At 56.5% G+C, this 68,895-nt stretch overlaps 2 protein-coding genes across 15 annotated transcripts in view; one reads left to right on the top strand and one right to left on the bottom strand.

The window, feature by feature from the left end:
- Positions 1-9,605: 9,605 nt before the first annotated feature.
- IQCE (IQ motif containing E) lies at positions 9,606-53,661 on the bottom strand. Of its 7 annotated transcripts, none has more exons than XM_045875908.3 (23): positions 53,483-53,658; positions 47,549-47,596; positions 46,098-46,143; positions 42,659-42,787; positions 41,959-42,093; positions 40,982-41,052; positions 36,459-36,572; positions 36,283-36,333; positions 33,414-33,484; positions 32,322-32,394; positions 32,077-32,126; positions 30,478-30,641; positions 29,015-29,070; positions 27,659-27,858; positions 25,783-25,887; positions 24,459-24,549; positions 21,656-21,823; positions 17,608-17,631; positions 15,373-15,492; positions 14,743-14,864; positions 13,935-14,035; positions 12,911-13,024; positions 9,606-11,585 (listed from the first exon to the last, which is right to left on the bottom strand). In XM_045875908.3, the coding sequence occupies exons 1-23, from the start codon at positions 53,648-53,650 to the stop codon at positions 11,446-11,448; spliced, it is 2,361 nt and encodes a 786-aa protein (XP_045731864.2). In that variant the 5' UTR covers positions 53,651-53,658; the 3' UTR covers positions 9,606-11,445. The 7 variants fall into 7 exon arrangements, with proteins under 7 accessions (XP_045731864.2, XP_064449461.1, XP_054363700.1 ...); XM_064593391.1 differs by lacking the exon at positions 53,483-53,658 and adding an exon at positions 53,147-53,210; XM_054507725.2 differs by lacking the exon at positions 53,483-53,658 and adding an exon at positions 50,971-51,305.
- Positions 53,662-56,455: 2,794 nt separating this feature from the next.
- BRAT1 (BRCA1 associated ATM activator 1) overlaps positions 56,456-68,895 on the top strand; it is a 13,983-nt gene continuing 1,543 nt past the window's right edge. For 2 of the 8 annotated variants that reach the window (XM_064593384.1, XM_064593383.1), the window contains exons 1-13: positions 56,457-56,667; positions 56,888-57,024; positions 57,462-57,605; positions 61,370-61,524; positions 63,848-63,995; positions 64,454-64,826; positions 65,108-65,227; positions 66,280-66,371; positions 67,044-67,162; positions 67,238-67,424; positions 67,620-67,693; positions 68,559-68,661; positions 68,767-68,865. In XM_064593384.1, the coding sequence (XP_064449454.1) occupies positions 56,462-56,667; positions 56,888-57,024; positions 57,462-57,605; positions 61,370-61,524; positions 63,848-63,995; positions 64,454-64,826; positions 65,108-65,227; positions 66,280-66,371; positions 67,044-67,162; positions 67,238-67,424; positions 67,620-67,693; positions 68,559-68,661; positions 68,767-68,865 (1,957 nt within the window). In that variant the 5' untranslated portion in view covers positions 56,457-56,461. Of the gene's footprint in view, positions 57,215-57,461; positions 57,606-61,369; positions 61,525-63,847; positions 63,996-64,453; positions 64,827-65,107; positions 65,228-66,279; positions 66,372-67,043; positions 67,163-67,237; positions 67,694-68,558; positions 68,662-68,766; positions 68,866-68,895 lie in introns of those variants that run through there. The other 6 variants (XM_064593381.1, XM_064593380.1, XM_064593379.1 and 3 more) reach the window with 6 other exon arrangements.

Genomic DNA, 68,895 nt, shown 5'->3' with positions numbered 1-68,895 from the left:
CCGGGTCCCGGCCAGGGTGGTCTGGCTGTAACTCTTGGCCTGGATTCTTGCCGCAGGCCCAGGACCCCTTTCCTCCCCAGATACCCCAGCTGGCTCTACAGCATGGGGTGGGGGGGACGTGGGCAAGCAGGGGGCCCCACTGGGCTCACCTCCCTGCCGGCCCCCACTTTCTACTCTATCAGGGCCCTGGGAACACACCCAAGATCACTGAGGAGGGGATGTGCTGGAAACGAGCTCCCTGCCTGCCGCCCCTGTCCCCAGGGATGCCCCCGCTCTTCTCTCTCCCGCGGGGGTGGCTGGCAGGGGCTGGCTTCATGGGGCTCCGGTGGGCACTGGGTGGGCGGGTGGAGGACAGTATTCACAGGGCTGCTCACCAGCCCCTGAGCCATGTGCGCCCTCCCAGCTGCCGGCAGGTCCTTCACCCTCTGAATTGCAAATCGGAGCCTGCTCCCACGCTTCCCAGGGTGAGGGCCGAACCCCTCAGCAGCACGGGAAATGCCCCCCTGCAGCCTCTACTTCTGCCACCCTGGAGCCCCTCCCATCCCCGGGGTGAGGACTGAAGGCTCCGGAGGTGGGAAGACCCCCACCCACCTGGCCTCGCCCCTCGCTCCCTCCCCTGGACCCCCCCCTGGCTACTGCCCACTTTGCACTCTGTTCACCCCGGGCCTCTCGCGCCTAGACCCTCGACACCCTCGTGGGGAGGACTCAGCCAGAGTTCTGCCCACGCAGGGCCTGGCACCTGGGCAGGTGGATATTTGCTGGGCGCAGGAACTGAGCTCCGCCCAGTTGACAGACGTGCAAACAGATGAACTCTGGTCCTTGAAGGTACACTGTGCCTTCCTCCCTCAGTGCTCGGCGAACCGCAGACTCTGTGAGAACATAGACAAAGGAGGGTCTGAGCCCAGAGAGTTTCCCGGCAGGGCCGTGTGGGCTGGCCCAGGGGACAGGACACTGCTTGTGCAAGGGGGGGTCAGCTGGAGGGGGGAGGGGAGGGCAGGGGTCAGGGCCAGACGAGGGGAGGCGTGCCAAGCGGGGCATGGAGGGAATCCAAGCTGCCACGTGGAACCTCTGTGAGTCTGCTGGGGAGAGAAGGTGTGTGTTTACACTGGTTTTGAACCAAGGACCGCAGGGCAGTGTGGGGAGGACAGACCCAAGGGCCTGACTCTAGAATCATGGCGCCAGGAGGGAGATGAGGAACAGGGAGGAGAGTGCCGGCCATTTTGCTGGATCTATCCTTCCCTTCTTCCTTAGTAACAGAACATCCCATTTTTATTGCATCTATGGCCACCTAGGATAAAGACAACATTTTCCAAGCTCCTCGGCAGCTGAATATGCAAGTAGCTACCGTCTGACGAATGGGATACCAGTGGAAGTGTCCTCAAGTGAGGGGACACCCCCTTTCTCCTTCCTTCCTGCTGGCTGGAGTGTGAGTTATGGCCGGAGCCCAAGCATCCATTTTGGGCCATGAAGCCCTGTGTTTGGGAGTGTGAAGCAACAAGTGTGTGGGTCTTTGAAACTCATGAAGCCACCATATCTTACCTGTACTCTTTCCCTGGCGCCTTTGGAAACTTCTAATGTGTTTGGGTTACTGTTGCTTTGGGTGTTCTCATTCTCCAGCCAGATCTAAACCTAATGAATGTAAGGTTGGGGGACGGGGGAGTGAGAAGAAAGAGCTAAGTCTGCCTTTGAGGTCCTGTTGGGAGGTGATAGAATGCTTCGCTCAGCATGCATTAGGCACCTTCTGTGTTTGCTGAGGGAGTATACAGGTGAATGGTATGCCTGCTATCTTCAGGGAGCTCGTGGGTCAGATAGACCCTGTCTGGGGGGATAGACAGACACTGGAAGAGCTCTGCTGGAGGAAGGAGCTGCTAAGCCCTTTGGGTGTTCACTCTGCACATTTATTGAACACCTGCTGTGTACCAGGTGCTATGTTAGACCTTGGGACCAGCAATGAGCATCACAAACTCAGTGTGGAACTTAGGGAGTCTGATGGGGAATTCAGACAACAATCCAATGATCTCATCACTAAATGACAGAGTAGAACTTGCCAAGTGCTACGACGGGGGAATCCTGTGCCCTGAGTGTGAGTGGTCATGCTGGGGGCCATGGGAGTCCCCGATGGGCTTTGTGACACTCCGCCCCATGGGGAGGGCATCTCCGGGGCTCTCAGAGAGCAAAGCCACTTCCCCAGCAAATCTCCCGCTTGTTCCTGGCTGCCCCGAACCTTGGCTGTGGCTGACGGCAGATGGGGCCTGGCCAAAGCGAGTCTGGGCCCACAGGACAAGGGGGCACGGCCGCGCAGGCGAGGCCAATGTGGTGGTTTGGGCTGTTGTGCACAGGGATGGACACGGAGAGAAGTGGACAGACGTGGGCCATCTTTAGGAGTTTAAGGCGATAGGAGATTTTGTTGACACACTGGGGATGGTGATGGAGAGAGGGAGCGCCATGGATGGGGAGGAGGAGGGGGTCCCTCGGGGTGTGTCTGCACGGGAGGAGAGACTAATGTCATTTACAAGAATTTTTAAATTGGGGTAAAAAATATAACATAGAATTTACCATCTTCACCGTTTTTCGGTGTCGGGGGCATTGGGCACATTCACACTTGGTGCAGCCACGGCCCCGTCCGGCTCCAGGACTTCTGTCCCCACACACTGAGACCCTGTCCCTGCGACACACTGACCCCCCATGCCCGCCCCAGCCTGGGCACCACCGTCTGCTCTGTGTCTGTGGTTTTGAGGACTCCGGGGACCTCGTGTGAGTGGGATTAAGCAACGTTTGTCCTTCTGCGACTGCCTTGTTCCAGCGAGCATCATGTCCGCCGCGTTCACCCCTGGGTAGCGTGCGCCCGCGCTTCCTTCCTTTTCAGGCTGAAGAATAACCCATTGTGTGTGTAGACCGCACCTTGCTGATTCGTCTGACGGTGGACACGCGGGCTGCTCCTACCTCCCGACTGGTGAGCTCTGCTGCAGTGGACGCAGGGGTGCGAGTGCCTCTTCGAGGCCCCAGTTTGAGTTCTTTGGGGTGTGTTCTTTGCTGGATCCCATGGTGATACTTTTCCGAGGAGCTGCCAGCCTGTTTTCCAGAGCAGCTAACCCATCCTTCATTCCCACCGACAGAGCGCGAGGTTATGTTATGTGAGTCTACGTTACGACTTTGGATGTGATTTACTACTACAACCATCCCAGTGGGCATGAAGTCAGCAGGTGTAATTGTGGACGAGTTGAGGTGGAGGCCTTGGGACATCCCCAAGGCGATGAGGAGTGGGAGGCTGGGCGACCAGGGCTGGGGAGTGGAGGGCCGTCGGCCGGGGAGGTATGGGTGCCATCATCCATGCGGCAGTTGAGACGGAGGCTGTGGCACATGTGAGTCTGTGGGAGCGGAGGAGAGGGCTTCCACCACCACAGTGGCTGGTGGATGGCAGTGGTCTGGGGCGCAGAGTTGTGGGGTCTGGTGGCAGCAGAGGGAAGGGGGGGTGGTCAGCAGCGTCATCTGTCACTAGGAGGTCTAAATATCCGTGGGCTTCAGGGTGAAGACGGGCATCGAGGCTGGAGCAGAGAGCCTCCTCTCTGTCCCCAACAGGAGGAGGAAAGATTAGATGCAGGAGAGAGAAGTCAAAAGTCCATCAGCAGTAACCACATAAGGACAGGGATGCAATCGGGTCACAAATGGAAATGTAGAAGATTCTGGAAGCATACGCACAGATGGTACCCCTACCCCAGGCCTCCAGAAGCAAAGAAGGAAGGAAGCACAAGCCACAGAATTCTGAGAGACTTTGTCAGGACCTCTCCCAATTTCCAAAGAACTCACTGCAGGGGTGAAGGAGTGGGTGAGAGACATGTCCCCAGAATGTTCCAGAATGCCCTGAGAACCCACACAGCTGCAGGATGCACTTTTTCGGAGCTCCGTGTGCTCTGCTGGGGGACAGTCGGAAGCCTTCCAAGTGGCTCTGGGCAGAGCAACTGCTTTGGATGCAGGGCGAGCCTGAGGGCAGCCTTGGCCCCGCACTGCAGCTCGGAGGAACTGCACAGAGAAGGTGTGGCTGGACCACGCTCTTTGTCGGAGCAAGTAGGACAAGGAGTGTCCTAGGAAGCAAAAGACACACTGAACCACGGCAGAAGGGAGGGAGGACACAACCCACGCAGCCCATGGAGGACGGGCGACCCACGTTGTCAGCAAGCGTTAGGAAAGACCAGGAAATCCCAGCTTGGGTGTCTGGTGTGCAGAACCCGACAGGAGTGTGGACCCCATCACACACAACCAGCATGAGTGTGGTGACCAGACAGTCCCTCAGGTTCCCTCTCCTCTGGTGGAATTCAAGTAAAATTAAAGGTGGTATTTAAAAACCAAAATAGCACGCATTGGTCTCTTTCTAGACTATTGTAAACTTATGTCTGCGTGGCATTTACCCACCTGCCCTTCCTTCCTTCCATCCATCCATCTACACTTCCCTCTGTATACAAATGCAGAGAGGCACTGACTCAATGATATTTACTGAATACCAACAGCGGTTATCCCTCCGCAGAAGGACCGTGGACCCTTTGTGGCTGCTCTATGCTTTTCTTTTACAATAACGTGTTGATGGTGGAGGGGAGAGGTCAGGGCATGGGCGCAATGGGTGGGTTCATTCCTGGATGGTCCAAATGTAAGAGGAGGAGCTCCCTCTGAAACCCGTCCTTGGAGCAAGAGGACTCCCCCTTCAGCTTAAGGGCTTACCAAGTATCTCATCCCATGGGGCTCTCAGTGATGGCAGCTCGGCACCATTTGGGAAAGCAGCCCGAGAGCCAGAAGTCAGGGCCCCCTGACAGAGCCGGCTAAAAATAGTTAAGATATGGAACTTTAACTCAGTCGCTGTCACAGGAGGAGAGCCTCACATCTCAAATGCTGGGTGTCCCTGTGAACCAGCCTTCGGAAAAATCACTTCATGCACATAGCCGTGGCTACACTGTGCAGAGAGGAACACCTGCGGCCAGGCAGAAGCCAGCACCCCTGGACACAGATGTCCTCATGTTCTCACACCCATCCTTGATGCTTGGGTAGAAGTGTTTCTGGAGGCTGCATATCCCATATGGATCTTTATGTGGCCGATGACCGACAGCTTGGACAGAAGACAGGATGGGGTGTGTTGGAAAAAAGTGTGTCAGGTGACTCACATGGGGTTGTGTAGATGCTGGTGCAAGCACGCCAAACCCATGAGTGGCTTATTTTATATGTGATTGTGAACATGTATGTAGGACCCAAGAATGCACTACTTACTAATGAGCTGGCATTGGACAGTTTCATCCACACTTATCAAAAGTGCCTATTTTCAAATTGGTCACACAATCCCCTTTTTTGTGGTCTTCTCTTTGGAAAAAATGGAGGCGCCCTGTATAGTTCAGTATGGCTTGAGTTTAGAGCATGTGTGAATGTGTTTTTGTATTTTATGTGTTCATGAGTTTTTGTATATTCATGTATTTGTGCATTTGTGTTTGCCTGTGTGTTTGTATGAGAGTGTTTGTGGTGTGTCTTTGTGCATTTATGTGTTTGCCTGTGTGTTTGTATGAGAGTATGTGTTTGTGGTGCATCTTTGTGCATTTATGTGTTTGCCTGTGTGTTTGTATGAGAGTGTTTGTGGTGTGTCTTTGTGCATTTATGTGTTTGCCTGTGTGTTTGTATGAGAGTATGTGTTTGTGGTGCGTCCTTGTGCATTTATGTGTTTGCCTGTGTGTTTGTATGAGAGTATGTGTTTGTGGTGCGTCCTTGTGCATTTGTGTATTTGCCTGTGTGTTTGTATGAGAGTATGTGTTTGTGGTGCGTCTTTGTGCATTTATGTGTTTGCCTGTGTGTTTGGATGAGAGTATGTGTTTGTGGTGTGTCTTTGTATGTGTGTTTGTGTGTGCATGTGTGTGTCTGCCCATGGGTGTTCGTTGAGTGTGGGGTGGCGTGGCACATTCAGTGGGGTTGGCTGGTGGGCTTGCCCAGCCTCCCTGCAGATGTGGCAGCAGAGCAGGGGGCTGTGGGCAGTAGCCGGGGGCCTGGCGACCAACTGTGGGTGAGGAGCATGGAGGGAGGTGCGGACTACGGCCAGGCTTCTGGCCCAGAAAACAAAGTGGCTTTTGATGTCACAGAGACAGCATCACTGGGCAGGGGGCCGGTTAGGGAGCGAAGGTCAACCAAAGCTGGGCCAAGCTGAGTTTGAGGCATCTGAGGCACATCCGTGCAGATGTCTATCTCAATATTTGGGGAGTCTGGGCATTGGGGATGGAGCCCTGGGGATGCCTGCATCTAACAGGCAGGGGATGGGGCTGGCCCGGGCCGGAGTGGGGGGCAGGGGAGAAAGTGAGTAAGCAGGGAGAGGAGACACAGGGTAGGGGCCACTGCATCAGTGCTGCCCAGAGGGACAGCCCTGGCCCCGAGCTGGGGAGAAGGCAGTCTAGGCGGGTGGTGGGGGATGAGGCGGCCGGCCATCGGCAGGGACAGCCGCTGTGGGGCCCTGACCCCAGCCACCCCCGCCATCCCTGGCTTTCATTCCTTTCCTGCCATCCAGGAAGGGGAGGGCTGAGGAAGCAAGCGGCCAGGCTGGGCCGCCTGAATGAAAGCCCCAGGGGCCTTGGCACACATTGGACCCTCTCCTTTGAATCCCAGGCTGTTCTGGGGCTTAATTAACGAAGAGCTCAGGGGCACCCCTCTCCCTATTCAGAAAGGACTCCATGGAAACTTCTCACAGGTTCCTTCAGCAGGCTCTGGCTAACGGGGTCGCCCCTCCGGGCTGTACCGGGCCGACTGGGTTCCCAGCATGTTAATGGACAGCACTGGCCCAAGGCCAGCAGCCGGCACCCCAACCAGCAACATGGACCTGTTCCTCCTCCTCATTCAATGTCTTCAGCTCAGCAGCAGTGCTGAAAGGAACCAGGGATCGGATTCTGACATTTTCCCCCATATTCCCTGGTGACTTTTAAAGAACCTAATATTTAAATTCATCTTGGCAAGGGCCTGGGGGTGACTTGCAGTAAGAGTCTGTAAGGACTCCTTGTGGGCCAGGCTGGGCGCTGCTTTCAGACTGACAACTCCCGAGAGCCGAAAGCCAGTGGCAGGAACGGGGAGGGGGGCGTGCGTGCATGTGTGTGCATAGGTGTATCTGTGTGCGGACCCACATATCCATGTGTTTGTCTACACCTGCTGGCCGGGGCCTGAGGCTGGACCTCACTCCACTCTCTTGCCAGCTCCAGCTGAGACCCCCACCCCTGGAGGCAGCCTCTGTGCGGGTGGACCCCAGGCTCCGGGGAGAATGCGCAGGGGAGGGCCCGTGACTGGGGAAGGGGTCTGCCATGCCCTGCTCCCTGCTATAGACTCCTTGAGGCCCAGGCCGCTCCTCGACTAAGCGTGAAGCCTTCCAAAAGAGCCATTTGCCCATGAGACCCACGGTGATGGGGAGTGGGGTTGGCTCGGGCAAATGCCAGAGGCAGCCAACAAGTCCCTGGAGGGGCTTCCAGCAGATTCCAGGGGGCCCTAAGGGCCCGGCAAGCAGCCGCGTGCAAGCAGAGCGGGGCGCAGCAAAATCCTGAGAAGCGGACTCCCCAGAGATCAGCTCTCTTCTGTCACTGTCGATGATGATTCCTTCCTGCTCCTCAAGCAAAAGTTGAGTGGAATTCGGGGAGATGCAGTGGGCCGGCAGGGAAGAAGGACGTGAGAGGGAGCAGCGGCGGGCTGGAGGCAGAACCCCTTTCTTCCAGCGGGCCCTCGGTGCCTGAGCTGGAGCTGCCACTCAAGCAAAGGGCCAGGGGCCCAGGAAAGGCACATCTCTAAACCACACTGGCCGACGGGTTTGCGCGGCGTGGGCGACAGCATCACTCCCCTGGGGGCCATTAGAAGTGGTAGGATTTATGGGGCGAACCAGACAAGTACCCGTAAAACCACCATGACTGACAAAGGCCAGTCATGAGTAGCACAGTCTGAAACTGTATCCCGTCCCAAGACTCACGTACACATGATGCATAAGCTTGGAATAATTCTAAATAAAAATGCGGAAGACCGGGGATCCAGCCCTTCCTCTCCTGAGCCACCCGATGGTGCCTGGCTCCCACCTGGTTTTTAAGGACACTGACCCGGCCGGGATCCCTGCTAGTGAGCTGCTGGGAGCTCGGTGAGGTGGGGGCCTGGAGGGGCAGCCCGCTGGACCCCCAGTCCTGAGAGGCATCCCTGAGCCCTGTGACAGCAAACCCTGCTCCAAAACCACAGCAGGAGCTTGGAATGAGCTCAGGCGGCTTCTACGGAATTTAAATTGTGTTCAGATCCTGAAGGGTGGTGGGCCTTCTGCAGAGGGCATTTATTTCTTGGAGTCACAGCAAAGCCCCGCTGTGTTCACCCTGGTAGACGAGCTAGGCTGGCTTCATGCAGCCGGTCTTCTTGCCGGGACGGAGGTTTCTGGTTGGAAGGGCCGAGAGCGTTCGTGAGGAAGACAAAACGGACGCTCTGGGACAGCATGGCCAGCACACGCAGTCACCGGGCGTCCATTTCACAGAGTCCCTCCTTCGCTCACAGAGGACGAGCAAACAAAACCCCAGAAGCCCTACGGAGCTGCCCCGTAAGGATCTGCCCAGCCCTGGAGGCCTGCGGGGCCCTGCCCCTCCTTCCTGGGCGGGGTGCCTCCCAGCCCGCATCCCTCTCCGGGGTCGCTCTCTGCAGAGAGAGCCGCGGCAGCTCGCCCTGAGAACCTCCTGCCACCTGGCTCGCCCCACGGCACGCGCCTCACGTCTGCCCATGGTTTGGCTAGCTGGTCCTGCCCCGCGGTCTTCCCACCGGCACCTCCCCCGCCTGCCCTTTCTCCTCAGCCCACGCCTGCCGGGTGGGTATGAACCGAGGGCACGGCCTGGACTCCCGTCATCGCCTGGCACCTTCAGAACGGTCCGTCCCTGGCTCCTGGGCCAGGGTCTCCCCCATGACCTGGGCGACAGGAACAGCATCTCGATGGCCAGGCCAGGTCAGTGCACGCAACCCGGGGAGTGCCTCCGGGGCCCCTGGACAGCCCTGCTTCGGGAGGGTGGGTGGCCGCGGCCTGGAGCCACCCCTCCCCGCGGCCAGGGTGCTGGCATGCGCTCTGCCCCACAGAGACCGGCCGTGGCCACGCCAGGTCAGCTGGGTCAGGGCACTCGGAGGGTACTTGGGACGGAGAGGCGGCAGCTTCTCAGAGCCCAGCTACCTACGCAGCCCGGTCGCAATCGGTTCTGCACCATGGGTCCCAGCAGGTGCCGTGACAGTCCGGGCAGAGTGAGCCACGCGGGCCCCTGGACCTCCCCCCAGAAGGGCAGTGACCTGTGTCTCTGGGGTGCTCAGTGCCTTCCTGCTGGATCCCCTTGCCCTCCGTCTTCCCGGGCCTCTGCGGGGACTGGCCCCGGGGTGAGCAGGCACAGCAGGCAGGGGTCCTCGGGGCCGCACTCCGGCCCTGGCCTGTTCTGCCGCCGTGGAGCCCCAGCCCCACGCCCGGGCCCCGCCAGCATGCCGGTGCCGGGGGTTCTCCACGGGAACTGCAGGGTCACAGAGCCGCAGGGCAGGCCGTCCCTCAGAGGGTGTGCACGATGGACGTCGGCTCGGGTCACGGCCTGGAGGTGCATCGGTGACCAAGCAGCTTTGAGACTGTTTGCTTTTAATAGATCAACAACGCTGTACCAAAGGTGCACAGACAAGTGTAGATATTTACAATTCTCGGGGAGTTTCCTTGGAAAAACCCAAGTGCACGGACTGACCTTGCCTTCTCAGCCCTTCCCGATGCCAGGCCACTCTGGTCACGGTGCTCAGCCCCCCCTGCCCTTCCCCCGAGCGGGCCTTGTTCTCCAGGCCTGAGGCAGGGATGTCCCTACGACCTGAGCCCCCGAGGCCACCTGCTCCTCAGAGCGAAGAGTGGGCAGGAATGCCCATAGTTTGCGTGAGGGGCAGAGGAGATGTGTCCCGGGAGCACGCAGGCTGCGGACCCCGCCTTCATCACCCCCTGGCGCTCGCCCGCCCCTACAGACCCTGAGCTCCGAGCCCGGCACACAGCGAAGGGTGGTCCGGTCCCTGGGGAGCAGACCCCACAGACGACACAAGCCAGGGCCAGCAACGATTTCAGGCAAGTTACCAATCAGTCCAACGGGAGAAAAAGAAAAGAGAATTGATGGGGCAGCCCACAGACCAAACGAAGAAGAAAAGCTAAACAAGCAAGCGTCCCAGCTGAGTTTTTCTTGACCCGCTGTGTGAACAGAACCTAGTTGGGGGGGGGGGGGGTCCCGGTGACTCCAGGGGGCCAGGCCGGGCTGCAGAGACCATCACCCACCCGGGCTGTGGGGGGAGTGGCGATGCAGAGTGCCCCCTGCCACACGCCTAGCTGGTGCTGGAACCAGAAGCTTCCTGACCACCGAGAGGACAGCCTGAGTTTCCCCAAGGAGGATGTCATGCTCCCCAAGGTGCGACCTCAGAAGGGCTCCAGTGGGCACAGCAAGAGCGAGCTAATGTCAGACACGCGGCCTGGGGGACATGGGCTCTAGAGGCCCTTGAAATGCCACCCAAGGCCAGAGGCTCTCCATGTTACCATCAGCAAAGGCTAATCTCGCAAAGGGCGAGACTCAGCTCCGGAGTGGAGCTCTGTGTGGCAGAGGCCGGGCCGCGGAGCTGGGGCGCGAATGCAGCAAGGGCCTGTGGGCTCCCCGCTGCCCCTTCCTCGGGGCCTGGGGACCGCCTGCCCCCCTGCAGATCTCAAAAGCAAACCTGATGCTGCTTCTTAATCACAGTTTGGTATTTTTTTAAGGCTTAATCTGCCCAGTGACAAAATCCCATCAGACTGCTTCCTGGGCACGGCAGCTCTGGGGGACAGTGCCCCAGAGAGGTGGGGACGATGACAGATGAAGGTCTGTGTGGAGAGGTGCAGGAAGGAGCAGCCCGAGGAGCCCGAGCCCACCTTGGGGCCCTGACATCTTCGTGTCCCGTCATGGGGGTGGGGAGAGCCTGCCCCACACAAGCCTGTCATGTCCTCTCTTCCGGAAGGCACGGCCCCGGCGCATCCAGCTTGACCTACTTACTGGGTGGAGGTCGGAGCATACGGTGCCGGACAAGATGTTGGTGGGGAGAACGAGGTGCTGTCGGGCAGCTCCAGACAGAGCAGCTCTTCCCGGCTCAAGGCTAATGGTGGCCAGGAAGCCACTACCCGGGGCATGTGTTTGCAGGGCTCGCGGCTGCCCCCATCCCGGGCACACGCGTCTGTCCGGCTGACCCTGAAAACCAGTGCAGAGATGAAGCAACGGCTTCAGGATTCCTACACGAACAACCAGACAAGCGGCAAAACCAAACCAAAGAGAAAAGCTGACGAGAGCGCTGAGCTATGGAGTAGGCAGTTCTTTCCTAACGAGATAAACTACTTTGCGATTCTGGTCACCACGTCCTCCAGAGCGTGCCTGAGCTCCCCGGCAAAGCCGGCACTGCGGGAGGGCCCAGGGCCTACGGCGGGGACGAGGCCTTCCTCGAGGGCCGTGCCGGAGCAACGACAATCTCGTCCGAGTCGTCGGAGCTGTCGTCATCCGTAGGCGGAGGCTCTGCGGGCTGTGGCTGAGGTCGCGGTCCCGAGGGAGAGCACAGCCCTGCAAGGAAGCAGAGGGGGCCATCACCCCAGCGGCTCAGGACGGGGCAGGCCTTCAGAATCCCTGTCAGAGCGGCCACAAAGCCGCCTCAGCCTCCCAGCTCAGCTCTGAGCATGGCCATTCCCAAAGGCCAACACCTGCAAGCTCGAGCGCGGGCCGGGTCTCTCAGGGCCGCCCGCACAGGGAAGAGCCACCTTCCTCGCGACTCAGGCCCCCGGGGAGGGGACCAGGCCGTGCCCCTGAGCACTGTGAGCTTTCCAACGGACCCTCCCCTGCTTTCTTCACGCACAGCCAACTTCCCAAATCCTCGCCGGACGGGGCGCCACCTGCTGACCACCTGCGCCCTGAGTGCCGCCTTGGCGAGGGCGGAAGGCAGGGGGGCGCCTAGCCCCAGGAAGGGCCACACTCTGACCGCTTGGGGACACGGCAGTCACAGGGCGGCCAGCCGCTCACTGAGGTGAGGAGGCGGAAAACCGTATAGCAGCCCACAGGCCGGGGACTGGTCAGCTGTCCTCTGGGACTTCCAAGGAAACAATTAAAGCAGAGCCTCAGGACACTAAAACACCCGTTTTCAAGCTTATCTTGTTTTTTCTTTGCAAACACTGTCACAGTCGGACCCCAAAAGGGCTGGATTCCCACTTTTCCCGCAGGCTGCCCTATGGGCAACCGAGAGCAGTGTGCGTGCACGCGGCCCTACGGCAAGGCCTCTCGGCAGGGGGGCGCGGCTGCCCCTCGAACACGACACGTGCTCAGCAGGAGGAGGGGGCGGCTTACGTGGACGACAGTCACCAAAGGCGGGGTCGGGCGAAATCAGCATGAAGCTGGTTTCGGGAGGATGTGATCTCTGGGGAGCCCCGCGGTTCTAGATGACAGCCCCTCAGGCTCTGTGGGCTCTGCTCACCTGCACGTCCTCCCCGCCCACCTGCGCGTCTTCCCTGCTCATCTGCGTGTCCTCCCCGCACATCTGCACGTCTTCCCTGCTCATCTGTGTGTCCTTCCCGCACATCTGCACGTCTTCCCTGCCCACCTGCACGTCCTCCCTGCACACCTGCGTGTCCTCCCTGCTCACCTGCACATCCTCCTTGCCCGCCCCCCCCGCCCCCGTGCTGTTCATGTTTGCTCCTTGAACTTTGTACATGGAGTTTATGGAGCAAATACCAAAGTTCACAGTTTGCAAGTTCTGACAGGCTGGAAAGTGAGTGGTGATCTCCGGGTCAGACATGGCGTCGAACCCTCAGCTGGTGCAAGACATCCTCCAGGACCCGGCCCCAGAAGGGATGGGGTGGCCAGGCCCCCCGCGCCCAGCCACGGCGCCCCCCACTCACCAGAGCAGGGCTGCAAGGCTGCTGGCTTCTCCGGCCCCCACAGCCCTGGCGCCTCGTCCTTGGCCGCCGGCCCCTCCACGGTCTCCCCGCTGCTCACGTCGCTGTCCTCCTGACCTGAAACAACACGCACACTCCAGGCGCCCGCCCTGCACAGAGCCGGCAGCAGACATGGACGGGGCTAGTCACCTCCACCTGGCTCTCTACCCCAAAGGGCTCTGGCTCAGAAAACTGCTTCCTTTTGTAGTTTGTCCCAAAATGAGGCACTGCTCCCCACGGCACCCGCCCTTCTCCATCTGTGCGACCGAAGAGCTCAGGATGGGAAAAGTCCTTCCCACGAGTGCTGCGTGGTGACCGCGTGCCTCCCTCACAGATGAGGCCTCAAGACGTGTTTCTGGGTCCAAAGACAGCGTCAAAGCTCGCAGCACCACCTCCCTGCTCCTCTCCAGCAGAGTTACTGATAGTGTGAGCGCGCACCACACAGGGAGGTGCCCAACCCGTGTGAGGGGCCGTCGGACTTGCGGGGGGCTCCACCTCGCTTGCGAGGACCCCACGTCAGCCAGTGGGCGGAGCAGGGACCGGGCCTCGCAGCTGAGGCGCAGCGCCCCTGCCGGGCCCAGAGAGCTCTGCCCTGTGTTTGGACCGTGATGAGGTAGAAAAGCAATACAAGCAAAAGTTTACTTAAAACCAACAAACAGGAAAAGCACTGGCCCAAGGCGGGGAAACCACGCAACTCCAGCAGAGCCAAGAATAAAAACCAGAGACACACAAGCCACGAGCTCCAACCGTGTAGCCTGCAGGTGCCTGGACGCCACTGTGACTGGCACTGGAGCTTCTCCACAGCCCAGGGATGAGGGACGAAGCCGTAGGCGGGAGGCTCGGTGGAGGCATGCAGGGCGTCGCACCCGGACGGGCCCCCACACGTGCCCGCACACCCCAAGCTTCCAGGGCAGCGGCCGCTCTTTGCTCGGGGCTCAGAGGGCCCCAGAGGCCCCTCGCATGGAAATTCAAAATGAAATGAAAGTACCAGGAGAAGCAGGGCAGGGTACAGCAGGCGACGGGCGGGGGGTGGCCAGAGTGGGTCTCCTCCTCCTAGAAGCTGCAGTGGCCGTTCTCTGACCAGAGGCGCTGGAAAAGAGAGAGAGACTGCCGCTTGGACTTTATAGGACGCCCCCATCGCCCGAGGCCCCGGCGGGGCTCACGGATGTGCTGGAGAACACAAGGGGCACACGCCAAGGTCAGGCCTCAGACACCTTCCTCGCTGGCAGAGAGGGAGCAGAGACTGAAAAGGGACGGGTGGACTGGGAAACAGAGGGGAAGCCTGAGCCTCCTGCCCTCGCACCTCGACAGACACTCCCTTCACCTCACTGCAGGCTGCAGATCCCACTCTGCCCGAGTCGACCTGGATGGAGTCGGAGTTTCTGCGGCCCCAGCAGGTGAGAACGAGTGTGAGCTGCTGTGCCAAGGTCCTGACAACGCCCACGTGCCCCTGAACACTGGGGTCGCATCACATCTTTTTTAAAGGGTGATGCGTTAGGACAGGTGACCAGCCTACAGACTGGTGGGGAGCAGGACCATGCGGTGCTTAAGCCCTTCTGCGGGTTTTCCCCCAGCACGAGCGAGCCGTTCCAGGCAGGAAGGCCCCTCCTGAGGGCCAGCACTGGCGGGCTACCCCACCTGCGCACGTGGGAGGAGCTCTGCACGGGCATTTGTGTTCGGGCGACTCGCCAAGGTCCTGGCTCCCACGGCCTGCGCCTGCGCACTCCGGGCTGGCCTTGTCGTCCGGCAGCGTCTCCCGGCGACACAGAGCGGGGGAGCCTGCCAGTTGGACTTACCTGTGCCTGAGCCATGCCAGGTGTGCCCGGAGGACAGACTGGACGGTGGTGATGGCCTCCTCCTGCCCTGGGTCATCCTCAGCCTGGACGGCGGGGCTCGGGACGCGTTCCGGCGGAGGGTCCTGCAGTGACACGACAGTGGGGAAGAGAGCCATTTGGGAGCCTCTGCCCACTTCCCGGGTGTGGCAGGGCCCCCGCCTGGCCCCCAGAGAGCCCGGTGAGCGTGGCCCCGTTCCGGGTGGCTCACCTGGTCACTGACTATGTGCTCAGCAGCCTCCTGGCACGCAGACTAGAGATTCTTAAAATGAACGTCTTGTCATTTTCGCAGAGGAGGGATGGATATAGAAAACGCTAATCTTTACTGGGTATTTAAGCTTCTGTCTTAATTGTGGGGCGGGCATGCTGCCTAATACGTGAGCACCTCAAAGCAACATGGCCCCTGAAGTTAAATCCATCTGGCCCGTGCACCACAGGCTCGCCTCCTGGCGCCGCCTGGCTCCGCACGGACAGCAAGGTGCCAGGCAGGACACAGGCACCGAGATGCCGCGCTGCCCCGGTCGAGGAGGCACGAGACGGGACACGTAGAGAGAGCGGTTAGTGCCCCTGCCGCGTCTGGCCCCCCAGGGTTACCTGGCTGGGCGGGCTGGGTGGGCTGGGCGGGCCGGGGGTTTCGGAAGCACACGCCTGGCTTGACAGTAGCTTCACCCGCGCTAGGTGTCCCCTGAAAGCTGCCTGGAGTGCCGTGGCCACCTGGCAGGGACGAGGAGAGAGAAGGGAGGTGAATTCCCCTGGAAGGCGGCAGGTGCAGGGAAGGGGGCTCCGGAGGGCAAAGCTCGACCAGCAGAGAAAACGACGTCTCTTGCTCGTGCAGAGCCACGGCCTCTGTCACCCGCCCAGCGCCTCCCACAGGAAGAGGCATGCCCATCGTCCACACAGACGGAGGCACGGGCGTCCCCTCCCATGGCAAACCAAATCCTCTGTTAAACGCTATGACGTTTAGCGGCTAGTGTTTGTCCATAATTTACACGCAATTACGTTTCCACGTTGGGCAGTCCATCCCATGCCTCATGCTTTCCATACACATCTTCCAAAACCAAGCAGGGCAGACATGGTCTCAAACTGTCGCCAAGAAATGATCTATCCTCTGACCTTAATTTCTAGTGATTTCTTCACACACACGGATGCTTTGTTAAGTTCTGAGATCAGTGTTCTGGCTTTCGGGGGCAGCCTGGCTGGAAACATCACGGTGTGACAAAGGGGTTGAGCTCTTAGGGAGCGCCACACGAGCACACTGGGGCCTGACACGTCATGTGTCCAGAGCTCTAGACGCTTCCAGAATCAGGTCACTAAGAGAAACACCTCTGCTTTGTTGTTCCTGGGGGCAAGGTGAAGGAGATGTCCTGAACTTGGGGTTCAGAAACAGGCCCAACAAAGCGTGGCAAGAGACCCTCATTCAGGCAAATTCGAACAAGCAGGTGCATGTGTAGACCGACCCGGGGGGCTCGTTGCTCGCAGACGACCCGGGTGAGGGCTCGTTGCGGGCGACATGGGCTGGGGTGACGGCTGCTGACCTCATAGCCACCAGAGCCCGGCAGAAACCCAGCCCAGCCCTGCCCCACACAGGGGTCTAGTCGTCGCCTTGCCTGGGGAGGTGAGGACACGCAGGCCCGGGGGGGACCCGGGAGACCAGCAGCAGAACATGACAGTGCATGCCGGCTGGCCGGCTAGGAAACACGCTAGACGGGCTTTCGAGGAGTCCCAAAATCACCCATTCACCCACTCATTCCACAGATATTTGCTGAATGCTGACCACGTGGCAGGCACCATCCTAGAAACTGTGGATATAGTGGTCTAAGAACAGAGGTGGTCCCTGTCTCCGTGGAACTTTAAAAAAATTGCAATAGGACACAAGCAATTTAAAACAAGTAAAATATCAAAATGTCAAGTAGGGATATAAGCTACGAAGAGAGATAAAGCAGGACTCAGGGCTGGAGTGATGGCTGGCACGGGGTAGTCAGAGAGAGCGTCTCTGAGGAGGTAACGTTTCCTGCGTGAAGCAAGGGGGCAGGACATGCAGGGGTCCGGAGGAAGAGCCTCCAGGCAGAGGGAGCAGCGAGTGCAAGGGCCCTGTGGCAGGAAGAAGCTTGGTATTTCCAAGCAGTGCCCAAGAAGCCTCCAGACTGGGTAGAGGAGAATGAGCAGGGCTGGGGGGTGGGGTAGCCAGGGAGTTTGGCATGGAAGGTCCTTAGACAACAGCTTTGGATCATGTTCCAAGTTTGGGAGCGAGTCATGTGCAGTGGTGGGTGTCACTTAACACTTAAAACATGCTGCCCTGGAGGCTGCCTGGGGAACAGGCTGAGGGAGGGCAACAGCAGCAAGGGGCCGTGTGGGCGTCCACGGCCGTCGGGGTGGCTGGAGACTCCACCAGTTCCCAGCGCCCCTCACGATGCGTCCTGCGGCTCACACAGACCTGCTCTCCTCCCGGGTAAGCCGCGCTCCTGCGCGCGCCCCTCTTCTGCCCGCAGCCCTTCCTCTCACGTTCCCCAGGCCCTGGGCCAGGCCTTCCCAAGAGCCGTAACGCACGCCTGCCACCCTGACCTGCAGTGCCCCGTCTCAACACCTTTCTGAGTCCCGAGGGCCCACCAGGTTACCCGACCCGAACTGATGACCGAGAAAACTGTGCTGAAAAAACGACTGTGTAATTGAATGAATCTGAACGTGTGAAGTTACCCAAATATTCTTCTGACTCTGGTATCACCCCCGTCTGGTCTGATTTCAGGAAAACAAGTGCCCGAGACATCCCACCGGGACTTCGCTCTACTGCAAGAATATGTATTTGGAACAGGTGAAATAAACCTCGCTTACCTCAGTCAGAACAGCCTTTTTTTTCTGAAATAAAGAGACAGGTTATGAATTAACATGAGGATGAATTTTTGGCAACACAGCGTTCATGTCCTGATCCTGCCCCCGCCACCATCAGCACGATGGAAAGCAGAGCCGGGGTACAAGGGCGCCCCCCTCCTCGGGAGCCCCAGGAGGCTCCCCGCGTCCCTGTCCTCCCCTGCCTGGCGGACCGTGCTGGGGGACCCAGCAGCCATAACCAGATGCCAGCCTTCCCCGGGCGCGTCACAGTTAAAGAAGAGCCCTGTCAGTGGCACCTGTGGCTCCCGCCCGTGGCAGCTCTCTGTGGGACGGACTCACGAGCACCACCGTGTGCGCTTGACTTCAGCCCCAGGTGAGGAAGGCCTGCCCCCAGCCAGAGCTGGGGACACGGCTGCCCTCTCTGGACGGTCCCACAGCAGCTGGGCCCCGCCTGCCGGAGAAGCTACAAAGGGGACCCCCATTCACGGGTCTGGGTCACGGGCTCCCAAATCTGACCCATCGTCAGAAGCACCCGGGCACCGGAGGGAAAAAGATTCAGCCACACCCAAGGCTGAACCAAAATGTGTATCCTTACAGACGTCAGTGAAGCCCGAGTTCTTCTAGTGTGGAAACCCCAGGATGACGCACGTGCCGTAGGGGCCAAGCCACGGTCCACGAAACACACACCCACCCGCTCCTCTGCAATGTTCACCAGAGTGCATGGCCCACAGCTGTTACAGAAGAGGATGTGTCCCGTGACAGATTGAGGAAACGGAGCACGAGGACCAGGGGGACATAAAATGAATGAATGAATGAACGAATATTTAGTAATGGTAACAATCAAGACTGAAGATCGTGCCGAGCAGCCGATGAGGAGAGTACCGGTGAGGATGTGGGGTGAGCTGCAGAATGAGGAAGTCAACAGCAAGCCTGGAAAGAGCAAAAGTGGAGGGGTGGAAACGTGCCGTGACTTGAGGCAGATGGGAGAGACGGAACCGTGTTTGTTGCCTGCAGAAATGGACCCTGAGTGGGGGAGGCATGCTGGATCACAGCCGGCTGCAGGCCCTGTCGAGGGCAACCTGCAGCTCGCCTCAAAGAGTGGCTGGGTGTGGGGTGCCACCACACCGGCCGGGAGCGCTCCAGGCGGGTCCAGGGCCTTCCTCCTCATGGCCTCAGACACCCCTGTACCCCAAGGCAAGTCCAGCATGTACAGACCAAGAGGACCCCGGACTGAGGTCGCAGGACCCTGATTTCCAATTAAGTGGCCTTTCAAATGCTTTATTCTCAGATGTAGGTATGTGCATTTGATTTTTCTGAGTTCTTGTAACGCAGAATCCTGAAGAAAAGACTCAGCTCATGTGTCAAGAAGTCAGCTGTGCCCAGCTCCTGGAGGGGCGAGCAGTGGAACCCAGTGCGGGTGACTAGCCCTGCCCCCGCCCGGTTGGTGGGGAACAGTGAGCTAGGGCACTGCTCTTAGAGCACTTGACGTTTTGTCTTTTTAAAATTAATTAGTTAATTAAATTAGAGAGACTTTAATTACTTGAGAGAGAGAGAGAGCGCAGAGCAAGGGGAAGGGCAGAGGGAGAGGGAGGGAGAGAACCTCAAGCAGACTCACCTCTGAGCAGGGAGCCCAGTGCGGGGCCCGATCCCACGACCCTGAGGTCATGACCTGAGCCAAAATCAAGAGCCACCCAGGCGCCCCGTGTTTTGTCTTTTTAATTAAGCAAGGGACTGGTGGGGAGAAGGGTGAAAGATGAAGGGAAAAGCAGCACAGACAAGTGGCTCAGAGATGGCGAGCTCCGCCCAGATCTGGGGCGAGGAGGACGGGGAGCTGGGGACACCTTCTTGTGCAGAAAATGAGGTTGCGCCAGCAAGATCAAAGGCACAGGAGCCCGACCCGAGCGCTGCCACTGACCAAATGTGGGACACGTTGAACAGGAAAAGAAAAACGACTCATTAATCTTAAAAGCAGCAATGCTCCCTCCCCTCAGAGAGAGTTTGGGGAGAAACTCGCTGGCCTCCACTCCCCTGCTCTGAAATCAGGGTCTACTTAGTACTTGAAGGAAAACAGCGAAGCGTCTAGCCTGCCTTTTTGGAAGACCCTGGAGCTACGCCCCGCTGACCAGCCGATGAGGAAAACTGCTTCACAGAAGAGTACCAGCCGCTAAGTATCGGGAGGACCTGAAGTCACCCCACAGCCGTGTGAAAGATGGGTTGAGCTACCGTGCATGAAGGGTGTAGGGCCACTGGCGAAAGGGGGAGACCGGGGTTCACAGAGGCCACTCTCCCGACAGACTGACGGGATCATTATCAAGGGAAAGGTGTTTGCTTACAACAACAAAAGCAGGCAGCCACGACTTTACCCAGTGCCTGCAGTTAGACACACGGACAGACCTACCTAGTCTCACCTGCGCCCGAAGGGAGACAACGAGCCCAGCACCACCTGAGGGAGTGTGCTCTTGCCAAAAATACCTAACCTAAACCGAGTCAAGCCTGTACACCTGACTTGCCATGTACAGGAAGTAAAGGGAACAGAGGAACAAGTTAAGGGCCACCACGAGGACACAATCGGACAGTTGCAGGATGTGGGATGCCCTGCAGGAGACTGGCCTGTGCTCTTCAAGAAGAACATGACTTTAAAGAGAAAAAAAGGTTAGGGCTGATAAACCACACGGAGGAGGTTTAGACAACCGAAGAGGAAGCTTTCATTGGATGTGGGTCAAAATCCAACCTTGACTGGATCCGGGGTTGAAAAAGACAGTTGAGTGGCATCCTGGGGCACAGGGGACACCAGAGGACACGAGAGAACCTCTGCCACGTTTCGGGGTATCTGACAGCACGTGCTGTGGTCAGCGAGACGCCCTCATGCTTACAAGATGCTAGAGATTCACATCTAAGACTTACTCTCACATGGTTGTGCAAAGAAACGATCTGTATAGAAAATAAATATGGCTGCACGTTAACTACTATTGAGTCGAGGTGGGGGCAAGAATTTGTGCAGCACCTTCGTGAATATGCAGAGTTCTTTCAACTATTCTAAACGTTCTCTACATTCTCGTAAAAAAAGTTGGGAAGAAACAGTTTAACTCTACAGACAATCTTCTGGAACTAAGATCTTATGATATTCAGGCGGGTAGAGAACTCCAGAGTTTTTGTTGGTTCAGCTGGGGAGAAAGGGCGCTGTTGTGTTCTGCAGAACCCCGAGCTCTTTCTGAGCACATAGCTTGTCCAAGGAGACTGCCACCCTTACCCTGGGAGCTCAGGGGAGGAGCCCCATTCCTCTTCCATGAGATAGCATGGGGGTCTGCCAGGCTCCTCTCTCATCACCCCACTTCCCCATCCCCCACCCCTCATCACCCCATTTCCCTTGCCCCGGGCTCCTGGCCCCACTTCCCCCCAAGCACGAAGGCACTCATTACAGATTCACAGCTCCTTGTCTCCCGGGGTCTGAGATGCACATGCTCAGCTTTGGTGGGTGGTCTTCCTGTCCCCTAACCTACAGGTGGTGTCCTCTGAGGAGCAGCCACTCAAGGCAGGTTTTTCACAGTCCCAGTAAAATGGACCACAGCCCGAGCTGCTGCCCCCCCAGACAGCCCCAGAAGAGGGCCACTCTGGGCGTTTGAATTTCCAGTTGTTTCTGCAATGGATGCACCTGACTGTGGATCCCATGCTCGGGCTGTGCTCGGGGGGACAGGGCAGTGATTCCAGAATGTGATCAGGGGCTGCACCCAGAGTGGGTCTTCCTGGGAGCCCGCCACCCTGCCGCTGCATGTACCCGGTCCGTGAGCTAACAGAGGCTTCTGGACAAGTCACTGTCGTTTGCCACCTGGAAAACGACCCTCCCCCTCCTCCGAGGATGAGCTGAAAGGGAAACCTCCCCTTCCTTCCCCGCAGGACCGAGTCCTTCCACTGCAGGTCCAGGTGCTCGTCTGTCCCTCACCCCCCACGATGTCTGTTCAGGCGCGTCGAGTCTGTCCCGCATTTCCAGCCTCGCCCCTGGCACCTAGCCCACAGCCCGCACGGCACAGGGATGGCCTCCATGGGCTCTCACCTGGCATCGGTACACCTTCCACTGGGTCTGCAGGATCCTGGCCGCTGTGTCTCTTCGCCCCTCGGAGCAGGTAGAGGGGGGCCGGGAGCCCTCCTTGCTTGTATCTGGCTCACAGTCCTTCTGAGAGGGCCTGCTGGTGGGAAGGGAAGGTCGGGGTTCTTCTGGGGTCTGCAGAAATTCAAGGTGTAAAGGATGGTTAAGCTGGGCAGGGAAGATGGGGATCGGGTCAGGTGGCAGGATATCGACATGATACAGATGAAGCCCATCAGACCAGACTTTTTAATGTGGAGGAAGATCTGTTTGTTCAGCATGCCATTCGACAAACAAAATCTCTGCAGAAACAATGTGCAGCTAATAAATGGATTGAAGGTCGGTTTTCATCCCCCTCCCCAGACCCAGGGTGGCGGCGCTCCCCTGGGAGGACGGTGCGTGACACCACCTGTGGGTCCGATGGGGGCCCCTTCCATGCTACGACGTCCTTCCCGAGCTCAGTGACATGTGTGTGTTATTGCAAGGTCTACCTGCTTCTTGGGGGTCCTGCGTTGGGTCTTTCTTTTAGTCTAAGACTCTGACAGAAACAGGACCTCTGTGATTAAAGGCAATAGATTTCTAGCTCAGTTTTCACAGTGAAAAGAAGCAAGAACTGCTATGTGACCATTGAAATAACCCTGATTTCTACCACACTTGAGGGTCCAAATTTATTATCTGCAATGACATGTCTCAATAAAAATCAACACACTGGACTGGGGACTCGTCTGGGGACACGGAGACAGTGATTAAGGATGTCCTCCCTTGAGGAAAAGAATGTTCATTAAGGCCCCGTACCGACACGGCCGCCATGCCTCGCACTGAATTAGTGGAGGATCTGGATCCCGAATTGCTGGGATTAACGGAAAGCGGCACGCTTGCGGTAAGGTGCTTGGAGAAGCGGGCCTGAGCCTCGGTGCCAGATCCTCCCAGACGTCAGCGTGAGGCCTGGTGCGCGAGGAGCCCGCCAACCAGGGCCACCTTCCTGATGGCGGGTGCCTGTCAGTGCCCGGGGCGGAGACTGGGCTACAGTGACTCCAGCTCGGAGGACACCAAAGAGACGATAGGGGAAACCTGCTCTCCTTCCCACGGGAGCGTCTATGGGAACCCCGAGCAGGCCTCTCTGTTAACCTTAATTAACAGAGAAATTAAGACAAGCAGAAGAATGTACGTTGGCTTCTGTCGGGTGCCTCCCAGGGGTCAGGATCACGGACAAGTCACAGGTGGGTGAGCCCTGCCGTCTCAGATCCCGGGGAGCACCCGCGTGGGAAGAAAGGGGCCCCTGCCGGCGATGCGGCCCCTGGAGACACGTAAACTCATCTTTGCCGCACACGTGGCAGCCCTGGCCTCCCGTCCGCCCGGGCAGACAGTGGGCGTGGGCTTGGGGGGAGCAGGGGGCCCTGGGGACGGACAGTTGTGCAGAGCGACTCGCTCCGGGATGCAGGAAAGCGGCCACAGAAAAGCATCCCACAGAACATGACAGTACGCTTTACGGAACAACAGAAATAGTTTCCAGCGGGATCGGGAAGGACTCACGCTGTCGACCCTCACACTCCCGCGAGCGCGCGCCACGACCCTGCCTTCCCCTGCCTGCCAGCTAAGCTGCGCCATCGGCTTCTCCAGATTCCCGACTTTCAGCTCTCTCCTGGTTTCCAGGTACACACAGCATCCTGCAAAGAGCCCCCCAGTGGAGACTCTAGCAAGTAAGCCTCCGAAGCCAGGAGCCAGCCCCGACGCCAGCACTGCCCTCAGCAGAAACTCAGCCCCGCTGACCGTCTTTGTCAGGTCACTTGCTATAAAACAGTAAGTCACCTTCTGAAGCAACAGAACTTCTTGGCTAAAGCGTGTGCCAGACAAAGCCCCGCCATCCTGGTGGTCCCCCAGGTATTTACCACATCTGTAGCCGACAGACAGAGGCTCGTGGGAAGGGATTGTGGAGAGGCCACCATGTGTCCTCTACCAGCTTCAGCGCTGTCCGCCACACGTTTGCGTGGTGGCATCCTGTGGGGGCACACGGCAGCCACAGCATTGTAATACCTCTGCTATTTGTGCTAATAGATCGCACCTACCATCTGAGAGACCCCATCAACTGGGAAAAAGGATTAGCAAGGAGCCACCAGCCGTCCAAGTGCAGGTGGCACCAGGCCTGCGGGCGCCAGAGGGCTTGAAGGTGCTGCCACGGGAGCCCCTCACAGCCACACAGGCCACCTCAGCCGCAGCTGCCTCCATGAGGGGACGGGGACAGGAAGGCGGGCGCCCGCACTGACCTCTTGCCTCGAACCCGCCATTCGCCACACACTCATTCAATAACACCTGGGCGAGTGCACAGCTCAGTGGCAGGCATGGGGGCCCCGAGAAGATGCCCGGCTGGAGCGAGCGCTCTGCCCGCCAGGCTGTGTCGACGTCACAGTCCGAAGCTTCCGTTAAACACACAGGGCAGGGGGCAGGAGGTCCTCACGCAGCGTCACTCCTTCTCACCCAAGAACAGACACCCCCTTGTTGGACAATTAAGACTTTCTGCATATGTGAAGTTTGGGGAACATCTTCACTCAGCTTCACTATCTAAGACTCCAACGCTCGTTCAAAAAAGTCACTTAACTGACGATCGATCAGTTCAGAACCCCAATTTGTGGACATCGAGGGGAAGATAAAGGGGAACTGGACTGTCACCGTCGGAGTCAGGAGAGCCGGGGGACAGACCCCGCAGAACCATCCTGCCCCGGCTGAGAGCCCCGCGGCGCCCACGCAGGAAATTCGAAACCCGGCTGAGCCATACCTCAAGACTCCTCTCCACAGGGTCGTCTCTCTCTTCCCTCCTGATTTCCTCCAGTTCTTGACACTTCTTCGTAAGGGTCTGAATTTCCTCTCTAAAGTGGTAGGGAAAAGATGACGTCTTACTCGTCATCACGCAGTGGCCCACATCTGTATGTGATGGCAGGGAGGGCCGACCGCGGGGCTGCCAAGGCCACCTCTCCCGCGGTGACATGGGGCCCCCGCTACCAGCTCCCTGCACCTTGGCCGGCACGGGGTCCCCACTGCGGGACCGCGCTCTGTGGCCTGTGTCAGCGGCCGGGCTGGCAGCCGCGGAGGGGCAGGGCCAGAGGACCCCCGGGCCGCCACTGCCTCTGGCACGTGGGAAGAACCAGGCAGATCCCGACGGCAGGAGTGGCACACGGGGAACGCCACTTGGGCTTCTCAGCGCACGGTGTGAATGGAAGCAAATACAACTCGTGTCCTCGCTGCGGGTTTCAAAGGCGACAGGAAAACAGCTCTTCCCTGCGCACCTGCTCTTTCTGTCTCCTTCAGTCCTGCCTTCCGACAAAACCTAGTCACGGTTCTCCGGAAAATAAATATTCTTATTCGTTCCAGCAATCTGTGTCTCCCTCATTATTCTGAGAGCTGAATATTTCCACTCAGTGTTCTAACTTACTTTTGGGGGCATTTCTCACTGAGGTGAAGTTTGTAGAACGTAAAATCCACTAGAGTAAAGTACAGGATGAAAGTACAGGTTTCCACGAACTCACGGCGTCATGGCACCATCGCCAACTCCAGAACTCTGCCCTCAGCCATCCCTTCCTGCTTCCCCGCCCCGCACCCCTCTCTGTGACTTTGCTGACGTGGTGGGATTGCTCAGTGCGTGGCCCTTCCTGTCTGTGTCCTTCATGTGACGTGATGTGTGGGAGGCCCGCCCACGCGGTCACGTGTGTCAGAACCCAGTCCTTTCTGTCCCTTCACGTGGATGTACTTCCGTTTCTTATCTTGCCTCAGCTGATGGGCTGGGGGCTCTTTCCCCTTTTTGAGGCGTGAGCAAGGACACGCTGATGGTGCGGGAGGCACCGTCCCGGGAGTCCTGACCAGGGAGGCAGCAGTGAAGGGTGCGTGCAGAGGCAAACCCCAGCCTGGTGGGAAGAGCCCTTTCCCAGAATTGGGACTTTTCCTTGGAAGGACACGAAGAGCCGCCACAGGATGTCAGGACTTGGAGTGGCGGACTCAGGCTGGGGCAGCCGTGTGAAAACCGCTGCAGAGCCGCTCAGAGGGAAGACAAGAAGCGCCTGGAATCCAGTGATCTCCTCACAGCCTGTGACTCTGGGAGCACTCACCTCAGAGCCTCCTCTCTCCCTCTTCTCTCCTCCTCGCCTCCCTTCACGTGCTCCAGCTCCTTCTGCAGGTCAGTGTTGGTCTGTAGCAGCTGCTTGACCTCCAACCTGAGCACACAGAACCAGAGACATTTCAGCATTTGTGAAAACAAAGTTACGCCAGTGATCACAGAGCAGGAAGAGCTTTCCAAAAACATCACACGCCCCCCTTCCTTTCTTATGACAGTGGATGGACACGGGGCCAGATGGGCAGAGGTGCTCATTTACCACCACGCAGAGCCAGGAACAGACCCGACAGGCCTGCCACTCTGGCCGTGGTTCCTCCAGATATTCGTGTCCGCGACTGTTAGGTGCCCAGGATACAGGGTGAGGAGACGCAGACGAGCTGCAACCCCAGACGAGCTGGAATATTTCATTATCCCAATAGTCACACAATTGGTACATAACCCCTGAGATGAGTGCTTGGAGGGTCCTGTCCACACCGCATGGGGCTGCTGCCTGAGCCGAGCCATCGAGGATGGAGGGGTGACCCAGGACCTCCAACTAAACTGCTTCCCACAGGGCTTTCCTGGGTCCCACAGGTGGCACGTGGCTAAGAACACCGCTCCAAGAGGAGACCTCAGTCTGAGCTCAGCTCCACTGCTCACTCTCGCGTGACCTCACTTTTCAAGGTTCCTTAATCTCATGAATCAGAGGAAACACCTTGAGTGTTCCATAGAGTGTCTGTCACCGAGCAAGGGCTCAATAAGTGGAAGCTCTTATCATGCCAGGTGACAGCTGAAGAGATGATCAAAATGACTAGTCCAATTTTGAAAACCTTTCATGAAACACTAATTCTTACAAAGAACCTACCAATTCACATAGATGCCCTTGGATTGGAGGAGTAAGAACAGGTGGAATGTGAAAGGATTTTCCTCTGCTGTAAACAGAAGGCAGCAGAGAACTTAGGAGGCGAGGAGTCCGCTAGGGAGTCCTTCTCAGACCTGAATGTGCACATGAATCACCAGGGGGCCTCATTAGACACAGAGTCAGATTCAGGAGATCTGGGTCTGACAAGGTTCTGCATCTCTCACCAGCTCCAAGGTAAACAGAGCCTAGATTCTGCATCTCTAACCAGCACCCAGGTGGGCCTAGATTCTGCATCTCTAACCAGCTTCCAGGTGGGCGGGGCCTAGATTCTACATCTCTCACCAGCTCCCAGGTGGGCGGGGCCTAGATTCTGCATCTCTAATCAGCTGCCAGGTGATGCTGAGGCTACTGGCTTCCCAGACCATACTCTGAGAGATAAACCCCATCTCAGAAGACACATGGGTTTGGCTTATTCATGACAGAACTGCAACTAGAGAAACCACAAGTAAACAGTGGAGGAAACAGGCTGCAGATCAAGACACTAGAGAACAAACAGTGAATAAGCAAAATCTGGAGACTTTGCCTTTCAAACTCTCAGGGTCACACTGAACACTTGACAGCATTTATGTCTTATTTGGCATTTAGACTGGAAGTCATAAACATATTACTGACTCTCTAAACCACTCTGTCTAAGATCTAACTGATGGTCTACCTACTTTACACAAATCAATGAAAGCAAATTCTTCTCTAAAAAATAATTTGGAAATCACTCTGGAATTCAGCGTGAACAGATTTAAATGATACCTCCCCTTCTTTCAGTGATGTAATATGGTCAATTAACGTCTTCTTTTTACCACTAAAGTGATTTCTACTTCACAAACAAGACAGAAAGTTTCTGAATCATACAAAACTACAGCAGCAATTACTACGAGGAGCTGAGCGTTTCCCCTGAATTCACCAGAAGAGCTGGACTCTAGCCACAACCCCCTCCCAGGGGCATGAGGTGCCGGCTGTGCCCCCCGCAACCCACTCTTTCTCCTGCAGCTGCATCTGCAGGGCGTTCCGCTCGCCTTTCAGGCTCCGCACGGCCCCCCAGAGACTCTCGCTGTCGTCCTCCTGGTCGCCCCCCGGCTGCCTGGGCACAGTGGAGCTGGACGAAGAGCGCACCACAGCGTTTGACTTGACCACTTCTGAAGCGTGCGGTTTGGGGCTCTCCATCGAACTTATTTTCTAGAGGCAACACAGGCATTTTTTAGACGTTCTTTCTCATTTTACTTTACGGTTATGAAACCCAAGGAAGAGACAGTGACCAAGGGAAACTTGTCCCAAGCACAGGTATGGGACCATGTGTGACCTCACAACCCTGGGACAGCTCCACCTCACTGGAGCCCGTCGGGAGGGGAGCCTTTTGGGGAAGTGAAGAGCACCCTGCCAGCAGAGCCCAGCCTGGGGCAGGCAGGGGGCAAGGTGCCATTCATAAAACAGAACACAGGGCCCATGGGAGGCAAATTCATAAGCTTCTTTTCTTTGTGCTCATTTACCCTAGTATTTCCTTAGGATTTCTGCAATTATTTTAATCTCTGTGCTTTTAACCCTAAGTGATAACCCAGTTGTGCTGGCTAAGAGCCATGGAGCACCTGCAGCTTGCCTGATGCCGGCCTATCCCAGCCAAGAAAGCACCATCCCACGGGACTTCTGAGCCAACCCCGGCTGACTCTCTTCCTAACGAGCTTTATTTTCAAAATACCCACAATACATAAAAACTTCTTAGGTCTTTAATGCTGTGTAAATATGTAAAATTATTTTGTTTAATGTTCCCCTCTAGGTTTACTCTGCTCAGCCAAACAAGGGGGCAGCTCTCACGATTTTGCCAGGCTACTCAGAAGATGTTGACACTTCTGACCAACTCCAATAGAGTCCAACTGGTCACTGACCAGAGGAGTGAGATCAAATTTGCAAATTCAAATCTCCCCAGTCTCCTGGTGGATGGACAGAGTTTCTGAGGACTCAGACACACGGGCTGGTGAGTGACCGGCAGCAGAAACCCACACGCACTCATCAGGCTGGGTTTCTGAAAGGCTCTAGGATCACTGCATCCATCCCCGGTCACACACGGGACTCCAAAACCACGTGCTGCGGGACCGTGGCTTTGCCCCCTTTGACACCGGGGACAGGAACGGCACAGCCCGTGGGTCTCGTCCAGACCCGTAAGAAGTCTGCACTAGGCGCCATCTGGTAGACAGCCACTAGTCATTCACACTTTCACTCTGAGTGTCCTGTGAGCAAAGGACTCGTCTGTGTCCCCACTTTACAAGCTGCCTGGCTTCCCCTCGAGCACCGGCTGGTCTGAAAGGACAGGAGGTGAGCGGAGAGGCGCACCACTCACTTTTTCCAGCTCTGCGATCCGTCTAAGCAGCCGGGGCTTACTCCATTCCACGTAACCTGACGAAGGCAACAGTTTTAAGAGAGATACTGCACACAACCACCCCGATGTCCCCTTCGGCCCGGACCACCCGTCTCAAGCACGGCCTGCGAGTTTCCCCTTCCACAGCCAGCAGCAAAGCCGGGGGACCCCCACCTGGCAGGTGCTTATAAGCCAAAGGGTGCCTCCCCGCGAAGGATCCTGTCCCCCACACCACAGCGCTGTCCCTAGTGGGGCATCCAGTTCTGATCCTACCTGTCAGGCCTGGCCCCATCAGTCCAAGATGGTCCTTCTCAAGGTCACATGAGTCCACTCTGCCACATCCTCCACCCGCCTCCCTCCTCCCAGCACTTCCCTCCCTGGTGCTCCTAGCTCCACCAGCCACCTCACCAGCCACCCTCCCCGGTCACCCTCTGCGCACTGCTGAGTCGTGTCGGGGGCTGCACCCCAGGCCCACCTCTGCTGCACTCTCATGGGTGCTCCGAATCCCACCCAGGTCCTCTGTTGGCTGGGGACCAGCTGCCGAAGCCTCCGCCCTGAACTCACTGATATGTCCTGTCTCCACTTGGACCCCTATTCCACACCACAGACTGGCCCCGTTCCCCAGACCCGCTCCTCTCTGTCACCTCCACCTCAGTAAGGAACACCTGTCCTTTCGATCACTCAGATAAAAGCCCTGGAGCCTGGCTCCTCCCTTCCCTCAGAGGCTGCACCTGATCTCCCAAAGGTATCTGGAACCCGGCCACCTCTCAGCCCCGCAGTGCCACCCTGCTCTGGGTCGTCAGCAGCCCCTGCGAGGACACCGCAGAAGCCCCGTCTCCCCACAGTCCACTCAGCACAGAAGCTGGTCTTTTCCCCTTGGCCCAAACCCCGGGGGCCTGAGCACGGCCTTCACAGCCCTGTCCTGCGCCTAACCCCGTGCCTTCTGTCTCATCACCACCACCCTCCCACAGCCGCCGGAGGCTGGGCACGCTGGCTCTGGGCCTGGCCGTCCCTCACCTGTCCCAGCTCTGCCAACTGTCCTGTCCCTGATGCCCCTGCTCACAGGCGCACACCACTGCCCCCAACACTTGCGGTCTTCCCTCTGCATTTTGCTCCCTGGCACTTGCTACCACCTGACCCAGGTTGGCTTCTCATGCCCTCCAGTACGATGTCGCCCCCACAAGGGATGTTTGCTTCTGTTCCCTACTCTGCCCCACTCCCTGGAAGGGTGCTTGGCACACAGCAAGTGCTCGTTAGATTTTGGAATAAATCCTAACATTGCCTGGCAGTATGTGTCTGCATTTGCGGCAGCTGAACCAGGGCCTCGGGGGCCGGGCGGGCGGGCCAGGACGCTCCCACAGCCTCCGCCCGCGTCTTCCCCTCAGAGAACACGAGACGCGGCCTCTCCTGGAGCGTCCCTCCTTGGGTGGCTCCGGGGACAGTACCCTTCATGGTGGAGACGGTGGGGGAGTTGCTCAGCACGCGGTCCAGATCTTCCTTCAGGCTCTGGTTCTCTTCCGTGAGCTCCTGGACGCTCCGGGACAAACTCAGGAGGGCGCTGCTCACTTTTTTCTGCCTTTTGAGGCCCATTTTCTTCTCCCCTGGAGTCCTGGGAGTAACAAAGCCAAGGGCTAGGTCTGAGTTCCTAAACTGGCTTCATAAATGCCTTAAAAGAGGGGTGTGCACACGGCAGCCTGTCCTTGGCTCAGAGTGCTTTCTGTAGGTATTTGCATCGCATAGGGAACACAGACTTTGAGCCCCCAGGAAGCAAACTGCTATCCCCCAAACTGGATTCCATCCTCATTTGTAAGCCTGTGGAACAAAATACTATATTTGATACCAGTGGTATATTTTAAACTGCATCACTAGAAAGTGTGTGAGAACTCGCTTTCTGTCGTTACAAAAATACCTGTAGAACGATTTTGCTCCTTATCCCACAAAGTCTAACATACAGCCAGTCCTCACTGTCCAATTTCTGTATTTGCAGATTTGCCTACTTGCTAAAATTTATTTGCAACCCTTGAATCGATACTTGGGTGCCTTCGCGGTCACCCAGGGACATGGGTAGGGGGCGGAAAGCCTGAGAGGTGAGTTCCTGGCAGGGGATAGGGGTGCGGATGGGGGTGGGCTCTGCCTTCCCCGCAGTCCCCACGCGCCCCCCAAGCGGCGCCTCCACCATCTAGTGAGTGCTATTTCCTTCCCCACATTGGCGCTTTCATCGGTGATCTCACGGTTTAAAACTGCCCCCTTCAGCACAATGCTCAGGGGCTGCCACGCGTTCCTAATCACGAGAAAGCACGTGTGCGCGATGCAGCTCGGGGCATCAGCAGTACCTACTAAGTAAGCCGTCCTTAAACCAGAAACACACACAGAAACAGGGTAGGTGACGATGTTGTGAGCTGAGGCTCGCAGGAACCTACTCTGCACGTCCCCCAGGGGTGATGGCTCAGTGTTCAAGCAGGTCTGTGTTGGGGGACACTTCACAGAACATACCTGCTGGGAACAGCAAGGATCAACTGTCCTTTACAGAAAAAGCTTGCCAACCCCAAAGGGGAAAAGGGAAGGCTGTGCCTGGCACAGGGGGAACACCTGATACACGTTCGCAGCTCAGGGCTGAGGCCAGCGACATGGCCAAATCTGTGATAAGGGAATCTCCGAGATAAGGAAACCCTGATGTCTCTCCTAAGAAACTCCTTTGGGGAAATGAACCTGTATTCTTTGCACTTGGTATTAAAGATCTTCTTGAAAAGGAAGGCCTGCTTTCAACAATAGCGCTAACTGTATGTGGAAGCTATTCCGTAGTGGGAGCTAAGGACTTGATGCGCGGAGAGTTGAACATGCTGTTAGTAGCCAGCACGTGGCCACTGGAGGGCACATGTGTAACTGTCCCAGACGGAAAACGACGGAAACACGCGCACTCGAGCCGCTACACGCCACCCAGGTGCCGGCTCCGAAGAGAAGGGTAGTGCGCGCCCCTCCCACATAACGCCTGCGCTGCTCTTAGGACCAAACACAGAACGTGGCTCCCGACGACGTGATCGTACTTCTTTCCGGCAGTTTCAGAGCTTGCCAAGAGAGTCTGGAGACGGTGAATCTGTAAATACCAAATTAAAGTACGTTACAATACAAAGTGAGCATGAAGACATCCCCTGAAAAAAAGCTGTAATCAGATTCCTGATTTCTGCCTAACGGCTGCAAGTAACACTGAGTTGCTGGGATTCCCGTGCAAGCTAAGGGTCCCCAGGGTGCAGCGGGAAGACTGCCCCCCCACCCCGAGAAGGCCACGCACCTCCTCGTAGTAAGTCTCCATGGCAATCCTCATCTCTTCCAAATTAGTGGTCTTCATATCAGTCTGCAGTTTGCTGGAAACCCAAGTTCAGAGTTAACACGGCAGTGCCGGCACCCCCAGGGCAGACCAAGGGCAAGAGCGCTTCCTGGAGCATCAGCCAAGGAAGGGCTTCGCGAGAGAAGCGGGCTGGGTGGGAGCCTCGTGGACTCGCATCGAGACCCACGGGAGGATCCTCACACCCTCAGGAGCCCCTCCGTGTTGGACCAGCCACCTCCAGGTGCGGTAACAGACGCCCTCAAGCTATTCCTTACTAAGCAGGAGGCTTTCTGGGAAGAAGCGAAGTGCCTGTGAAGGACCCAGGACCGGGGTGAGAACAGCTGCCTCTGGGGGTGGGCGCGGGAGCATCACTTCCCTCCCGGAGCGCCAGCACCATTCTCCCCGCCCTCAGCATCCCCCAGACTTCAGATGAAAAGCTCTAGCAGACAAACGAAAGTACAGTTACAGAGCTCAGGATTCTGGAACAGGAGGAATCAGCAAATAATCAAAATGTTCACAGTTGACAATTTCAGCAAGAAACTGATGCTGAAAGGGGGATGCCGCTGCACACAGGGGAGACCGGGGCAACAGAAGGACTCTCCTCTGCATCACATTACCGGGGGGACGCGTGCGCGGCCACCCCAGAGCAGCACCAGGATGCCGCGGGAGCGGGGCAGGCAGCTGGCTTCCCAGCACCGAGGGCTGGCATCAAGACCACAGACCCAGCGCACATCATCAGGCGATCCTCAGAAGACCGAGGAGAGAAAGCACTGCTTAAATGCACCAGGGATAGGAAAAGAGATGAAGGGACGATACCATTCCCGGGGACGTTTGGATGAGGGTTAGTACAAAGAGGAAGCTGGGACAAGGGACGTGGGACAGAGGGTGGTGGGGTGGGGACTGAAGCTGCAGTCTGAGCAGACAGAGCAAACACTGGTACTAGAAACGAGGCAAGGCGAGGGGCACGCAGGCTGCCTCCAGCCCGCTGACGGTGGGGCGAGGCCTCGGTGACCCTCCAGAGCCCGCTGCCCCCACCCCCCACCAGCGCATCCGTACTTGATCATGTTGTCCTTCTCCTTGCAGTGCTGCTCCAGCTTGAGGATCCTCTGCTTTAGCCCGTTAACAACCTGCCAATCGAACACCAGCACATCAATTTGACTGCTTCCATGTCCTCGACCTCCCCCTCCCTCTGGACACTGAGACTGTCCTGTCCCCAGGCTGCCAGCTGACCGGGCAGCACCCGGACATCCTCCCCCCGCTTAATCGCTGGCTTCTTTTGTAGTCTCTAGGTGCAGCAAAGCGAGGGCCAACTGTCCCACTGGCTCAGTGCATGGTGGCAGGGCGGGGCAGGGCCCAGAGACGTGCCTGCAGGTGCAGAGCCCTCCCCTCGGCCACATTCCGCACTTCCGAGAACCGACGAGATGCACCGCCAGCACCAGATACAAAGATCCCCAACCCTGACCTGCCCTGGGCAACTGCTTCCACAGTATTCCCTTGGGGGTGAGCAGAGCAGACAGAGGTCTGGAGGAGCCACCCCCCCACTGCTCGCCCACCTCATTTCTTCCTTCTATTAATGTATCACTCTGGGAGATAGCACCCTTATGTTTCTGGAAGACTATCCTTTTCTTTCTTCTTGAGTAGCCAAACAACTTTTTAATTGGATTTTAAGCAAATTTTAAATTATATTAGTAATCCATGAATACATCTTCTTGTAAAAAAAATTAGAACATTATAGACGGAACTATGCTCCTTCACCTTACTCCCTCCACTAAATATTGTTCCCAACTGAACCTGAATTCTCTAGACCCCATTACAGGGGTGTGTACCCATCGGCAATCGGTCGTTCTGCTGTGTTTGCAGAAGCAGCATCCTACTGCACACCGTCTGCCGGTCGTTATCGTCACACCACAAACGGTCTCGGTGTCTATCCCTCTTGTGCCTACAGATCTCAGGGATTCTTACACAGTACGACCATTTGGTGTAGATACCCATCCCTCTATTGACGGACCTTTAAGCTGCTAATACAAACAAGCCATCAGTAGACATCGAGCCCTCCTCGTGCATGCGTGCAAACGTCTCTTGAGGGGAGATGGTGACCAGCACAAGTGTCCAATCACAAGATGCCGTGACTCTGAAGGGCGATTTGGCAACGGGTCTGAAAGTGGGAACAGTGCATTCCCGAGGATCTAGAATGTCTACTTTTAATCAACTTTAATAATAATAATAATAATAAACCCACAGCGGGGCGCCTGGATGGCTCAGTTGGTTGAGCCTCTGACTCTTGGTTTAGGCTCAGGTCATGATCTCAGGGTCGTGAGATCGAGCCCCACGTCCAGGCTCCGCACTCAGCACAGAGTCTGCTTGAGATTCTCTGCCTCTGCCCTGCCCCCTGCTTGCACGTACTCCCTCTCTAAATAAAATCAATAAAATCTTAAAAAAGAAAAATCCCACAGCGTTAGAATAAAAATGCAAAAAGCCCTTCCTCTACAAGTATGCATTATTTACATAATTCTAAATTGTCACCTAAATTAATCACATAGATGTTTCTGAACACAGCCGTACTGTTTTATATTCTTTAAAAATTTTTTTCTGAAGGTGTGTTTTAACGTAGTGTTATTCTACTTTTAATGGTTTCTCTTCAATGTCCCCCTCCAATTGGGCAGCTATAAGTACCCTTGTGTTAAAGGTTTTTTATCTTGGATTTTTTTCCCGCAGACATGGCCCAAAAGAGAGCCGCACTGGACAAATGGCAGGCATGACTTCACGGACCACTCCTCGGCTCGGTCCCGCCAACCTAAAACACAGCATCCAGCCCGGAGCACGTTGGTGCGTTCTCAGTCCTGCCGACGCTGGTTCCGATCATCTTACTCATGGTAGTCCAGGTGAACGTCTTCACTCAAGTATGCACCGCGGGGTAGCGGCGGGGACCCAGGCAGATGCTGCCTGGCTGCGCGGGGCCTGTGGGTTCACTCTGAACCAACCTGGGCGAATCTCTTAACCTCAGTTTCCGGATTTTAAAACATGCGGATTGGGTCCCTATCACAAAACAATCCAGTGAGATCATGTACGACTACACAAGGCCTAGGAGCTGCTACTCATCTAAGAATGATTTTCTTGCGGAAACACTAGACGTGTTCTAGGCCCTGAGAGTATTTCCTTCGTGCGGTCGCAGGGGCAGAGCCCAGCTTCAAGCCCTCACGCAGGGCCGACTGCTTGCTCTCCGTGCAGGCCAGCACCGGCCCTCCGCGGGCTCGGGCAGAGGACTCGGTCACACCGATTCACGTCCACCCCGCTCCCCTGTCACACGGATCCAGTTCCCGCTGTCGTCTCAGGGGTTCTGTTATAAATTTTAGGTCACCAAACCCGATAGTCACCTCACTAGTGTTATTAATTCCTTGTGTTCAACGATCTCAAAATTGCATCCCTTCCAGTTTTCTTTTTGCATTTCGCCTTTCTAAGGAGGGCTGCTCCCTTGCCTCAGGAGGGCTGTGGGGATACACTTCTGTCCACCGCAGGGGCTTCCCGCCACGGCACTGGTCACAGAATGGCGCTGTTGCCCATCCCCCGGCTTCACTCCGTCCACTACGTGCGGTGTGGCCCCACGGCAGGGGTGGCCCGGGGGCCATAAGGGTTAACCCACCCCCGCTTGGTTTCTGCACGATGTGTGTCTTGTCTCAGGTGTGGCGGGGGCCGCCCCCACTGGGACCGCTGTGCCCTACGATGTACCGCCTGCCCCGCGCCCCGAGAGCGCCCGCGGCGTGTCCTGCTAAGCCCCCCGAGCCGGCTCCGTGGAGACTGGGCTTGGGGAGCTTGGGCCCTTGCTCTGTCCCCCCCGGTACGCCTGTGCTGGAGGAGGGGCAAGCCCCCAGCGCGGCTCTTTGGGCCTCAGAGGGAGGGTACCTGAGCTGCTGGTGACCGTACTCACCCAGCCGGCATCAGGCCTTTTCTCTGCCAGAGTGCGAACAAAATCCGGGCCCTGCGGTAAGCAGACGCAGAGATGAAGGCGCAGGCGGCGCGGCCTGTCCCCCCGACAGCCTGAGGAGTGGGGCCTGCGCCAACCCAGCCCGCGGCCGGGCGCCGCCGCGCGGGGCCACAACTTACTCGGGATGGGTCCAACAGCTGCTCTATCTGCCGGTCCTTCCTGCTGTTTTCCTCTTCTAGGCGCCGGAGCTTTGCTCTCATGAGATCCACATCACTTTTCTGCGTGTGCAGTGACTGAAGGGAAACAACCACACACACGTACACTCGTGTACACACGTGTGCACACGAACATCCAGGTGAAACCCCCGTCGGAGCAGACCTTGCAAGCGGCCCGGTGCCCGGTCAGGGCCCTGTGTGTGTCGCAGGGGAAGGACAGCTGCATGTCACGGGGAGGAGCCCTGTGGGCACCCCCCAGCGAGCCTGCGTCTGTCACAGCACCTGTCGCTACGACTCGTCAAAGGCTAACTAACGTCCACTTAAAATCCTTGTCCCCTGCTGGGGCTCAGGGGGTCACAGCAATGGCCTCACAAGTTTCCACCAATCTGTGGTGAAATGAGGAGAAAAGACCATGCAGTCAATTTCCCACTCAACTGAGTTGATTCGATCCCACAGCTGCCCTGTACTTGGAAATCTCTTCCGTTGCCTCGTCTGGGCTTACAGCACCCTTTTATGAAAGGGTGACGGCGGGTATTTTTCATTTTTGTTTTTCACGTCCTCACTTGAAAAAGCTCTCTCCCAGGCCGTGGAACCCCAGAGCCCAGGGCGCACAAGCCGCAGGGGGCAGCGCCCACACGGTCAGCCAGCATCAGCCCCCAGCTGGACTAGCCAGCTATCCTGGAAACAGCCTTCTCCTCTCCGGGCACTCGTGGTGTCCCGGAAGAGACGGCGTCTGAACAAAACCACCACCAGCAGCCGACCCAAAGCGCACACCCACGGAGGGAGGCCTGGCAGGCCGGCCACGCACCCGCGGTTGGCTAGTGGTGCTCTGGGGCACGAGACGTTCCTGGCACTCGGTGAGGGTTTAATCAATAAGTCAGTTCATGCACAGTCGTTGGGAAGGAGAAAAAATTGTATGATGGGAATTCTGCTTTGGAAATAGGGGCTACGCTCACTGTCCCCTGTTCCTCCTGCTCTGTACAGTGAGAAACCTTGGACACTATATGGGAGGCAAACATAAGGAGGCTCATGAAGGTGGAGGGAAGAAGCAGACTAGCTCAGGACCCAAGAGACAACCGCAGAGTCCCCCCTTGTGCCTCACACGCCCTCAGTGGAGTACGGGGGAAAGCCAAAGCCTGGACGAGCCCACGGGCACAGACAGGAAAGCCTCCTCTCCCCAGCAGGAAAGAGGAGCCTCACCAGGCACAAAACTTACAGACAATAACGGCTCCACCTTGGGCAGACCGCAGAACGGAGCATGGCCCCATCCCTGCCAGTGAGGACTGAGTGCGGAGCCCAGCCCCCACCCCTGCCAGGCCCTAGCAAGATGTCCTGCCCCCTCCTTGCTGGGGGAGAGGGGTGGTCAGAGGAGGCCTGGGGGAGGGTAAGGTCTTTACTGTCCAGGGGTAATGAGGCCACACACACAAATAAAATGGAAGACTTAAATCCTAACATACCAAAAATTACATTAAGTGTAAATGATCTAAACAAACCACCTGGAAGACAGAAACTGGCAAAGTAGATTAAAAAAAACATGACCAATTATGTTGATTTTCACGTCGTGAGATAGGAGACAGAAGTAGAAGGATGGAAAAAGAGATGCCACTGCAACATTGACCAATGAAAGCGGGAGTGAGTCCATAGTATCAGACAAAGCAGACATCAGAGAACAGACACGGACGTCACGTAGTGACCCTAAGGGCCAATCCACCGAGGACACAGCGACCCTAAATGCACATACACCCAACAAGTGACAAAACTGGAGGGTAGGCCAGACCCACAGGCACAGTGGGGCCTTCAACACCCTTCCCTCAGCGATGAGCAAGCAGCTGGACAGAAAGCCAGCAGGGGTGCAGGGGAGCTCACCCTGCCACCCCACAGGGGCTGATGGCCCGCACACGACACCCCGCCTGGCAGCAGCATACGCACTCTCTTCCCAAGCCCGTAGCACAGACGCGAAGACACTCCTGGGGCCATGCGGCCAACCTAGACACACAAGAAACCAAACTACACGGGGTGTGTTTTGTGGCCACAGTGAATCAGACTACAAGTCAGCAACAAAAGCAACATGAAAATCTTTAAACTCTCAGACACTTAACGACCCAATTCCAAATAACCATGGGCCAAAGGGTCTTCAGGGAATTAGCACATCAAAAAAGTACATCAAACTTCACAGGATGCAGCTGGACCAGGGCTGGGCAGAAGGAGCCCCTGGTATGGGCCGCCCTGGAAGGCTCCCAGGGCAGGACGCTGAGTGGAAAATGCCAAATATAATTCCACGTACAGAACATCGCCAAGATGCCAAAATTATAGAGATGGGGAGAAACGTCAGTGGTCACCAGGAGTTAGGAATGGTGAGCGGGGAGGGAGACAGCTACAAAGGGGCAGCTTGAGGGACAGCCTGGGGCATCACATATGTTGACCAAGGTGGCAGGTACATGACTATACACACGTGGCAACATGGCACGGAACTGGACACGCACGGCGCCCATATCCACGTCCTGGTTTTGACACTGTGCTGACAGGTGGGGGAGATTGGTGCAGGGGACTGTCTGTGTTACCTCTGCCACTGCCTGGGATGGTCTACACCCCGGGAACCTCGCTGAGGGCCGGGCTCCCTGGGACGGTCTACACCCTGGGACCCTCGCTGAGGGCCGGGCTCCCTGGATGGTCTACACCCCGGGACCCTCGCTGAGTGCCAGGCTCCCTGGGACGGTCTACACCCCGGGACCCTCGCTGAGGGCCAGGCTCCCTGGGACGGTCTACACCCCGGGACCCTCGCTGAGGGCCAGGCTCCCTGGGACGGTCAACACCCCGGGAACCTCGCTGAGTGCCGGGCTCGCTGGGAGTCTACACCCCGGGACTCTGGCTGAGGGCCGGGCTCCCTGAGGCGGTCTACACCCCCGGCCCCTGGCTGAGGGCCGAGCTCCCTGGGACGGTCTACACCCCAGGACCCTGGCTGAGGGCCGGGCTCCCTGGGACGGTCTACACCCCGGGACCCTGGCTGAGGGCCGGGCTCCCTGGGATGGTCTACACCCCCAGCCCCTGGCTGAGGGCCGAGCTCTCTGGGACGGTCTACACCCCGGGACCTTGGCTGAGTGCTGGGCGTGGTGTGGAATCCTCGCATGGGTACTTTGCTGAACCTTCATAGCCACCCTGTTAAACTGCACCTTTATGGTCCCCATTTTTCAACAGGAAACTGAGGCATCACTTGCCATAGAAAAACGACTCTGATGCTCAAGATCCCAGAGCCACAGAGTCATGGAAGTAAAATTCTCTTCTCTCTGCATTTACAAGCCTAGGCTGATTTTTTCCAGATGCCTGTGATGGTAAGTTTGAATAAAGTCAGTATAATTTTACCCAGGGACCCACTTCTAGCCTCAGGAAGATCCAAGAGTGCTATTGCAGTGATGATTCAGAGTTCAAAATAAGGGTTCTCCCCACCATACCGCTGATAAGCAGCTGTCCAACATTTGCTCACGATTTCTGAGGACAAGGGAGTATGGGTGCTCGGGAGGTACCTTCACTGCTGGGCTGCTCCCACGGCAGCGCAGTCTCTTGGTTCTACCTGAACTCTGAGCATCTGGTCTGGACTGACACAGAAGGACTGTGTCTTGCACACAGCGGCCTAGACCAGCCTGCTCCTCGCAGGCTCCTCATTATGGCCGTGCCCTGGGGGTGCTGGCTACCCACACTCTGTTTAACCTCTGGTGCCCAGATGGGCCGTGGTCCCCCAGATACGGCTCAGCTGCAGGGGACAGTAGGGCTAGAAAGAGACTAACGTCATGGAAGGGAGTGAACTCTGGCCTGTTCTCTAGGGGCACGAGAATGTGTAAGGGCATGAAAGAGCAGCGTGGCCGTAGTGGTTATGGTGAAGGTGACGAGGATGACAGTAATTTTCTCAGTGCAATTCACATTTCAGGGACTGGAGGATAGCACAGGGCAGTAAAAGCAGTCTTGGCCTTGGGAGGCAGATGGCCTTGGTGGAAGTCTTCATTCTGCTACTGGTTGACCTCGGACAGACCACTACCTTGTCTGAGTCTCAAGGTCATCACCGGCTAACAGCGTGCGCTCCCTCACAGACTCCTGTAGAGATCCATCGCGCGAGGGCACGTGGAACGTCCGGGCCACACAGAAGAGACACACACACGGGAGGCTACTGGTAACAACAACACCAGTGACCTCACCCGATACCAAATCTCTGTGCGGAGGGTCTGTGAGGTCAAACCCATGTTTCCCCTGATGCCCTGCCATGCTGCGGGAGCAGAGCAGAGATGGCGCTGACACAGGGGGAGGCTTCCCCCGCAGCTGGTACGAGGTGAGCCACCCAGCTTCCAAGGCACCGGGCCGGGCTTCGAACTCGGGCGTCCCGCCAAAGCTCATGTTCTTTCCGCGCAGACATGTCAGCACCGACCCTGACCGTCCTACCTGTCCTTGCAGAAGGCTCTCGTTATCCCAAACCAGCAAGGGACAGACAGTAACATTACCTTCTTCAGCTCAATGATCTCGTCATACATGTCTTCCTTCTCTCTGTAGACCAGGGTCCCGGGAACATGACCTAGAGGACGACACACCAACGTCTGAAAAGATCATCGCAACAGCAGAAAGAATTCTTGGCTGTACCTTAAGGAAAACCTGGAAGTTGATACAACTGCCCTTTTTAAAAAAGGAGGATTAAAAAAAAAGGAGCAAAAATACTTCAACATTTTTAGCCTGACCACAATACTTCACCCAAATTAAGGAGACCAAAACTGATGGCAATACAGAAATATAAAGCAGGAGGAAACGGAAAGGTGTGAACACAGGGCTTACTTGCAGGAAAAGGAAAGAAGGGGTCAAAAGGAGAAGTGGTACGTTCAGGTTTTAAATAACAAACAAAACAAAAAGACAAATAAACAATCCCCCTTCCCATGTCGAAACAGTGAAGCATACTCTGGTTTCAGCATGATACCCAATATATTGAGACTCTAAAACATTCAAGCCTGAAGTAGAACTCGGAGCCAGCCGACACAGGAAGGGGGTCAGCTCAGGGTCACAGCGACAAGGGCCCGCCGTGCTCCCGGCGGAGGTCCACAAGGACAGCAGGAAGAGCCAGGCAGGAAATGTGAATGAAGACCAGGCAGGAAGACAGAGACAGGACAACAGAGCCAGCTTTTCTGGTGAGATGTGGGCTTTTCCTTATTTGCAATTGTTATTTCTAAGACTGTGTATCCGACAGATTTTAGTACGACTCCACATTTAGGGAGGTGGGCCCCATGGGAGCCTGGGAAGATGCGACCGTCCACATTAGGAAAGCTACTTTCTAGAAGGGCAGAGTGGACCTGCAGGACCCCTGTCCTCTCTCCATGACCTCGTAGGGACGGAGCCAGCACAGGAAGCTCCAGTCTCACTGAGTCAGAGCAGACCCTGTGCTCTCCCTCCTGCTTTTCCTTACGTGTGGCCTTGTCACCATCACCATGCTCACCATTGCTGGCAGAACGCCTGAGATTTGACCTCTTCATTCTTAAAGCTTCTGTCAGATAGTCGGGCGTGCTGCTGGGGGGGTTGGTCCGTGCATGCTCCAAGGTCAGGTCTGACTTCAGGGCTTGGGTCAGACTTCCTGGTTTGAACATGCATGGATTTAACATGACAGGTACACACAAACACAACGGGAGGTTTTGCCTCTAATAATCAATCTTCCTGGGCGGAAAAAAGCTTAAGTCAACCAGCAGATAGTGGCAATCAGTGCTTCGCTGATAAATGTTCAATAAGCAGCTCTCAAGAGACAAAGGGAGCCCAGATTGGTAGCATCTGCCTATTTCCCTGGTACAAATATTCCCACCACGTCCAATTTCAAGCTGTCAGTGTGCCATCGACCAGCTCACAAAATTCCTAAAAATGGAACCATTGGCTCGTGCAAGCCGGTAGGAGCTGTCTCCAACAGGCCAGGCCAGCCGTGCTGAGACATCCTAAGACTCAAAGGGACACAGCGTCACAGACGCAAACCGTCAGGAACTACACTGCACATCACGGAAAGGTTACGAGGCTTGGTCAACATCTTTGAGAAGATTAAAAACAATGTCATTCAAATAAGTCATATCACAAACTCTATCTTAAATCACCACCTGCAATTCCTAAAACTCTCCTGTGGAGCAGGAAAGGTCTCTGTCGGAGCGACCACGTACCTTGCTTTGAGCCTCCCAGCCACAGCTTCTGTGGGGTTAAGGACATTCTGTTACCAAGAGGCATGCTTGCTGCTGTCCTCAGAGATCTCCAGGACGCCACTTTTCTCGGCTTAGAGTAATAAGGTGACTCTAGAAAGTCAACATACAGTTTCAGAGGTGCAAGAGATCAATGCCCCCTCAACATAAGTGTCTGAGAGAGACAAGAACAGTACCACAGAATATTCACGAGACTACTGTGACAAAAGTAAAAAACACAGTCAGGATATGTATATATACTTACATTTAAAAAAAAAATTTGTTATAAAGACATAACGTAATGGGAAATTTACCTAAAAATGCAAATCCATAATTCCGCCAATATTTGACGTTTTACAATGCGTGTGTAGTTCGACATTGTCACAGTTATAGTCAACACACAATTTCGTGTCCTTTATACTCGACACTGTAAAAAACTTCATTTTGCTAAACAGTGGCGTAAGCAATATTAAGAACTTAATATATTAAAAAATCTAGAAGAGGGGCGCCTGGGTGGCTCAGTCGTTAAGCATCTGCCTCAGGTCATGATCCCAGGGTTCTGGGATCGAGCCCCGCGTCGGGCTCCCTGCCCAGCGGGAAGCCTGCTTCTCCCTCTCCCACTCCCCCTGCTGTGTTCCCTCTCTCGCTGTGTCTCTCTCTGTCAAATAAATAAAATCTTTAAAAAAAAAAAAATCTAGAAAAAAATTACCTTTCCAGGGCATTTTTTATTTTGTTATCAAAACAAGGGAAATGTTTTATTTTATTTTATTTTATTTTTTTAAGATTTTTTATTTATTTATTTGAGAGAGAGAGAATGAGAGAGAGCGAGCACATGAGAGGGGGGAGGGTCAGAGGGAGAAGCAAACTCCCCGCCGAGCAGGGAGCCCGATGCGGGACTCGATCCAGGGATTCCAGGATCATGACCTGAGCCGAAGGCAGTCGCTTAACCAACTGAGCCACCCAGGCGCCCAAGGGAAATGTTTTAAAGTCCTTTTTTAATCTGGAATTTCATCTCTTTAATTATGGAAGATATAGCAAATTTATGTGAAAACTTACTCATAAGACATGCTGATAATTAGCAAAGAAATGTCTGTCTAGAGCAGGTCCTAAAAACCTAAGTCTAATATATTTAATTTTTTAGAAATTTCTATGTTTTTTCCATGGCCTCAAAATTTATGAGAAATGTCCCATTATTATTTAGAACAGGAGAATAAAGACTCACTAGACCCAGACGCATTTTTGCTCACCGGGACAGCTGAAGGCCTTCCAAACTTTGTCCATTTAAGTGCTCCCTTATACAGTAAATTAGCAATCAGGGAAACAGCTCCCCAAGTAACATTTCCCTCCTAAATGTATGTGATTCATCAATGAATAGTAAGAATTCCTCAGGAAATGTGCACGCACACAGACCAAAGCAGGAAAGGCAGAAGGAAATGGGCCGGGAAGCACGGTGGCGAGCAGGGAGGCAAGTACCCAGCCCCCGCGCTCTGCAAGCTACAAACCCACGTGGAGCTGGCTTAGGCATTCCAGAGCCACGCTTGTGACATGAATAGGACACGCAGTCACTGCTGTCACGGCCCAGGAATCCAGACAGAAGCACACCTGCTCAACACATGCTCCGAAAGGCGTGAGGGAAGCGGGCCCCGGAGCTGAGACCTGGCCAGCCAGAGTGAGAGGCAACACCAGCCCAGGCAGAGAAGCACGAGTGCGCGGGGGACAGGACACACAGGTCAGTGGGGAGCAGGGCACCCATGATCAGTGCTGGTGCAGGATGAGACTCCCCGCCAGGCTGCCAGGAGAAAGTGCAGGGAGACGCCGAGCCGCTGAGGTTCAGCAGCCCCCTCAAGCTGTGATTTGGGGGTTCTCACCGTTGTAACTTACATGAAACACAATTCAGATGTTTACAGAAATCAAGATAAAAACTATTTGATTGTTACGATTTTAAACACTCGAAATGCTGACTTTCGGTAAGAATGATGAAAGATGTTGTGATATTTACTTTTGGCACCTTGTAGCCACGAAGGACTTAAAACAAAATGGTTCTAAAACTAGAAGGTTTAAAACACAAACAGCACACTTCTACTTTATATCAATTCTCAGTTTCCTCCATGGAAGGAGAGCAAGGACACCAAAAATCCAAACTGACAGATGCTTTCTCTCTAATGTTTATATTTCTTTGTAATAGAAAACATATTTTCCTTCCTTGGCAGGAATTATCTTTCTAATTATGTTTTTCTTGGGCTAATATGAAAGTCCGTTAGCATTCGCTGAGTGCGTCATACACATGACACGTTGTGTTTGAAATGTACACGCATGTAAGGAACATTGATACATGCGTAATAAAGTCAGGGATGGCCTCAGGCTTTTGGAGAGCAAAAGGAAGCCAATCCAGGATTTAAACTTTGTCATAAAGACATTCCTAAGCATAAAATTCACATGCGGCTCACCAAACCCTAGAGCAATGTCAGAATGGCGAAGAATAAGAGAGGCTGGCTGGCTGTCTAAACGGACCCCATGCACCACGGACTGAACGTTTGTGCCCCCCACAAGTCCTATGCTGAAACCTAACCCCTACTGTGACCGCATGAGGGGGTGAGGACTGCAGGAGATGGTTAGCTCATGATGGGTGAGGGCCTTCATGATGGGATTAGTGCCCCCATAAAAGGGACCCCACAGAGCTCCCTCCCCCCCTCCCCCATGGGAGATACCATCCAGTGGTGGCTATCCACAGCATAGTCACGAGAACCCGACCAAGTTGGCACCCTAGTCTTGGACTTCCGGCCTCGAGGACTATGAGAAGTAACTGTCTGTTGTTCAGAAGGCGCCCAGCTCAGCTCAGCTCAGCCGCCCGGGCAGAAGAGGACCCACCCCTGTAGCCTCGTGCCCAACGGGCAGCCGCCTACTTGTCTACGGCCAAGAATGGTGTCTCCCTGACAGAGCTGCCACCCCCCTGAGGACGGGGAGCACAGAGCCACCCGGCGGACGCAGCCAGGGTAAGTCCACAGGAAACCACGACACCTGCCCAGTGTGCCAACAGCAGCGCTCTGACTCAGGAGGGGACGCGGCCGCGTTCCAAAGACACAGCGGGTTCAAAGGGCGGGCAACGAGCACAAGAGGCCAGAAACACAGCATCTGCGGGGGGCTCAAGGGACAGTGACTCAGGAGCCTCAGCGCCTCGAGGGCCTCCTCAGTCGGGGACTACTGGGGCCACAGGGCAAGGTGGGGACCCCAAGAGGGCCAGCTCACAAGACCCTAACACAAAACGGAGCCTAGTGGTGGAAGTGTTGCATTTCAATGACCCCAAGTGTTTGAAGAAGACATTCGTGATCTTTCTCCCAAGACACCAGGGAAGGACAGCTTCTGAGAACCATTTTCTGTGTTAAACTGCAGAAATTTGAGAGATGAGGGGCCTGGTCATACTTACTCGGTGATGTGGGTGGAGGTTTGTGGAAACTTTTCCTTTTTGCTTTCTGAAAGAAAGAAAAACGAGGTAAAGCACGCTGGGCCTTCCGAAGCAGCCCAGCGGCCCCAGTGGTGAAGCCTGGGTGTATTCGGGATGGCTCAGAGAAGGTGCAAGGGCAGTGAGAAGGAGATTAACTCAGCAGAGACCTGTGCGCAGTCTGAGCCAAGGAAAAAGCCCATGGCACAGTGGGGCGACCCCAAGAAAGGTGACCAGTGCCGCGCCCTGGCTGAGCCGGGTCCCTGGGAGCCCTGGCAACACTCCATAAGTGCAGACTGAAGACACCCCACAAATGGTGTGTCTGCGACCACCCCACTGGACTCATGCCAGCATCTGAAGCACCACGCTGTGCCCGTCCACGACGGCGGATTTGGCAAGAAGAAACCCTTGTGAATAAGGCGCCTGCAAATCCCCCTGGGGAGGGAAGGTGCAGCAGAGGAATGACCCTGTCGTAATCCCGTCTCCGGGGACAACCCAGATGCCAGTGAGTTCTCCTACCCACTACTTATGTGCCCGGGGAAATGACACGTCTTTCACGCCTGTGTTCCTCAACTGCTTCCCACTAGACAGAGAATGCCCCTCACCTCCCTTTCAGCGGAAGCAAGGAGTTCTGTGTTGTGCATTTTACCCAGCAGACGGGCTGGATCCCTACTTCAGGGAGCATCTTGGGCCCCTATCCTCGGTGGTGTTGAGGGGGGCATCCCTCATGCTGCAGGGGTTCCCTCATGGCAGACAAGGGGCCCGAGAGGCTCCCCTGAGTGCACAGAGCTGTGGCGAATGGGGATCTGCTGGTGCCACGTGCCTTCAGGGCTCTGTGTCGAGGTCCATCGGTAACTCTGCCTGCTGGAGACATGCTGCCTGGGCTCGTCTTTCACCATGTGGCTGGAAGGCGTCATTCTCTACCCAGCACAGCTTCCCACGTGAATGCAGAGAGGCCAAGCTGGGGGCTAGTTTGCCTGGGGACCTGTGCTGTCCACTCTCCCTTCAGGCTAGCTCCTGCCTCCCAGGGACCCTGGGGGCCATCTGGCCAGGACATGCAGTGCCAGGGCTGTGGCTGCCAAAGGGTCCCCTCTCTCCTCCCGGAGCCCTCTCCTTCCCCTCACGTGTCAGGACTGGGGGCCGGGGGCACCAGAGGGTTGTAGCCAAAACCAGACCCAGGATAGGAGCTTACCATCTGCCTCAAATATACTCCACTCAGGACTAACACCTGGATACAAGTCTTAAAATTATAACCACAGTTGTTTACATCCAATGAGGGGCTCAAAACTCTTCAGGTGCTGAGAGCATGTAGAGTTTATATTCCAGCTCTAAACTCGACACTTGTGGGGAATGACCTGGTGCATGTGTTTCAGTAACATGAGCAAGGGCAAAAGCACGAGCGCGGGGATGAGCGGCTGCCCCCCGACCACACTCACCGTCTCAAAGTCAGAGTCAAAGGTAATCGCAGATAGACTGTCATCTCCCTGGAAGAAGAGATGCAAACATTGAGATTTTAGGGCACCTGCCTGGCTCCCCCTGGTTACACACAAGGTGGAAAGAGCCACAGCTACGGAGGCTGAGACTCAAGAAACCCAGTCAAAGTAAGCAGGCAGCAGCCAGACGGCTCAGCCCAGCGGAACAAAGGGGTGGGGGGACACAGAGCAGACTCTGCCTGCAGGGCTGCTCTGTGTCTGTCCACCTAGCGACACCATTTGCACGGAATCGCTGGGTACCATTGCTAAAGAAACAGTTCAGGATAAAAGGACTTCATTTTCCACATTGTTTAAATGTGTTCTCATTCACCTTCACATCAAAGCACGAGGAGTCTGTGGATCCTGATCAGAACAAGCTGAAGTTATTTAAAAAAAAAAACACACTCAGGGGCGCCTGGGTGGCTCAGCCGGTTAAGCGGCTGCCTTCGGCTCGGGTCATGATCCTGGAGTCCCGGGATCGAGTCCCGCATCGGGCTCCCTGCTCAGTGGGGAGTCTGCTTCTCCCTCTGACCCTCCCCCTCTCATGTGCTCTGTCTCATTCTCTCTCTCAAATAAATAAATAAAATCTTTAAAAAAAATAAATAAATAAATAAACACACTCATTAATACATGCATTATTTGGACTCATAAAGCTTCCTGCCCTGGCCCTGCGGGGAGGGGATAAAATCTGTACACCTAATTCCAGAACTAGGATGTCGTTTCTCAAGAGAAGAGTGTTTCCATGTAACTCACCGACTCAAATTTAAATCCTAAAAAAAGAGACAGAAAGGAGGAACAAAGTCTAAATCCTTTCAGACTGTTGTGTTGCTGATTGACGAAGCTGCTGCTGGGAGTTAGGACCGCACGCCCCTCCTGTGAACCGACGATCTGTGTCAGGCTGCTGGGCGCAGCGTACTTCAGCGAGCCGTCCGTGCTGTGGTGGAACCCACTTCCTATCCCAGCGGGACTTTGCTGCCTTCTGAGAAGCACACAGATCCTCTGCAGGGCTGAGGATCAGCACTTAAACAGTAACGCTGCTAGCAGCTTGAAGGTCCACTGGAAACAGGGGCAGCACCCCGTGCCGGCTGTCCGAAACAGAGCCCGGACTAAGGGTGCGGCGTGACGTGGGCCGGGGACGGAAGGGTGTTCCAATTAGCAGGATCTTTCACTAGCCACGGACTTGGGTTTTCGATGTCACCGAACAGGTGACGTTTTCAGGGGTAAAGAGCACATGCCAATTAGAGAGAGTTTTCCCTGAGCAAAGTGTATGAATACAACGTGCAACATTTAGGAACAGAAAGAAGGCAGGGGAAGGCAAGACCAGAGGAGCGACTGTGGCGACCGCGTCTGGGTGCCCTGGCATCGCAAAGGACGCGCCTGCCAACGGCGGGTGTGAACCTGCTGAAACTACAGAGGAGCAGCAGAAGGTTTCTCTGGTGGACACTCGTCATTACTACTTGTTCCGAATAAAACCCTGAAAACTGTGTGATGACCTGAAGGCTCAACGAGGGAATGAGGTTATGTGTGTGGTGGATAAAACCAAGTGACCTCGCTCTCCAGCAGGTGTGCTCGCCCACCACGCCCTCTCCCCAGCCAGTCCCCGCCACGGGTCACCACCTGCGCCCTGCCAGCCACATCTGGAACCGCGGAGCCGCCGCAGGCCCGCCCCTTCAGTCGGCAGGAGAGAGACCACAGACTGTTAAAAACAGCGAACACACTGATGGCCGGTTCCCTGAGCATGAACCGCGCCGCCGCAGGCTGGCGGGCTACACTGCCCCGGACTGTTGCGAGGCGGGACCCCAGGGGCTGCAGGCGGGCGGGAGGGCGGTCTGCGGGCAGAGTCCCGCGAGGCCTGGAGCAGCCCCAGGCCTGCGTGCCAGCTGTGTGACGTGGGTCACGCCACGGACCCTCTCCATCTCAGCTTCCTGGACCACAGAGGACCCGTTCCTCTACCAGATTTTTAAAAGCACCGGAAGTCTACATACACTGGGGGAGAAGACATGGCGTGTCTATATGAGATGCAGGGGCCTATGGGGACTCAGTACATGGTGACAGTGGGGAAGGGTTGCGCTATCTGAGAGCCGTCTTCCCGAATGATGGGGTGAGGAGCTCGGGCAACTGTCTCTTCAACTACCATTGAACACAGAGAGTTACAAAACAATTGTTTGAGGTTTCTGGAAATTGACCTAAAGGCATACAACAATAGAGGCATGCAACAATTCATTCAAGAAAATCTACTAAATGTGGGGAAGAACAGTGGGAGTCCGGGGCACCGCTCGCCCCCCAAACCCCATCCCACAGAAACTACTTCAGAGAGACCCGCTCTAGGAGGGTGCAGGCAGGATGGTGGGGAATGGTGGGGGGCGGTTCTGAGAAGTAGGGTGTAAGTAGGCAGGCTAGGAAATCTGGGTCCCGGACGCCCCGACGCTGGCTTGCTTGTAGGGCAGAGGTTCCACGCAGGGAAGGTCCAGCCCAGAAGGCCAGCGCCCCCTCCTGGAATAGGGGTGTCACTCCAGGAGGGACAAACGGCCATCCCTGCTGCACAGAGGTCCTTCCCGGAGGAAGAGGCAGGCCAACAGTTGAGCCCAAGGGGACTGGCTTTATTTGTCGCGGGTATGGGGCATCCCCATGCCTCCCTGATTCCAGTGCCAAGTCGAAGACCACGGTGACGTGGTGGGGAGCAATTATAAAGCCCTCCCAGCTCTGTGATCGTTGCAGCAGAAGGCTAACCAGCAGAGCAAGAGGAGCTCTAACAGGCCCGGGAGAGCCTTCCTGGGGTCACGGTCAAGTCCGAGGCTCAGGGAGGCTGCCTGCAAGCATCAGACTGCACCCACCAGGAGCAGGCTCAGGGTGGACTTGGAAACATTCTCCACACCGCGCCTAGATCAATCAAAGGGCACAAGCTCACGGGCGCTAGGGGCCTTAGCACAACCTTGAACCAAACACTGGTTCAACAAGAAACTCCGATGCAAGAGCAGCTCCCAGGAAGCCAGGCTAAAAGGTAAAATCACACGTCCCTGAAGTCTGGGGGGCCATGTGCACGGCTCAGCTGCCCTCTCGGGAGATGGAGAGGAGAGACCCAAGCTGCTAGTCCTTGGCTGCCGGTGGGCAAAACCGTAAACTCCCGCCATGTGACTGCAGCCTCCAGGCCACACACCACAGACGCACACACTGCACACGCACGCACACCATGGATGCACATGTGTGTGCACGCACACGCACGCACACCCACCACACACGCACACCACGGATGCACACGCGTGTGCACACGCACCACACACGCACATGTGCATTCATGCATGCACACACACCAAACTCGCACGTGCCCGCACATACACGTACATGCAGTGGTAAAGGGCAAAGATCTGACAGGCCAAGGGGCTTACCTATAATGTCTGAGCAGAAAGTGGCTTCTGCTGACTCAAGGGTGACCCCTAGGTAGTTAGGCTGGAAGATGCAAACAAGAAAGAATCTGAGCAGGGAATCAGAGGCTGCACAGTGTGGGGAGATCAACTGCAGGGTCAGTCCAGTCAAGTCACTCAGCAAAGAGATGAACCACCAAGCAAACCGCATCAGTCCCATGGGGAGGAGGGATCAATACCCAGAGTTGCTGTAACATTCTACCTAAATGTCTAGCTTCCCACAGGAAACTAAGAGACACAGAGAGAAACAGGAAAGTGTGAGTGATAGAAGGGGAAAAAGCGGAAACAGAAATTTTTGAAGGGCCCGGATGATGGACTTCGCAGACAAGGTCTTCAGAGCAGCCGTCATAAATCTGTTCAAGCCGTGCTGTGGTGAGGCTGCAGGAGGATCGGGAGGCAGCAGGGCACAGGGGCTGGACAAGAGGTCGGGGGGGGGGTCAGTAGTAAAGCACGTGACGCAGAACCTTACATGTAGTGAATGCCTAATACATGCTCTTACTGTCTTATTCTAGAATCTCTGAGCCCTTTCACAAGTGTTGACTCTTAAATCACTGGTGGTTCCACTCAGGCTCCAGGTCACCCCTGTGGCTCTGTATACAGCCACGTGGTCCCACTCAGGCTCCATGTATACAGCCACCACGCGGTGAGCCCCCTGGCACAGAGTAAGAGCTCTGGGAAGTTCATCAGCCAGCCCAGAGGCAGCTGCAGTCCACTTGGGGGAACGGACAGACTGCACAGTGCCTGCTCTCAAGAGGTTCTTATCTAATTTCAAACAGATCCAAGCTCAACAGAAAGCCACAGGTTAGCCTGGACCAAGGGCGGACAGTCTCCTAAGTGCTGAGAGAGCTTTGCACCAGTTCCTCCACGACGGAGTCCCTTGAGACCAAGGCACTGGGGCTTACCTGGTTTCGTGTCCTCAGAGCCTCACGTGGAAAGGGCTTAACAAATGCTAAGCGTGTAAGAATGTTTACAGCCACACTGTTCCTAGTAGAGAAAAAGTGCCAACGAGAGAGGGAAAGCCGGGAAGTGGATAAAGTAGGGGTAGCCACAGCTCAGACTTTTTAAATCATGCTCTTGAAAACGTGTGGCTGTAGGAAAAATGTTAATAACAAATTAAATGGTAAAGGTCACAAAACAATTTAAATATGATCTTAATTTTTTTAAACACTGCGTGGGAAGAGATGCATTGAGAAAAGATCGAAAGGAAATACACTGAACATTAAGGTGATCTTGTTAGATCACGGGTGGTTAGATCACGGGTAAATTGACTTTCTACATTTTCTCTAGTGCTCACGATTTTCACAACCACGACCTAAGAAGTCACTTTCTAAAGGTGAAGGAGCAGTGAGTGAGTCCCGGGTAGGTGGGCCGGCCTTCCAGGTGAGGCAGGACTTGGTGCCTTGAGGGACGCTCTGCCCTGGTTGAGCTCTGTGTAGCCCTGCCCAGCACAGCCTTCTCCGTGAGAAGGAGGCCAAGTGAGCAAAATGCCCTCTGTCTGGAACTCTCCAAAAGCTTCTCACAGTCCGGGAAATAAAGTCCAAACTCCCTGTACGGCCTGAGAGGCTGTCCACTGTCAGGCCCGCTCCCGCCTTCCCCCCACGGGGTCCCAGCAAGCTTTCTTTCAGGCCCTGGAACACATCCCACCTTCCCACCCCAGGACCTTAGTGCTTGCTGGCCCCTCTGCACTCAGACCTCCTTCTGGTCAGGGACATCCAGGGCGTCCTGGGCACCTGCCTAGGGCACGCAGCCTAAAGCAGCCCTCTGCAACCCATCGCGGCCACATGCGCCTGTTCCACGTTCTGCACAGGCCATGTTAGTGCGGTTTACTGCCTCGTTCTCCCCCCACCGGAATGCCGCTCATTAATCCACGCTGACACCTCCAGCGAAGAGCAGGGGCGCCACAAACACTCGGAAAAGGCACGAGCTGACAGCACGCTTGCCCTCACCCGAGGGAGGCAGCTTGGAGGCACCTCCTCCGGGAAGCCTTCTCCAACCGGCGCTGGGCAGGGCGCTGTTCCCAGGGGCCGGGGGCCGGGGCTTCCCCCACCCCCACCCCCACCCCCCGCACATCCGGATGGCTCGGGCCGGCCGCCCCGGCCGCTGCCCCCCGCCCCAGAGGCACGGGTGGGCGGGCACTTACGCAGCAGGCTCCGTTGCCCCGCGGACCGCGGTCGCAGGCTCGGCACAGGCCGGGGTTTCCGCAGGCGCCGCGCGGCGAGCGCGCAGCGTCCGGGAGGGCTTCCTGGAAGCGGCGGCCTGTGCAAGGCCGGGCGGGGTCCAGGGGCGGCCGGAGGCCGGGTGGGGGGCGGCGAGGCCCGGCCGCTGCACGAGGGCGGGGGCCCGATGGCCGCTCTTATGCGGTAACAATAATGGTAGCTGTCACCCGGCGGCCGCCGGCCCCGCTCCCCTTCCTCCGGCCGCGCCCGGCCCCGCGAGTCGCCGAGTTGAAGGCAACGAGGAGGCCCCCCGCGCTTACCGTCTCCGAGGCCGGCTCCGCGGTGCCCAGCGACATGGCGGCGGCGCTGCCCGGCCGCCCCTCGGCGCTGCGGGCGCGGCAGTCGGGCTGTGCGGCTCCGCCGGCCGCCCGGCCGCCCGCAGCCTCCGGGCCTGCCAGCCCGCGCGCCGGCCGCGACCCCGCTGCCATGGCAACCGCGCCGCCTGCGGAGCCCCGGATGTGGCCGGCGCCGGCGCGTCCGGCCGACCGTGCGCGTGCGCGGAGAAACCCGCGGGCCGACCCGCAGCGCGCCCGGAGGTGGCGGAGAGCCGGGCCCCGCTGGGAGTTGAACCGCGCTGAACGGTTCTGGAGTGCGCCCCCGCCTTCTCTCGTGGAGGCTCCTCGATAAGCTGGTGCGCTAGTCACCAGAGCAGGATGCTAGTATTTGTTAGGTTAACGCTGGAAGGCACAAGGGGCTTGTGCGTGTCCCAGGCTGCTCGTTCTGGACACCTGGCATTCAGAAAGTTATCCTCCCGGGTCTCTATCTTAGGCTCTTGGGTTCTGATGTAGCCCCAGGACAATAAAAAATAATGAGTTTGCACTGCACTCAGTGTGTATCATGAAGATCTTTAGGAGTACTGGGCTCCAAAGCTTATTTAAATTATTATTGGCAAGTAGGATGTGCTCTTGCTCCATACAGGTCTCCAAGGGCACCTACTCTGTCCTCTCACCCTGTTTTTGTTTTTGTTTTTTTTCCAGCCACGTGACATTATCCACAAAAGCATTCCATGTCTAGAATGTAAGCTCTCTGGGGCGGGAGCTTTGTTTAGTTCACAGCCATACCTCCATCCCTTGGAAGGGTCTGGCTCAGGCAGGTGCTCAATTAATATATATTTGGCGTCCAAGGAGTCATGTAACTTCTCTGTGCCACTGTTTCCTCAAATACAAAGTGGAGAAAAGTATTGCGAGGCTCAAATGAGTCAATATCTGTAAAGTGCTTAATTGCCTGTTCCAGAATGAGTGCAATGTGACAGACTTCGTTTGATGGGGTGAATGAATGAATCCCCACACCACTGTAGTGTGGTGTGGCAGAAATGCCTGACAGGTTATTACTGCTCTTAGTTCTGGCACCAACACCTACTACAGGTTCATGGCCCTCTTGTCTTCTGCATCCTCACCTGCACAACAAAGAGGGTGAGCCACAAGGTGGTTCAGAGGCTGTTGCAGGAGAAACGGAGCTGATTATCTTAAGGACTCCCATTTATTTCCTCGAGGTATTGCCCACAAGGTGGACAAGAGCTTTTGCTAGCTAACCTACCTATGCACTTGTACCTCTTACTCCACTCCTGGGGCTCCGCAATGCCCCTGCTCTTCTGTTTGTGTTGCTTCACTTACTTTCTCTCATTTAGTTATAGAGACAGTACATGTTCATGACTTTTTATCTGCTCTTCTGAATTTTTTTTTAAAGATTTTATTTATTTATTTATTTGAGAGAGAGAGAGAGAGAAACAGCATGAGAGGGGGGAGGGTCAGAGGGAGAAGCAGGCTCCCCGCCGAGCCGGGAGCCCGATGTGGCACTCGATCCCAGGACTCCGGGATCATGACCTGAGCCGAAGGCAGTCGCTTAACCAACTGAGCCACCCAGGCGCCCTGCTCTTCTGAATTCTAAAAACTTCTGAAAGCCTTTCAAAATTTTTTTGTTGGCCAAACCTGTTCTGACCTCAACTCATTTGCCAACAAAAGTCTGAGCTGAGGCTATGTGCAATGCTTCTGTATTTCACTTGGAGTGTATATTAATGAGTCTCACCAGGGAACTTTCAATGCATTGGATTATGGTGTGTGGCATCAGATCCTGCTGGGATCGTAATCTCACATACAGCGTATATGTACCATGTAACTTCTCTAAAGTGTGAACAATTACATTTTCTGAACCAGGTGTCTTCAAAAGTTTCAGTTATGAAACGGTGGACCTGTATAGTATTCAACTGTAGAGCCAGCCTGCCTGGGTTCAGATCCAGGCCATGCCAGCCCACTAGCTCCACGACCTTAGGAGTTGGCCTCTCTACGCTTAAGTTTATTCATCTGAGGGGATGGTAATAATACCCACCCTCCTCGAAGTGGTGGCAAATCACCTGGGCTTATATTAAGTGAAGCACTCAGCACAGTGCTACTAGAAGATGTTTTTCCCCCACAACTGCTCAACTACACAAATACTAGTATCCCCATTTTTACAATGAGGGATCACAATTCAGGGAAGAGAACTGTGCAGTTTAAACCTTTTCACCCAAGTAGTTCTAAGGGGCGGGGTGTCCTGAGTGGTCACCCATCAAGGTCAATGTTTTTTAAAGTTCTTTTTTTTTTAAGATTTTATTTATTCATTTGACAGAGACAACACACAGTAGGCAGAGCACAGGCAGAGGGACAGGGAGAAGCAGGCTCCCCACTGAGCAGAGAGCCCGATGCAGGACCCCATCCCAGGACGCTGGGATCATGACCTGAGCCAAAGGCAGAGGCTTAATGGACTGCGCCACCCAGGTGCCCCTTAAAGTTCTTTTTTAGCTTAGTACCCCTAAGGATTCTGCTTTCTATATCCTAATATGTACCTGGTGGTTCCCCCCAAATCTTGCTGAAACACTGACGCTATGGGAAGATGAGGCTTGTTTTGTTGCTGTTGTTGGTGCTGTTGGAGCCCAACACAGGACTTGAACTCACAACCCTGAGATCAAGAGTCAGATCAAGAGTCAGGGGCTTGACCGACTGAGCTACCCAGGCGCCCCAAGATGAGGCTTGTTTTTGTCCACTGGCTTTGAGAACTCTGGCACACAGCTGACGGGCCCTGAGGACCCAGTTTTGAGGCCGAAGGACCAGGGACTCAACCTTAAAGATGAGCACGCCCCTTCCCCGTCGGGCACCCCGCCCACCTGCCCACCCGCACACTCTGTCCCCGAAGCTCTCGAAGCCACGCCTTTTCCGGCCTCGGCCCCGCCCCTTCCTCCGGAGAAGCCCCGCCTTCTGGGCGCAATGCCCGCTGGGCCCTCGGGCACGTCCCACCGGCGTCCCTGTGAGGGTGACGGGCCGGTGCCACCGGTTTGGCGCCGGCCTGTCTCAGCGCCCCTCAGCTTGAGCTCGGTCCCCAAGTGCGGGGCCCGGGGCTCCCAGAGAGGCCTTCCGGGCACTTTGAGGGTTTCCCGCGGCCGCCGTCCCTGTGCGCGTCCCCGCCGGGCTCGGCAAGTGGCGCGGTCCGGGGCGGGGCCTGCGGCGGCCGAGGGACGCGCCGCAGGCGAGCCGCGCGCTCGGGGAGCGGGCCGGGCGGGGGCAGCGGGCCGGGAGGAGTGCGGGCCGAGGACAGGGGGTCCGGGGCAGCCTGGGGCCGGTTGGACGGCAGCCGCCGCCTCGTGCCTTCGCTGGGTTCTTCGGCCGCCCCCTCAGCGAGGGCTCCCTCCCCAGGGACCTGGCCTCGCCGGGGACGGACAGGCAGACCCGCTCCCGACCGCGACAGAGTCCCTGCCCACCGCAGCCTCCCGAGAGCGCGCGCCCTGACTGCATGACCGAGGGGCTCCCGGCCCCCTCGGCAGGACTCGCAGGTGCACGTCCCGGCCCGGGAGGGACTGAGAGTGGAGGGAGCGCCCCCCCTCCCCCTCCCCCTCCCCGCGCTGCTAGCTGCGAGGTTGTGGGGTGCAGACGCACTGACCGCGGGAGAGGCGCTCTGCCCCCGTGCGCGTGCCTGGCGCCAGGACGCGCGCACATACCCCCACCTGGCCCACGCGCCGTCGGGTGAGCATCAAGCTGCTCCCCTCCCACCGGAGTTCAGGGTGGGCAGGCTCCGAGCTCCGGAGGCCCCTTTCCAGCCCGGGAGAGCCGAACTCGGGGCCTTGCTTGCCCCTGACCACCTCCCGGCGCCACCCAGGCTGAGGTTTTGCGTCCACCCTGGCATGCGGTCTTTCAGCGCCTGGCCCGCGCAGACACGGGGGCTGCCTGTGGCCAGGGTGGGTGGCACCTGGCCCTCGCGTTTTCTTTGCAGGAATCTCCGGCCTCACCATGGACCCAGAGTGCTCCCAACTCCTCCCGGCTCTCTGTGCTGTTCTGGCGGACCCCAGGCAGCCCGTGGCAGATGACACCTGTTTGGAGAAGTTGCTGGACTGGTTTAAAACAGTAACTGAAGCTGGTAAGGGGGAGGGTGCTGCTGCTGACTGTCTTCCGGAGGCCAGAGGGTGCGCGGGACTCCCCTGTGCCGGGGGAAGGGGTGACCTCCTGGTTCCATTCCTTCACGTCCTAGAGAGTCCCCCTGGCTAGTTGGGAACACATCAAGCTCAAGCCTGAGGAATGAGCAAGGGGAGAGCTTGATCCTGAAGTTCTTATCTGCTCCCAGCCCTGATTCAGGCCTCCTTTTGTTCAGTTCACACTGGATGGCTGTAGAGGAACTTATTTTGCTGTTACTGTTGCATTTATTCATTTGTTTCAAGAAATCACTTTTTGTTATTGTGAAACTAATATGTTTCAAGAAATCACTTTTTGTTATTATGAAACTAATACGTATTCTTTAGATAAATCTTGAACAACACAAAGGAGTAAAGAGAATTAAACCACCATCAACTTTTTAATTTCTTCTTAGCCCTTTTTCCTAACACATCATAAAGCTGCGTTTTTCTTTCTTTCTTTCTTTCTTTTTTTTAAAGATTTTATTTATTTATTCATGAGAGACAGAGAGAGAGGCAGAGGCAGAGGGAGAAGCAGGCTCCCCGCCTAGCAGGGAGCCCGATGCGGGACTCGATCCCAGGACCCTGGGATCATGACCTGAGCCGAAGGCAGACGCCTAACCATCTGAGCCACCCAGGCGCCCCCGTTTTTCTTTCTTTTTTTAAATTTTATTTATTGGGGGGGACACTGGTGCAAGTGGGGGGAGGGGCAGAGAGAATCTGAGCAGACTCCCCACTGAGCGTGGAGCCCCACTAGGGGCTTGATCCCACAACCCTCAGATCATGACCTGAGCTGAAATCAAGAGTCAGACGATTAACTGACTGAACCACTCAGGCGCCCCAGAGCTGCATTTGTCTTACAAAGATGAAGTCACACCATAAATATATCATGGTGTCTTGCCTTTTCTCTGTTATTATTATGGTGGAAGTTTTCTCTGTTGGATATGTTGATTTTATCGATTCTGTGCTGTGTGAATGGACTGTAATTTATGTAATCACACCTGTATTATTAGACGTCTGTGTTTCTGACGTTCCTTAGTATAAATAACGTTGGCTTCCTATGTAAGTCTTTTCACGTAGAGAATCGATCTCTTGGCTGGTAGTGACCTTAGGATAAGAGCCCATGTCATTAATTTCTGCTGTTAGTTCATTTGGTTTATCCTGCTCTTTTCCTCTCCTTTGAGTTGAACATCTTAGTCTCTCTTTAATACACACAAGTAGGCTGCACACTTCTCTGGAAGCTGTGTCCTGCACGTTTTACTCTGAGGTACTTTTGTCATTTGTTTTCAGATATTTCATACTCTTCATTGTGATTTTTTTCTCCTTCACACACAAGCGATTTAGAGGGGTATCTTTTAGATTCACAATGTAGGGTTTTCGTGTCTTATCATCATTGATTTTAACTTGTTTTATCGGATTTAGAGAATATGTATATTTTGATTTCCTTGTATCCGTCAAGGTTTTTACTGTGGCAGAGTGTGCAATTTTTACAGATGTGCTGTAGGTGTTAATACCTGCTGCGTTTCTGGTATTTGTAGAGTCCTCAGTTGTGGCCTGGTTTGTAGTCAAATTTTTAAAAATTACTTTTAGACAGGTTTCTTTGAGACATAATGTGCATACCAGGGAATTGACCCGAAGTGTACAATTGGTTGGTTTTCAGTGAGTTCACACACAGGGCAGTACAAGCATGCCACAGTGTGATTTTGCAGCGTGGTCCTCCCTGTAAAGGAAGCGGGGTGCCGCCCGCAGTTCACCTGTCCCCCGGCCAGCCTGTATTCCGTCGGCCGCAGCGCTCTGCACAGTGCAGGCCCGCGGTGTCCTTACTCATCGGTTTGCTGGATTGTTTCTGAGATGGGAAGACCCTACCCTGGGATTGTGGATTCAGCAATTTTTCTTTGAAGTTCCGTTTTGTGTTTTCATTTACAAATCTCAAAGCTAGTTAGGTCCGTGTAGGCGTAGACCGTTCCACCTTTGCACAGCGACTTTCTTCCGAAAGCACCAGTGATGCTTTTTGCTTTCAAGTCTGTTGTCGGCTGTTCCTCTTGCTGCAGCCGCTCTTCAAAGGCGGGAAGCTGCATGCTGCACCCTCACCGCTGTGCTCCCAGCCCTTCTGTGCTGTCCTGCTTCCTCAGTTCTGGCTTGTTCTCAATTTAATATGAGCAACTCTCGAACAGACTATCTGTCGAGCTTACCGTTCTATTCGAACCTATGTTCTTTAGTATTTTTTTCAGAACTTCCCATGCCTTGTCTTTGTTCCTTTTTCCTCCTTTTCTGCCCTCCATTGGATTGATAAAGCTTTTGTTTCTAAAATTTTTTCCTTTTCTGGTTTTGAAGTTATGCATTCCACTTATGTTCTTTAGTGATTACCTCAACACAAACTGGATTTTAAAAGTCAAAGTTAAAAAAAAAAGTCAAAAGTTAACTAGGATCTCTATCCGTTCCACCAGCAGGAGGATCTCATGGCACTTTAACTCCAGCCCAGCACAATTTTCATGTTATTGTTGTCTAGAATTTTGATTGTATCTGTTTTTTTTTTTTTTTTAAGATTTTTATTTATTCATTTGAGACAGAGAGATACAAAGAGCACAAGCAGGGAGAAGGAGAAGCAGACTCCCCACTGAGCCAGGAGCCCGACATAGGGCTCGATCCCAGGACCTGGAGATCATGACCTGGGCCGAAGGCAGACGCTTAACCGTCTGAGCCACCGAGGCGCCCCTCTTGTTTTAAAACCCATCAAAACTTGTTTAATTTTTAAAGTTGGTGCTTTTTTAGATTCACCGACGTGTTTCTTGGTTTCTCAGATTCATGCTTCTCTCTTCTTCATGCTGTTCTTTTTCCTTCTCACCGAACCACATCTATTGGTGGTTGTATCCACAAGGGCCTCTCAACGGGAAACTCTCCCAGCCTGTGCCCCACATTTCCCTTTGCCCACCTGGGTGCCTTTGAACTCTGGCGTTGCAGAGTATAGACATCTCCGGTACCACGTCTGGAAAAGGATGGCTGTTCCGTTCTACTTCCTTGCGTGTAGTATTCTCAGTGTAAGAAAAAGCATCCACTTGAGAGGTTAAGTGGTCTCCTGCTTTAATTTGCATTTCTTTTGTTGTAGTCAGCAGCAACAGAAGGCCTTTTCCCGTTTGCTGGGCCCTTGTGTTTCCTGTCCTGACCTTTACCTGATGTGGAGGTGATGCCCTTTTGTGCCCTCCCATTGAGTTCAGGTCGTGACTCCTTTGTTGTGGTTGTTGCAAATATTTTCTTCCAGTGAGATTGCTAAATTTAACAGTGGGAGAGAAAGAGGTCTGGGAATTGCCAGAAGAATGGTCCTTTAGGGGGAGGCCTGGCTGGCTCAGTTGGAAGAGTGTGCGACTCTTGATTTCAGGGTTGTGAGTTCGAGCCCCATGTTGAGTGTAGAGATGACTTAAATAAATAAAACTTGAAGGGGGGGAGCACCTGGGTGGTATAGTTCGTTAAGCGCCTGACTCTTCATTTTGGTTCAGGTCATGATCTCAGGGTCATGGGATCAAGCAGTTAGGCTCCATGCTCAGAGGGGAGTGTGCTTGGCCTTCTCTCTCTCCCTCTGCTCCTCCCCCCAGCCATGCATGCAGGTGTATGCATGCGCTGTGTCTCTCTCTCAAATAAATAAATAAATCTTTAAAAACAAAAAAGAATGGTCTTTTAGGGCAAGCTGCATCACTGTGCCCCAGTGACCCCCCTCCCTGTCTGGGCCTGCCCCCAGGGTCCAGTCTCCTGTTGTTGCAGGAGAACCCTTGCCTGGTGGAGCTGCTGTGCCACATGCTGAAACCCCAGGACCTGAGTTCCAGAGTCCTCTCCTTCTCACTTCGCCTCACGGGGGTGCTGGCAGCCCAGGAAGATTGCTTCCAGTATCTTCAGGTGAGCCTGGGTCCTCCCACCTGAGTGCCCCGCCGAGAAGTACATGGCTCACTTCTCTGCAGATGCACAAGACAGTGGCGGCCTCCGTGGCCCCTCGGTCTCTGAAATGCGCTGCCCCGTGTCGTGACTTGTACCACCAGCTTTTTATTCCTGAGCCTGATCCTTCTGTGAAAAACTGGCCAGGAATGATGTTGGAGTAAAAGGGTCAGATTTTTGGAATCAGAGCTGGGGTTGACTCAGCCCTCCAAGCCTTGGTTTCTCCCTGTGACAGGAGAGTTGTGTGTGTCACATTGGAACCGTCATAAGGGTTAAGCAAGACCGTTGGTTTCACAGTCGGTCCTGTTGGATGAATGAATGAGTGACTCGAGAATTTCTCCGTAGTACTAAGGCATGGAGCTTGGAGAGCCCCCCAGAGCCGTGCGTCTTACAGCTTTGCATACCCATGCACGGGCACAGCTGGGTTGGTTAGGCGATGCCCGATGGGAGCATGTCTGGCCCTGCGATGGCATCTCTTGGCACCTCTCGGAGCCTCACCAGCTCTCGGGAAGGCACATCGTCTCAGACCCAGTGTGCGCAGGGCCCTGGGAAGGCCATGCTGTGATGCAGTCACTTGAAGAGAGGACAGTAGTGGGGAGGGATGTGTCCTCTCAGGAGCTTCGGAATGCTGTTCATGGACGCTCCTCAGTCCGGCAGTGCACATGCCCAGAGGCGCAGCCCAGCACAGCTTGCCGTGGACCGACTTTCCAGGATGTTCTCTGGCAGCTCGCTACACCAAAGTGTGTTTTGGGGCCTAAGTTTGTGCTTGCTGTTCTCACGTGATACACATACTCATGCCCGGGTACCCATGGTACCTTGCGGTTTGTAAAGCTCTTCAGGGTTTGCAGAATCACTTTGATTTTATTCTGGCGGCCGTGGCCAGTCAGCAGACCAGCGGTCTTCATTTCGCAGATGAGGAAACAGGGGAGGCCTAACGTAGGAGGCCCGCAGAAGTGGCAGCGCTCACACTAGACCTGCAAGAGTCTGCCGCTGGCTGCCTGCAGGGCCCAGGGGCCCGGGCCAGGGATGGGCTCTTAGCTGCAAAGAGGGGCTGCTCTCCCCTCCCCTGCTGTCCCCTCCCCGGGGCCCGCAGCGCTGGGTGGCCTCCTGTTCCCTTCCCAGCTACCCCTGCACAGACTCCTGGGAGGTCTCCCAGCACCACGGGCCCCTCAGGCACAGCTGTCCTGCAGCCTCAGTGTCTAGGCAGGGGACGTGCAGATGGACTGAGCAAGGCAGGGGCTGAGCCTCTGTCCCCGCCCTGTTGGCGAGGGGCTTTCACTTCAGGAGGGTCCCCCTTCGGTGACAGCGGCTCCCACAGGGGGCCTTCCCTGTGAGCCTCCGGCAGGGGCACCCTTCAGGGGCCGGTAGCCGCTGCAGACTTAGACTCCTATCCTGAGCAGTCGGAGTCTGTCTCCGAGGTCTCGCTGTCCCTGGTCCTGGAGTCTGAGACGATCGGAGGGGCCCCTTGCCCCTTGAGGGTCGGGCTGTAGCCGAACAGGATGCCCCGTGGCCTGGCCGGGGCACGACATAGGCTCTGACTGCCCTTGCTGCGGCGCAGATGGGCCCGGAGCGATGGCCGCACCAGCTGCAGCAACCTCGGTAAGGCAGCGTCGGGTTTCCCACACGCCGTGTTGAAACCCAGTCGTGAACGAGAATCTTACACCCCGGCAGGAAGCGTAGGACAAGGCACGATCGGACCATGGGTGTCCCTAAGCCGGTGGAGCTTGAGTGGGGAGTTAGCCACTGCCGGCTGGGGTGGGGGGCCCGCAGCCGGGTTGTAAAGCGTTCGAACAGGTGCGAAGAGTAGGGTGGCCGGACACAGCTGTGCTGGGGTGTCCAGAGTGGGGGATACCCGGAGGAGGGTGGGTGCCCTGGTGGACCCCACAGGCCCAGCTCAGTTCAGTAGGCTGTGGAGACCATCGGGGTCCTGGAGCACAATGTCCTGGTCAGAGGCGGACTTTTGGGGGTGAAACTCCTGGTACTGTTTTGGGGGAGGATTTCTGAAGTAAACAACTAACGGGATTGATGAACTTTTATTTAAAACCCAGTTCTTCTCCCAAAGGTGCCCCCTGGCAGGCAGACGTGGCCGTGCCAGGGGCCTCTGGGGCCGGCACTGGTTGTCACCTGGCACTTCCCAGAAGCGCAGCTGCCTGTGGGCTCCTCGTGTTGGCAGCGAGTGAGAAAGTCCCAGAGAAGTGCCTTAACGCTTGAACAACAGAAAAACCGTTTCTGATCCGCCCGTCTCCTGGGAACCGGCCCAGCTCACACTTCCTTCTCTGTTTCCCAGCAGGGGGAGTTGCTGCCCAAGCTCTTTGGGGAGGCAGGACCCCTAGGAGGAGCCGCCTGGACCTCCCCCGCCGTGCGCAGCGGCTGGATCCAGGGTCTCCGCTCCCTGGCACAGCACCCCAGTGCCCTGCACTTCCTGGCCCACTGCGGTGAGTGCCCCTGCCTGCTGCGCCCTCGGCCTGTGGCCTTGCCGCATCTGTGGGGACGCCAGGGACATCATGGCACCTTGCTAGCCATGTCTGCGCGTCTGAAAGTGGGTGTAACGTCACAGGGCTGCTGTGAGGAGCACATGGGGGAGCAGGGTGGGGCGGGGCTCGAGGTCACTGCAGTGTCCTTGGCTCACAGGGCAGATCCAGCAGTGGGGGTGACTTTGAAATTAATTAGGATCAGAAGCCTCCTTGCAAGGGTCTAACGCTGCCGCCCTTGGAGCTTTCCCATGCGGATTGCCCAACCTCTGAACAGAGGGGAGGCGGGGGCCCTAGCGGCGCCCGCTCCAAAGTCTGGCCATGAGAGCCGCTCAGTGGTTTTAGCATCTCTGCCCTCTCCCTCGGATTCTGTCCCAGCTGAAGCCCGTTTTCTTCTCTCCCTGCCCTGTCCCCTACCCCAGGTGCCGTTGACACCATCTTCTCCCTGCAGGAAGATTCCAGCCTGTTTGTGGCCTCGGCAGCCGGGCAGCTCCTGGTGCACATCCTGGGCTTGTCTATGCAAGGCCCAGCCGGGGCGCCCCCCAGCCTGCAGGCTGGTGATTGGCCGGCGTGTGCCCAGAAGATCGTGGGTCACATCGAAGAGTCCCTGCGTGCCACGGCTACCCCACAGATCACACAGGCTCTAAATGTCCTGACCACCACATTCGGGCACTGCCACGACCCTTGGACACAAGTTCTGTGGGTGCAGCTGAGTCCGCTCGTGGCTGGTTTGCTGGAGAAAGACCCCATCCCAGCTGCACACTCGCTCGTGGATCTTCTCCTCAGCGTGGCCCGGTTAGTTCCTCTGGGGTGCAGCCGGGAGTGGGCAGGAGTTGGGGGTGCTGTTTCCCTTGGGAAGTCTTAAGGTAGCTGTTAGATCTGGGGCCACATCTCGTGGGCTCCCCCAGGGCACCGCCAGGGGCAGGGGAATGCCAGAGGGGGTCTGAAAGCCCACATGCCTAGGAAGGACTCCGTCTCAATGGGACATACCCAGTCCAGGGCTGTGGCATTCGGGCACTACACGGGCTTTGGTGGGCAGGACAGAGAACTGACTTTCTTTCTGGGCTTCTCTGCAGCTCTCCTGGGCTGAGTTCTTCCAGCTGTGGCCTATGGGAGACTCTGGCTCAGACTCTGAGCCATCTGAGCCCCACCCAAGCAGGGCCGTTGGCGTTAGGGATCCTGAAACTGCAGGACTGGTAAGGATTGGGGCTTATGTCGTGTGAGGACAGGCAGAGAGGTCTTGGGCATGGCCCTCATGGTCAGGGAGCTTTCGGGGAGCTCCTGAAACCAGAGAAGAGTCAGGGGCGGCCATCAGGGATGTGGCTGGGCCATACTCCGGTTATTGCCAAGGCCTTGCTGGAGGCTGTGGCTTCCACGTGCTGTAGAGACAGAATAACATTTTCAAACAAAAGCTTTGTAGACTCCCCAAAGAGAAAACAGACTCGGGGCTGCTTCGCTCAGAGCAGGGCTAGATTTGTACCCAGGATCCGCTCACTCAGCTGCCCTCTTCCCTCCTCCCCAGTGGCCTTAGCATGCACATCACTGGGGTGGATTCTAGGGGCCCTGGGATGATAGAGGAGGGCCTAGTAGGCAGGAGTGGCCAGATAGCTTCCCGCAGGGAGAGGGAAGGATGCATGGGTCCAAAAAGATGGGAAGAACGAGGGCGTCTTTCCAGGGTTCTGGGCAGATGAGACAAGGTCATGTTGACCCAGGTTGGGGGTGAAAGTCGCCATAGGACCCACTCCCCAGAGGGGGGCTGGGGGTACAGTGCAAGCCTGGCTCTGGGCTCCAGGCTCTCCAGATGTTCAGGGAGAGGTAGTGGTCTGACGGGGGAGGGCCGGGCAGCCGGCCTGGAGGGAGAATTCTGTGCTAGCTTAGCCTCCCATCTGACCCTGAGCCCAAGAACACAGGAGATGAAGCCCCAGGAACGCTCCCGGGAGGTGGGCCTCCCATCCCCCTGGCCCTCAGCAGGCACTGTCCATTGGAGCAGGTGTGGCCCATCCTTCGAGGGGCTGTTCCTGGGGCCTGGGGAGGTGCTTTCTAGCAACTTCCGTGGAGTCCCCTGCTGGCGGCCTGCATGATGGTGGCCTGAGTGCTGGTCACAGTGCTTGCAAGGAAGTTGTTTCTTAAGAGGATGTCTGGATCACCAACACTGGCCTTTTTGCCCCAGACTTGCTGGGGATGTTAGGGGGTCAGCCGGCTCAGCCCAGGGTCGGGAAGCGGCACTCACTATGTCCTCTGTGCTTAGTCCGCAGGCACTGAGGGCCCAGGCCTTTGCTGTCCTCCTCCAGCCTCTGGCCTGTGTCCTTAAAGCCATGGCTCAGGACCCCGGACCCTCTGGTATGCTGCTTCCTAAGGGTGGGCGGGTGCAGGAGGGCAGGCCACTGGGGTCCGGGGCGTGCCCTTGGTGTTGGGGCAGGTCAGTGGGCAGCAGGGTACCCAGCTCGCCGCCCCCGCTGAGAGTGCAGGGGCCTGGGTGGGGGCTGTTGTCACAGGCCTGACTGCTCCTCATCTTGTGTCCCTACCATGAGATGAATGGGGCAGCATCACCCCCAGTGGGCATCATCCAGGTGGCCCCAGTAGCTGGGTGGTTACGTGGGCCTGCACCACATGGTGGTTCCCGACCCAGAACAGGCACACCGGCTGTCCCCCTGGATGCGTCTAGATTCTGTGACCAGGGTGATGGGGGGGTTGGCCTCCCCTGCTGTGACTCATCTTGCTTCAACCTCGCGGTGTGCCGAGGATTAGCGAAGGGGACCCACGTGTACCTAGTAGCCCCGTGTTGAGCGTAGGGACCAGTGTCCTGAGCAGCGGGACCGGCCCAGGAACGGGCTGTGGGGAGAGCTGGGCTCCACGGCTCAGGAGCCCCGCAGACAGGTTCAGAGAGCCCAGCTCTGGCCAGCCGTGTCACCGTGGGTGCGTCACCCGCTGGGAGCCTCTGGTCCTGGTGTCCAGCGTGCGGCATGCGGGAGGCGCCCGCTGACTGGGCGCGGCCTCTGGCTCGGCCTGCAGGTGTGCCGGACGGTACCGTGGGCGACTCCATGACGGCGGGCACGCCCCTCCCCTCCAAGGCGGCCTGCGTGGGGCTCCTCTGCCGGAGCCTGGCCCACCTGGAGCTGCTGCTGCCCCTGGTGAGTGTGGCCCGGGCCCGAGTCCGCAGTGGCAGGGGGACCTGGGGCCTGCGCTGACCGCCCCCTCTCCCCCAGCCCCAGCGCCCCTGCCCCTGGCCTCAGGCGCTCCTGCTGGGGGCCGCGGTGACCCTGCTGCAGCTGTGCGGGGGCTCAGCAAGGCCGGCCTGCGACATGGGGCGCCACCTCTGCACGCTCCTGCTGGGCTGCGTGCGGGTCCAGCGGGCGGCCCTCGATTTCCTGGGGGCGCTGTCGGACGGGACAGGTAAGGCAGAGGGCCCCGCAAGCCCCGCTCGCCTGCTGCGCTGGGGCCGCCGTCCTCTGCGCGTCCTCTCTGGGGCGGGGCTGGGACTCGGCTGGCCGGTGCGTTCCGTCCCCTGCTTTCCTTGGATTGACGCGCTCTTGTGCTGGGGAGGCCCCTGGAGGGGAAGGCTGGGTGCTTCCTCCATGTCTGTCTCAGGCCCCCGAGAGCTGGTGACGCAGGTGTTCGCCGTCCTTCTGGAGTATCTCAGGAGCCCAGACTCCAGCCCCACGGTACAGGCACGGGGTGCAGGGGGAGGGAGGGGAGGAGGGGGGAGACGTGTGGGGAAGACCCTGCAGGCCTCTAGAACAGGGCCTTCTGCAGGACCAGAGTTGCTTCTTTTTTTTTAGATTTATTTCGATAGAGAGCAGGGGGAGGGCAGAGGTGGAGGGAGAGAATTTCAAGCAGACTCTGTGCTGAGCGCAGAGCCCGATGCAGGGGGCTCCATCACGACCCTGAGATCATGGCCTGCGCCGAAACCAAGAGTCAGATGCTTAGCCGACCGAGCCACCCAGGCGCCCCCAGACTCTCTTCCTACAGTGAGGGGCAGGCGGCGGCTTGGGGTTTGACCCAGGGCCTAGTGGTGGTGAGGCCTGAGCGCCAGGGGAGCTGAGCCATGGAGAGCAGGGAATTCTCTAGGAGAGTGGGGAGTGGAGGCCCATGGGCCCTGCATTTGGGATCCAAACTCCTCGTCAGCGTTTTCTGCAAACATGCTCCTCGTCATGGCCGCGTGGTGGCTGGGCTCTGGTGGGTGCAGGGTGAACGCCCCCTGCCATCGAGCAGGCGGTTAGAGGTTGGCACAGCAGGCCTGGTGGCTTCCCGCGCCTTTGAGGAAAGGGGGCCTGGAGAGTGTCCAGTGGTGGGGGTCCTGACGGGAGCTGTCCCCTTCTCCTGTCTCGTGATCCGGGATGTCAGCTCTGCCGCTGCCTGGTGCTTCTGCCTCCCAAAAACGAAACCCGGGGCTGCCTGCTCCCTGCCCCCGGGGCCCCATCTGTGTCACAGAGAGCAGGGACAGGAGCACCGGGTGGCGGACAGGGGCAGGCAGGCCAGCTCCCCCTCACTGCTCCTGGCCCTGCAGCCCTGCTTTGCCTGCTCCAGGTTCTGAAGAAGGCCTTCCAGGCCACATTCAGGTGGCTTCTGAGCTCACCCAAGACCCCCGGCTGCTGGGATCTGGATCCCCACGCCCTGCTGTTCCTGAGAGGTAATCCGGGCCCTTCCCAGCTAAACCGAGGGAGTCACAGGGGTGAGCAGTTGGGAGCAGGGCGGGCCTGGCCTGGGCTCCTCTGAGCTGCCCCTCCTGCCCCAGACCTGCTCCCTGTGCTGCAGAAGCGTCTTTGCAGCCCCTGCTGGGAGGTGAGGGACTCCAGCCTCGAGTTTCTGACCCAGATGACCAGACACTGGGGAGGTGAGTGCTGGGCGGGAGGGGGCCTGGCCT

Source organism: Mirounga angustirostris, unplaced genomic scaffold (genome assembly GCF_029215605.1).
Source record: "Mirounga angustirostris isolate CCGP_5_RB_7025 unplaced genomic scaffold, mMirAng1.0.hap1 SCAF_5, whole genome shotgun sequence".
NCBI lineage: Eukaryota > Metazoa > Chordata > Mammalia > Carnivora > Phocidae > Mirounga > Mirounga angustirostris.
Note: the sequence above shows the minus strand (reverse complement) of the source record. Positions and strands in the feature narration are given on the sequence as shown.

Bases quoted from the DNA above. Each gene is read 5' to 3' on its own strand.
- IQCE (XM_045875908.3), bottom strand. From the start codon at position 53,650: ATGGCAGCGGGGTCGCGGCCGGCGCGCGGGCTGGCAGGCCCGGAGGCT. The intron at 47,597-53,482 runs GTAAGCGCGGGG...CTCTTCTTCCAG, and splicing joins CGGAGCCGGCCTCGGAGACG to GGAGATGACAGTCTATCTGC. The intron at 24,550-25,782 runs GTGAGTGCTCCC...CTACCACTTTAG, and splicing joins GGGAGAGAGGAGGCTCTGAG to AGAGGAAATTCAGACCCTTA.